General features: G+C 62.5%; 3 protein-coding genes across 5 annotated transcripts; 2 read left to right on the top strand and 1 right to left on the bottom strand.

Annotated features, from left to right (window-relative positions):
• Positions 1-2679: 2679 nt before the first annotated feature.
• Positions 2680-12389, bottom strand: LOC133625575 (uncharacterized). Its single transcript, XM_061997480.1, has 7 exons — positions 12200-12389; positions 11958-12051; positions 11695-11814; positions 10832-11596; positions 5245-5643; positions 4118-4321; positions 2680-3810 (listed from the first exon to the last, which is right to left on the bottom strand). Exons 2-7 carry the CDS (start codon positions 11989-11991, stop codon positions 2771-2773), a joined length of 2562 nt encoding a protein of 853 aa, XP_061853464.1. The 5' UTR covers positions 11992-12051; positions 12200-12389; the 3' UTR covers positions 2680-2770.
• Positions 12390-35002: 22613 nt separating this feature from the next.
• On the top strand, positions 35003-41696 carry LOC104558775 (E3 ubiquitin-protein ligase TRIM7). Of its 3 annotated transcripts, none has more exons than XM_061996843.1 (8): positions 35003-35429; positions 36952-37038; positions 38047-38277; positions 38544-38566; positions 38844-38959; positions 39282-39314; positions 40063-40244; positions 41498-41696. In XM_061996843.1, exons 1-8 carry the CDS (start codon positions 35022-35024, stop codon positions 41669-41671), a joined length of 1254 nt encoding a protein of 417 aa, XP_061852827.1. In that variant the 5' UTR covers positions 35003-35021; the 3' UTR covers positions 41672-41696. The 3 variants fall into 3 exon arrangements, with proteins under 3 accessions (XP_061852827.1, XP_061852828.1, XP_061852826.1); XM_061996844.1 differs by lacking the exon at positions 41498-41696 and adding an exon at positions 40388-40759; XM_061996842.1 differs by lacking the exon at positions 41498-41696 and having other exon boundaries at positions 40063-40759.
• Positions 41697-42382: 686 nt separating this feature from the next.
• CDC25A (cell division cycle 25A) lies at positions 42383-55349 on the top strand. The gene is made up of 16 exons (XM_061996841.1): positions 42383-42656; positions 44856-44941; positions 47111-47162; positions 47825-47860; positions 47986-48022; positions 48390-48488; positions 49069-49182; positions 49737-49871; positions 50453-50527; positions 51088-51240; positions 51548-51640; positions 51973-52035; positions 52127-52225; positions 52797-52927; positions 53262-53373; positions 54892-55349. Exons 1-16 carry the CDS (start codon positions 42499-42501, stop codon positions 55030-55032), a joined length of 1584 nt encoding a protein of 527 aa, XP_061852825.1. The 5' UTR covers positions 42383-42498; the 3' UTR covers positions 55033-55349.
• Positions 55350-62808: the final 7459 nt, after the last annotated feature.

The raw sequence follows: 62808 nt of genomic DNA, 5'->3' as shown, positions 1-62808 counted from the left end.
CGGGAAGAAAAGCCTCCGGATCCACCAGCGCAGCCACGCGGCCGAGCGGCCCTACCCCTGCGCCGAGTGCGGGAAGAGCTTCAACTGCCACTCGGGGCTGGTGCGGCACCAGATGATCCACCGCGGCGAGCGGCCCTACAAGTGCTCGGAGTGCGGCAAGTGCTACAGCAGGAAGGAGCATCTGCAGAACCACCAGCGCCTGCACACGGGCGAGCGGCCCTTCGCCTGCGCCGCCTGCGGCAAGAGCTTCATCCGCAAGCAGAACCTGCTCAAGCACCAGCGCATCCACACCGGCGAGCGGCCCTACCAGTGCCCGGCCTGCGGCCGCAGCTTCCGATACAAGGAGTCGCTCAAGGACCACCAGCGGGTCCACGGCGCCGAGACGGGGCCCCCCGCGCTGCCGCCCCCCGGCATCATGCCGCCGGGCGATTAGCGGCCGGCCCCGCCGGGACTCGCACGCCCCCTCCCCTCCCGTCCCGCCCCGCCCCGTCCCGTCCCGTCCCACCGCACCTCCTCCCCGCCCGCCCCGTCGCTGCCTCCCGCGCGGGGCTGGGGGCGGGCGGGGACCCCCGGGGCTGGGGGAGGGCTTCAGCCCCCACCGCCCCCCTCACCAGACAATCTCTCCGCACGGGATGGGGAGCAGCCCCCCCGCCGCGTCCCAGCTCCCCCCCGCCGCCCTCCCCCGGCCCCCGCTGCTGATTTTTACTCCCCCTCAGCCCCACGGCCCCCGCTCCGCCGTCCCGCTGTACAGTGCTCGGGGTGTAGTTTTGTATGGACCACGCGATGCGCAATAAAGTCATGTTGGGCTGCAGCGCCTTCGCCTCGCCCCTGCCTCCCGGGGTCCCCCATCTCCGCAGGGGGCCGAGACCCCACTCCCGCCCCACACCCGCGGTCCTGCACTCCTGAAGGCAGCGGCAGCTGCGGCGGGCTCAGGGTGGGAGGAGAGACAAGGGACAAGCCCCCACCACCTTGTCAGCTTCCCTTTGCAGCCCCCCCATCTCCCACCACCCTGTTTTTCTCCCACAGACCCTCCCCGGGGCTCTACCTCAGCACCCACCTCCCCACACCCCTCCCAACGCCAAAATCCAACACCTGCCAGCGTTTCACCCAGCTGAACCCCCTCCCCACCTCACCAAACCCACCCTGGGACCCTGTGAATTAACTCCCCATTTCAGCCCTTCCAAAACACCCCAAACGGGGTGTCACTGTCCCCCCGAGGGACACGGCCAGCCCTGGCGTCCCAGTAGCCCAGGGAGGGCTGCAGCTGGGAGCTGGAGGGGGTGCGGGGCTGGGATTCCCACGCTGCTGTTCCAGGCTGTGCAATCCTGCTCCTGGGGTGCTGAAGGCTGGTGCTGGGTCACACACACACAGAGAGCAGCTGCTGATGGGCTTTTGGGGGCTCATTTTTTTTGTTGGGTTTTTTGTTGGTTTTTTTTTAAACAGAAGTTTATGGTTATATGCAAATTAGGTCATTAAATGATTTGCATAAAATGTTCGCCCACCGGCGACTAAGTGTTCCTAACGCCTCCCCTCCCCCCTCCCTGCTCCCCACCACAAGGTAGTAAATCCTACTCCGCTAGCGCCGGCACCCGCTGGCCCCCGGCTGCCTGCACCCCACGCACGGCTGTGAGCCTCACACACCCCCTGGGCACACCTTACACACGGCTGTGAGCCTCACACACCCCCTGGACACACCTTACACATGGCTGTGAGCCTCACACACCCCCTGGGCACACCTTACACACGGCTGTGAGCCTCACACACCCCCTGGACACACCTTACACATGGCTGTGAGCCTCACACACCCCCTGGACACACCTTACACACGGCTGTGAGCCTCACACACCCCCTGGACATACCTTACACGTGGCTGTGAGCCTCACACACCCCCTGGACACACCTTACACACAGCTGTGAGCCTCACACTCCCCCTGGACACACCTTACACATGGCTGTGAGCCTCACACACCCCCTGGACACACCTTACACATGGCTGTGAGCCTCACACACCCCCTGGACACACCTTACACATGGCTGTGAGCCTCACACACCCCCTGGACACACCTTACACATGGCTGTGAGCCTCACACACCCCCTGGACACACCTTACACATGGCTGTGAGCCTCACACACCCCCTGGGCACACCTTACACATGGCTGTGAGCCTCACACACCCCTGAACACACCTTACACATGGCTGTGAGCCTCACACACCCCCTGGACACACCTTACACATGGCTGTTAGCCTCACACACACCCCACAAACATCTTACACACACCCTAGACACATCTTACACACAGCTGTGAGCCTCACACTCCCGAAACACACCTTACACACAGCTGTGAGCCTCACACACCCCCCACAAACACCTTACACACGGCTGTGAGCCTCACCCCACACACACCTTACACACGGCTGTGAGCCTCACCCCACACACACCTTACACACGGCTGTAAGCGCCACACTCGCCTTACACACACTTGACACGTGTGCTAGCCCTACACACGGGGTGTGAGCTTTACACATCCCTCACACAAGTGTGTGACCCTTACAGACGTGTGCGAGACACACGTGTGAGCCTCACACCCCCCTTCCACACCCCTCACACCGCCGTGTGTGCCCCGTCCCGGGCGTGCGCGGCGCCGGCCGCCCCGTGCCCCTCGCTGGTGCCGGCCCCGCCGTCAGCGCCGCGCTGGCCCGGGCCCAGGCCTCCCCCGCGCGCGTGCCCGCGGGCGCCCCGTGTCCTCGGTGGGCCGGCCGCCCCCGGCCCTAGCTGTTGGCGAGGAAGAGCCGTCTGTGTCTGGATGCGGAGCCGCGCGGTCGGCCCCGACGCCGCCCGCGGCCGCGGTTGCCGAAGGGGCTGCGGGCGGGCACGGCGGCGTCGGCCCAGGCGGCGGGGCCGGGCTGCGGCTCGGGGAAGGCCGGCTCGGCTTTGGGCTGCTCGAGGAGGGGGCCGGGGGCCGGGCAGGGGGCGGGCGGCGGCGCGGGGCCCTGGGCCTGGCTCTGGCGGGCGCCGGCGCGCTCCTGGCGCAGGTAGCGCAGCTCGTCGCGGATGTCCGTCAGGACGCCCAGCAGGCGGAACTGGAGCTCGCGGTCGCGGGCCCTCTCCTCGCGCTGCGTGGCGCGCTCCTCCTGCCACATGGCCAGCTCCTGGTGGTACAGCTGGTCCCACTGCTCCTCCAGCTCCAGCAGGTGATGGATGTTAGTCCTCCAGCTCTCGCGCCGCTCGTCGCGCAGCCGGGAGCAGCCGAGCCCACGGGGCACGCCGGGGCCAGCGGGCGCGTCGCCGGGGGGGGATGCCGAGGACGGCAGCGACTCCTCGGTCATGGCACCGTGCGGCGGGGAGCGTGCGGGGGGCTCCTCCTCCGGCGGCCCCTTCTCCCAGGACGGGCCCATCAGTACCCTGGGCAAAGCGCCCGCGTCCGGGCCGCCCCCCGCCGGCTCCTCGGGCTGCGAGGAGTCGAGGCCGCGGGCCAGGGCGGGCAGGTCGGACACGGCCTCGTGGCCCCAGTCCGAGTGAGCGTCCGCGGCGTTGAGAGGGTCCTCGGGCAGGGAGGTGACGGAGCCCTGCGAGCTGCAGCGCCGGATCAGCATGGCCTGGCGGGACGCCTTCATGTCCTCCTCGGCGGCCGCGGGGGCCTCAGGCCCCGGCTGCATCCCCCCGGCGCCGCCGTGGCCGCCCCGCTCCACCTCCCGGCCGTCCCGCTCCTCCTCCTCCGACATGGAGGCGTAGGACACCAGCGACTCGTTGCGCAGCGACGGGGACATGGCCGACGCGTCCGGCGTGCGCAGCTCCGGCCCCGACTCGGCTGCAAGGGAAGAGGAGAAGCGCCCAGGTGAGCCCCCGCTGAGCCCCGCGGGCACGGGGAGATCCCCACGGCGACGGCCACGGCCACGGCCGTGCCACCTCCTCCCGCCCCCCGGCAGCCCCCGGAGCAGCCCCAGGCTCCCCGTTACACCCCGCAGCCTGTCAGCACTCACAGCCCCGCCGGGCTGGGCCACATCCAGCGCTGCTGCCGTGCCGGGACCGGCGCACAGCACCCTCACCGCGCTCTGGGCAGACGCCACACTCCGGCAGCCCCCACCCAGCCTCTCCCCGCCCCGCCGGCGCCTCACCAGAGCTGCTCTGGCCCTCGCCGCGGCTGTACTCGCAGATGACGGAGGGGTCGGGGCTCTGCACCGCCAGCCGTGGCACGGCCGAGCCCTCCACGTCCGGCAGCGCCGACGGCTGCCCGTTGGTGTCGATGTAGATGCTGGGGTGGCTGACGCCGGGCTGCAGGTGCATGAAGGGCTGCTTGCTGGCACCAGGGAAGAACAGATCTGCGGGAGGGAGAGGAGCCTGCTCAGCCACGGAACGAGGAGGGGGCTGCCCCGGAGAAGGGCCCACGGGAATCAGCCCCAGTCCCAGGGGAGGCCAGGGAGGGCTCCCAAGGTGCTGAGGGGATGGAACATGTGTGTGAGGAGGAAAGGCTGCGGGAACTGGGGCTGTTCAGCCTGGGGAAGAGAAGCCTGAGCTCAGGGGCACCTCAGCAATGCTGATCAATCCCTAAAGGGCGGGTGTGGAGAGGCTGGGGCCAGTGTTTGTTGTGTGGTGGCCAGTGCCAGGACAAGGGGTACCAGGCACAGGCTGGAGCACAGGCAGTGCCCCTGGCACAGGAGAGGAAGCTCCTTTGGTGCTGAGGTGAGGGAGCCCTGGCCCAGGCTGCCCAGGGAGGGAGTGGAGGCTCCTTCTCGGGAGGTTTCCAACCCCACCTGGACACGCTCCTGTGCCCCCTCAGCTCCATGGCTTTGGGATCCCTCCAGGGCTGGGCACTCCCCCAGCTCCCTGGGCAGCCTGGCACAAGGCTGACACCCCTCTCAGGGAAACAGCTCTGCCTCAGCTCCAGCCTCAACCTCCCCTGGGGCAACTTGACCCCGTTTCTCCCTGTCCTGTCATTCCTTACTGGGGAGCAGAGACCAAACCCCGGCTCACCACAGCCTCCTGTCTCCCCTCAGCCTCCTCTTCTCCAGGCTGGACAGCCCTTGGGGGAAGAAGTTGTTCCCCATCTCCAATCTCAACCTCCCCTGAGGCAACCTGAGCCCGTTTCCTCTTGCCCTGTCCCTCATTCGACAGCAAAACCCCCTCGAGCCTCCTCCTGGAAACCAAACGCCCGGGGGGGTTCATTGTGGAGCTCGGCGTGGGGGTCACAGCCCGGGACTCCGCCAGCCCAGCTCCCCCGTCCCCGAGCAGCGCCGCGCCTGACCTGGGTCCAGGATGATCTCGGGCTCGGAGTCGTGGCTGGCCTGCAGGAAGGTGGACGCCACCATCTTCTCGAGGGGCGTGAGGCGCGGCTTGTGCAGCGGCCCCCCGGCGCGGTTCACGGGCAGGTGCTTCTTGGACGTGATCTTCTTCTTGACGTCGAGCCGCAGGTCGCGCCACTTGTGCTTGAGGTCGTCGATGGAGCGCTCGGTGTAGCCCAGGAAGTTGACCCGGCTTTGGATCTGCGTCCAGAGCTGCTTCCTCCGCACCGGGTGCGCCCGCAGGGCCTCGGACCCGTACAAGGCGCTGAAATGCCGCACCACATTCCAGACCAGCGTCTCGGTCTCGTCATTGGAGAAGTTGGCCTTCCTCTTCCGGCCAGACGCGGGCATCGCCTGCGAGGCTGCGGCAGAGGTGGAAGGGGCACAATTGAACCTCGGGCCCCCCCACTCCTCTCTGTCGGCTCCTGGGGGGAACATGGGGCTGCGGGACCCCGAGGGAGCCGCGGAGGAGGGAGCCGAAGCCAGAGCCCCCGAGGCATCCATGGCGGGGGAGGGAGGATCTAGGGAGCCGCTTCGGCGCGCCGCGCGGCGCGGGGGCACCTCATCCCCTCGCCCCGGCTCGAGAGCACCTGGGAGGGGAGAAAAGGAAAGGGCAGCGGTGGGCGACAGCCAGGGCCTGGCACCCTCCAGCCACGGGCACCTGCGGACCCCCGAGAGGTACCACTGAGCGATGGAGAGGCCATGGGGAGGAACGTGGCACACGGCTGGGGGCTGTGGCACATGGCTCGGGGTTGTAGCACACAGCTAAGGGCTGTGGCACATGGCTCAGGGTTGTGGCACACGGCTCAGGGTTGTGGCACACAGCTCGGGGTTGTGGCACACGGCTCGGGGTTGTGGCACATGGCTCGGGGCTGTGGCACGTGGCTCAGGGCTGTGGCACATGGCTCAGGGTTGTGGCACATGGCGCGGGGCTGTGGCACATGGCGCGGGGCTGTGGCACACAGCTCAGGGCTGTAGCACATGGCTCGGGGTTGTGGCACATGGCGTGGGGCTGTGGCACATGGCTCAGGGCTGTGGCACATGGCTCGGGGCTGTGGCACATGGCTCGGGGTTGTGGCACATGGCTCAGGGTTGTGGCACATGGCGCGGGGCTGTGGCACACAGCTCAGGGTTGTGGCACATGGCTCGGGGTTGTGGCACACGGCTCAGGGTTGTGGCACATGGCTCAGGGTTGTGGCACATGGCGCGGGGCTGTGGCAGGTGCCTTGGCCAGGCTGAGGGTGCTGAGGAGCACCCCAAGGCCAGGCTGAGGGCAATGTGGCCTCACAGCTGTGCCAGTGCTGTCAGGGAGCAGCTCTAGCAAAGTGTCCCCAGGACGAGAAGTCCAAGGCCACAGCCACAGCTCCGGGGCCACAGCCACTGTGTCTGAGCTCCGGTGAGCACCGCAGCGAGGGCCTTGGCCACGGGCAGCACCTCAGTGCCACAGCGAGGGCTACAGGGTGCGGCACGAGGCCTCGAGGCCATGGCGGAGGCCTTGGCTGTGGTGAGCACCACGGGTTCCCAGCAAGGCCCTCAGGGTCTAGGGGCCCTATGGCAAAACCTTGGCTGTGGTGAGCAACTCAAGGCTATGGTGAAGCCTTGGCCATGGCGAGAAGCTCAGGCTCTGGGTGAGGACTTTGGGGTCATGGTGAAGTCCTTGGCCACAAAGAGTGCCTCAAGGCCATGGCAAAGACACTACAGAAGGACTTGGCCATGGTGAACACCTCAAACTCCCACCAAAGGCCTCGGATAAAGCCCGTGGCAAGTGCTTTAGGGCCATGGCAAAGACCTCGGTGAACACCTTGGCCATAGTGAGCAGCTCTAGCTCCCACTGAGGCTGTCGGTGCCCACGGCTACGACAAGTGCTTCATGGCCACAGCAAGAGCCTTGGCTTTGGTGAACAACTCGAGATCTCACAAGGACCCTGGGGCCACAGCAAAGCCCATGGGCACAATGAGTGCTGCGAGGCCACGGCAAAGACCTTGACAAAGGCTTTGGCCGTGGTCAGCACCACAAGCTGCCACTGAGAGCCCTGGGCATATGGCAAAACCTTGGTCATGGTGAGCACCACAAGCTGTCATTGAGAGCCCTGGGGATATGGCAAAACCTTGGCCATAGTGAGCACCACAAGCTGCCACTGAGAGCCCTGGGCATATGGCAAAACCTTGGTCATGGTCAGCACCACAAGCTGCCACTGAGAGCCCTGCGGATATGGCAAAACCTTGGCCATGGTGAGCACCACAAGCTGTCATTGAGAGCCCTGGGGATATGGCAAAACCTTGGCCATGGTGAGCACCACAAGCTGCCACTGAGAGCCCTGGGGATATGGCAAAACCTTGGCCATGGTGAGCACCACAAGCTGCCATTGAGAGCCCTGGGGATATGGCAAAACCTTGGCCACGGTGAGCACCACAAGCTGTCATTGAGAGCCCTGGGGATATGGCAAAACCTTGGCCACGGTGAGCACCACAAGCTGCCATTGAGAGCCCTGGGGATATGGCAAAACCTTGGCCACGGTGAGCACCACAAGCTGCCATTGAGAGCCCTGGGGATATGGCAAAACCTTGGCCACGGTGAGCACCACAAGCTGCCATTGAGAGCCCTGGGGATATGGCAAAGACCTTGGCCACGGTGAGCACCACAAGCTGCCACTGAGCATCCTGAGGCCATGGCAAAGACCTTGGCCACGCTCAACACCTCTAGACCCCGGCAAAGGCTGTGGCGACAGTGCAGGCGTGCCCCGGCACGGCTCCTGCCCGCGGCACATCCCCGTGCCCCGGCACATGCCCCGGCCCCGCGGGTCCCTGCAGCCCCCCAGCACCGTCCTCAGCTGCCCCCGGCACGTCCAGGCCCCGCCGAGCCCCGGCCGGGAGCCGGCTGCAGCCCCCCCGAGCCCCTCCGAGCCGTCCCGGCGCTCCGGCGGCCTGTCCCCCGCCGGCGCTGCCGCCCGGGCCGGGCGCGGGGGCACGGGGCCGGGGGTCAGGCGGGGCCGGGCCGGGGCCGGGGGCCCGCGGCCGGGCGGCTTTTGTTCGCGCTCCCGCCGGGCCCCGGGGACAAAGGGGCCGCGGCCGGTGCGTGCCCCCGGCCCGCCTCCCCCTCCCTCCCCTCCGCACGGCACCGGCCGCGGCCGCAGGCCCTTCCCCAGCCTCCCCGCTCCCGCCCCGGCGCAGCACCCGCGGGCAGGGCGGCGGCGCCTACCTGTGCCGGGCCGGGCGTGCGAGGGGAGGGGGGCCGGGGGAGGGGGGGCGGCCGGTCGGGCGGCGGGGCCGGGCTCGGCGGGGGCTCAGCTCCGGCGGCGGCGGGTAATGGCTCCGGCCTCGGCGGAACTCGCCTTCATTTCCTCCGCCTCCGAGCGGCGCGGGCCCCGCGCCCCGCCCCGCCCCGCCGCGCCCCCTGCCGGCCCCGCCGCCCGGAGCCCCCCGGAGCCCCCGCAGCCCCCTGCCGGCCCCGCCGCCCGGAGCCCCGCAGCCGCCCGGAGCCCCCGCAGCCCCCTGCCGGCCCCGGAGCCCCCCGCAGCCGCCCGGAGCCCCCGCAGCCGCCCGGAGATCCGCAGCCCCCTGCCGGCCCCGCCGCCCGGAGCCCCCCGGAGCCCCCGCAGCCGCCCGGAGCCCCCCGCAGCCTCCCGGAGCCCCCTGCCGGCCCCGGAGCCCCCCGCAGCCGCCCGGAGCCCCCGCAGCCGCCCGGAGATCCGCAGCCCCCTGCCGGCCCCGACGCCTGGAGCCCCCCGGAGCCCCCGCAGCCGCCCGGAGCCCCCGCAGCCTCCCGGAGCCCCCTGCCGGCCCCGGAGCCCCCCGCAGCCGCCCGGAGCCCCCGCAGCCGCCCGGAGATCCGCAGCCCCCTGCCGGCCCCGACGCCTGGAGCCCCCCGGAGCCCCCGCAGCCGCCCGGAGCCCCCGCAGCCTCCCGGAGCCCCCTGCCGGCCCCGCCGCCTGGAGACCCCCGCAGCCCCCCAAAACCCCCTCTCGGGCCCGGAGTCCGGAGACCCCCTGGAGCCCCCCACAGCCCTCATTAGCACCCTGCCAGCCCCGCAGCCCAAAGCCCCCCGGAGCTCCCCGCAGCCCCCCAAAGCCTCCCTGAGCGCCCTGCGGGCCCCAGAGCCCGAAGCCCCCTGCGGATGGGCACTGCCAGCACCCCGTGGCTGTGCCCAGGAGTGGCCCTGGCATCACCAGGTCTGTGGCTGCACAGTGCGGGGAGAGAGGGGAAGGGGAGGTTTGGGGCAGGACGTGACCTTAAATCACCACAAACCACCGCCCGTGCTGCACTCGCTGCATTGTGCCATTTAATGCCTGTTGTGAACCTCTGGGCGCCACAAGCCCGAGGCACTCGGTCCCCCCTGAACCCCCACGGGACAGAGCCACTGCCCCTGGCACCGGGATGCCCCCAACACCACCTCACTGCCGCCCTCCCTGGCAAAAACAACCCCTCACTCAGGGGCAGCTCCCCCCTGGCTGCAGCAGCCACCTCTGGGAGGTTTTGGCAGCTGCTCCGTGTCCCCAGGGTGACACTCGGGGTGCAGGGGGTCCACAGCCCCCCCCGGGCACCCCCACAGCAAAGCCCACAGCACACCTTGGCTGGCACTGCAGCAGGACACGGTGGCCAGGCCAGGCTGGTGACGGCCCCGCTGGGCACCGGAGCCCGTCCTGGGCACGAGCCAGCGCCTCCGCTCAGTGCTGGGGAGGGCTGTCCCTGCCAGGGGCTCCCAGGGTGCTGGCCCACACCGTGTGCACCGCGTCCTCCAGCTCATAGAAGGCCTGGAAGAGGTCTGGCGAGGTGGCCCGGCACTCTAGGTACCGGCGCAGCGTGGCCAGGCTGCCCCACACCTCCTGCTCCGAGGGACAGGGCTGCACGTCCTCCACCACCCCCTCCTCTGCCCCCGTGTCCTCCCCTGCCTCCCGCCCCGTGTCCTGCTCCTGCTGCGTTGCCGGGGCGAGTGCCGCGGCCCCGGTGCCGCCGTCGGGGCTGAATCCGGCGGCGCGGAAGCAGCTGGTGATGAGCTCGGCGCTCACGTCGCCCCAGGCCTGTGCCAGCGTGTGCAGGGCGTCCAGCAGAGTGGGCCGCCCCGCCGGCGGCCGCCGCAGCCACCGCTGCTGGAAGCGGCCCTTGAGGTCGCCGGTGACGCCGCGGTCCAGGGGCTGTGCCGGGGCCGGGATGAAAACCACCCTGACGTTGGAGGGCTGGGGGCAGGGCTGTGCCTCACACCGGGTCAGCAGCAGCAGCGCTCTCTGCCCCCGCTGCCGCAGCCCCTCGCCGAACTCCCGCAGCCACTCGGCCAACAGCGGGGCGGTGCCGGCGGCCGGGCTGCTGGCGCGGTACCGCCAGGGCATGTGCCGCAGGTTGAGGCCCCGCAGGCAGCGGGGCCGGGGGCTCTCCCCCACCACCCACAGCGGGGCCTTCTCCGAGCCGTCGGCGTTGGCGCAGAGCAGCAGCGTCAGGCGCTGGGCACCGGGGCAGCCGCCGGGCAGCGGGACGCCCGTGTCCCCGCAGGCGTAGATCTGGGAGGGCGCGTAGCCGCGGAGGAGGCCGGGCGGCCCCGCGCCGAGCCAGCACTCACCCGCCAGCTGTTCCGCGTCCGCTCTCTGCGTCGGCGGCTTCCCGCGGTGCCGGGGCACGCGGAGGGGCGACTGCTCGGCGCTGGGCTCCGGGCCGGGCTGGCCCAGGGCCTCGGCCAGCTGCCGGGCCTTGAGCTGGAGGAAGGGGCCGGCGCCCTCGACCCAGCGCAGCAGGGCGGCCTCGAGGGCCGCGTCCCCGCCGTCCCGCCGGCGCTTGCGCTCGGGCTGGCCCTGGCGCCGCCACTCGCTCAGGATCCGCTCCTTGTTCTTGATGATGCGACAGATCTGGGGCTGCGACACGCCGAAGCGCTTGGCCAGCTCGCTCTGCGACACCTTGGGGCCCTCCAGCATCTCCAGCACACGCACCTTCTCCGGCAGAGACAGCTCCTTCCGCTCCTTCCGCGCCGGGGCCGTCTGCCGGGGGCTGCCCAGGGCGCCCAGCCCTGCCGGCTCGGGGAGGCCGACGCCACGGGTGCCGGCGTGCTCCTCGCCACGTGCCGGCCGGTGCCGCACCAGGTCCGGCTTTGGCCCGAGGGCCCGGCCGCACTGGGCACACTCCAGCGGCGGCTGTCCCGGCCGGCGGCCATGGCTCTCAAGGGCCGGCAGCGGAGCAACGGATCCCCCGTTACCGGGACGCAGCTCTGGCTCGCAGGTGCCGCGGCAGCCGCAGGCCTGTGCCGGTAGCGGGTCGCTGTGGGGGGCCGGGGGGGAGCCAGGCAGCGGGGACACCCCCTCCTCACTCTTCACCTCTGTCCCCAGCCAGTCCCCTGCGGAGATGGGAAGGTGTCGGGGTGAACAGCTTCAGCGGGACCCCCCGGCCGGGCAGGATTCGGCCCGCGGCCCGAGCTCGGGGCGTCCCGCTTACCTTGGGAGGGCCCGGCGGGTGCTGCCCGCGGCTGGGGGCTCCGGTGCTCCCCGTACGACCCCGCGGCCGCCTCCTCCCGCTCCACCTCGGCCAGGATATCAGGTTTGGTGACGGCGTAACCTGTCCCGGAGACAAAGGGGAGGGTCGGACGGTGACGCCACGGCCCGTGCCAGCGTCCCCCCGCGGGCACGGGGGCTGCCGGGGTCCCACACCGCGTCCCCGTCCCCCGCCGCGCCGGTGCCGCTCCCGGGCACGACCCTCACCCAGAGCGACGGCGCGCTCGCGGTCCTCCTTCATGGCACCGGCACCGGTCCTCGGGGCGACGCGGCGGCTGCTGCTCCCGGCGAGGCCCCTCACCTGCGGGGCGGGAGGGGGGACACGGTGGTGTCGGAACGAGGGGCACCGGGATGACGGCGGGCAGGGAGCCGGGGCGGCGGCGGCCCGCGGGGATGGGGCGGGAGCGGTGCCGCCGAGCCGCGGTGTGCCGCGGTCCCGGGGCCGGTACCTGTGCCGTGTGCCGTGCCGCGCCGTGCCGTGCCGTGCCCTGTGCCGTGCCCCGTACCGCGCCGTGCCGTGCCGTGCCGTACCGTGCCGTGCCGTGCCGTGCCGTGCCGTGCCGTGCCCGGTACCTGTGCCGTACCCCGTGCCGTGCCGTACCGCGCCGCGCCGTGCCGTGCCCTGGGCCCGGCACAGCCCCCGCCCCGCGCGCGTTCCCGGCAGCCGGCGTCGGGAGCGCGCGCCCGGCCCCGCCCCCGTGCCGCCGAGCCGCCGCAGCCATTGGTCCGCCGCCGGCGGGCGCCGCGCGCATTGGCCGAGCCGCCCGTCCAATCAGCGCCGGGCCGCGGGCGGTGCGCTCGCTGCGGCGCCGCGGGGTCCTCCCGGCCGCTGGGGGGCGCCGCGCCGCCGCCCGCCTCCCCGCTCCCAGCGTGCCCCGCGCTCTCGGCATGGCCGCTCTGCCCCGCCGCTGCTGAGGAGGCGCCGGGCCCGCGCCGCCGCCCGCCCCGCTCCGCCCCGGCCCGTCCCGGCCCGTCCCGCGCCGCCCCCCGCCGCCCCGCGCCGCCACCCCGCACGGCCATGGCCGACTGGGCCCCCGCTCAGGTAAGGCACCGCCCCCGCCCGCTCCCGTCGCCGGGCCGCCGCCGCCGCCCCACCCCCCGCGGCCCGGCCCCACACGGAGCCGCGCTCACGCCGCGGCCGCCGCCGTCTGTTGCTCCAGCAGGACCTGGAGTGGGAGATGGAGCCCCAGGAGCTGGCCCTGGAGCAGCCGCTGGCCGCCGCCGCCGAACGGAGCCCCAGCCCCGGCGGCGAGGCCGAGCTGCCGGCCGCCGAGATCTCCCTGACGCTGGTGGCCGAGATCCAGGCGGTGGACAGGAAGGTGGACACGCAGGCCGCGCAGCTCGTGAACCTGGAGGGCAGGATGAGGATGGCGGAAACCAAACTGATCGGCTGCGAGAAGACGGCGGTGGAGTTTGGGAACCAGCTGGAGAGCAAGTGGACGGCGCTGGGCACCCTCATCCAGGAGTACGGGCAGCTGCAGAGGAGGCTGGAGAACATGGAGAACCTCCTCAAGAACAGGAACTTCTGGATCCTGCGCCTGCCCCCCGGGGCGAAGGGGGAAGTGCCCAAGGTAACGGGGCCCTTGGAAGGAGGATTCTCCTCACAGCCTCTGCGTTCACAGCCGCGTGTCAGGGTGGCTGCCCAGGGCTCAGCTCACACCACGGGGGTTCATTAAGGACTATGTCCTGTGGGAGAGGCATTTGGGTTGGAAAAGTCTGCTAAGGTGGTGGAGTCCCAGCCTCACCCTGCCGCGGCCACCACCGACCCCTGGCCCTCAGCCCCTCAGCCCCACGGCTTTGGGATCCCTCCAGGGCTGGGCACTGCCCCAGCTCCCTGGGCAGCCTGGCACAGGGGCTGACACCCCTCTCAGGGAAACAGCTCTGCCTCAGCTCCAGCCTCAACCTCCCCTGAGGCAAGGTGAGCCCATGAGAAGGGCCCCACACAACCCCAAGGCAGCGGGCAGGGGAGGCTGTTGCTGCATGGGGCTGCCCCTGTGCCTGGCTGGGGGGGGTCTGAGGGAGGAACCAGCCTCAGAACGTGTGTGATGCTCCCAATGGCAGGTCCCCGTGGCCTTCAACGACGCTTCCTTCAGCTTCTCAGAGGAGGAGTGGAAGAGCCTGAACGAGTGGCAGAAGGAGCTGTACAGGCACATCATGAAAGGCAACTACGAGGCCGTCGTCTCGATGGGTAACGAGGGGCTTGGGGGCTCGGGGGTGCTGTGCCAGGGGGTGCTGGGGGTCAGGATGGCGGACTGTGCTGCTCTGGGGACACAGGATGTGGCTGTCCCCAGCAGCCCCACGCTCGGCTCAGCCCTCGCGGCTCCCTGATGGCGTGTGGGGCCGGTCAGAGCCAAGCCAGTGCCTGGCTGGAGGAGGAGGAGGAAGGGAAGCTTCACCCCAAACGCCTCGGGATGGGGAAGAAGGAAGCTGGAGTGTGCCCTGAGGCCCCAGCCCTGCTGCACCAGGTGCCTCAGCCCACTGGTGCCTGGGCAGCAGGGGGCTCTGCGCTGCCCCAGGATTCCCTGCAGTGAGTCATTCTGCAGCCATAGGGCTGAGGGAGAGGGTTGGCAGCTGCTGCCAGCCACAGGCCCAGCCTCAGCCAAGCCTCAGCCCAGGGGAGCTTTCTGGCACAGGCTGTGGTGGGACCTGCCTGTGCAGTGCCAAGGCAGGCTGTGCCCTGCTGTGGCTCAGGCCTGAGGGAAGGGGCTATGCTGGTCCTGTCCCCCTTGTCTGGGGGAATTGCCTCAGGGGGACATGTTTCCTTCACAAGCCCATAGCTGTGTTCTGGGAGGTGGCCTGGCCAGGGCCAGACATCCCTGCTCAGCCGTGGTCCCTGGTCTTTGGGCATCTCCTCTTCCCTGTGCCAGGGCCACCGTGTGTGATGGTGTGCTCACCCACCATCCAGCTCTGGCCAGTCCAGGTCTCTGGTCCTTTCCCCCCTCCTTTCTTCCTTTGTGTTGCTTTGAACAGGGGCCTTCTGCAGTGCCCACATGCCAGGGAGAAAGGTGGAGGCTAAGCCCTGTCCCCCCTCCCCTGTTGCCAAGCCCCCGCTGGCGGGAGCGCCCCGGCCCCGCTGAAGGGCACCTGTGCACCTGCAGCTTAGAGAAATGTATCTGTGCTTCATCTGAAGGTTTCCTTTGAGCACTGAGCTTTAGGGCCTTGGCCCTCCTATAAGGCAAACGGATCCAGCCCGGGGAGCGAAGCTTCTCCGCCGTAGGAGAGGGAGGTGGCGGTTGTCCCCTTCCCCCCACTCAAACGCTGAGCAGCCTGGGACTCGGACCAGGAGGACGGAGGGAGCCGGCTGGGGAGGGCCCCTGCCCTCCTGCCCCTGGCTGGCAGCCCCGCTGCCGGCCCCCAGCTGAAGCCCCCGCTGGGTAATGGATCCGCCGACCTTAGCAGAGAGGAGAAGAGAGGAAGGCCGGAGGTAAGCACAGATGCATTTTCTTATTCTCCTCCTCACGCTGCAGGCTGGGAGGTGCTCCTCACCTGAGCAGAGTGTGCTCCTGCAGGCCGCTCATGTCCCCAGGCCCAGACCAGGTGAGCGGGGCAGAGGTGGGACAGCAAAGCACTAACGCCTCTCGTTCCCTGCGCGGCGTCCCCAGCAGCAAAGGAAGCTTGGTGGGCAAAGGCTTGAGAGTCCCTCTGCTGCCAGGGCAAAGGAAACCTCCCGATCCTCTCTTTGTGCGCAGATGCTGCCATTTCAAAGCCTGACCTCCTGTCCCGGATCGAGCAGGGGGAGGATCCCAACACGGAGGATCCGGATGACTCCGAGGGAGGAGAAACCCCCACAGACCCCAGCACTGGTGAGCCAAGGGTTCGGTTCCACGTGCTCACCCCAAGCCCAGGCAGGGCCACAGGCTGAGAGGGGCTCCTTCTGGCTCTTGGCAGCTCCCTGACAGGAGTCTGTGGCTGGGGGCATCCGTCTGTGCTCCCCAGTAAGCAATGACGGGACAAGAGGAAAGGGGCTCAGGTTGCCCCAGGTTGAGGCTGGAGCTGAGGCAGAGCTGTTTCCCTGAGAGGGGTGTCAGCCCCTGTGCCAGGCTGCCCAGGGAGCTGGGGGAGTGCCCAGCCCTGGAGGGATCCCAAAGCCATGGGGCTGAGGTGCTGAAGGCCGTAGGTCAGTGGTGGCCGTGGCAGTGTGAGGGCAGGACTGCGACTCGAGGAGCTCAAAGGGCTTTTCCAACCCAGAACGATTCTGTGATGGCCAGGACTCGGTGGGGATGCAGAGAGTAGACGCAGGGCTGCCCCTGCCCACTCATGCTCTACCCTTGCCTCAGCTGTTGCCTGTCCTGGGGCACAGGGTACCTCTGCTCTCCCCATCTGCTCTTGCCCAATGCAGAGACACCTCCTCTGTCCCGAAATCCTGCACACAGCGAGAGGCGGGGCTGAGTGTGACCCCATCACCTCTGCTCTCTTCCCTTGTGCACAGAGTTTTCCTTTCCTGGTCCTGACGAATGCTCCTGGGGCAAATACGAGGAGACTCTGGCTGAAAGTCACGAGGGGTCTGAAGAGGAGGAAAGCATGGAGGTCCCTGGCATCTGTGAGTCACCCAGCGCCGAGGAGGAGATGGAGCTCAGGGGCCTGGGGATGGGCTCAGGGCTCAGCACGGGGGCTGAGGCAGCTGTGGGCTGGCCAGGGGCTGCAGGGTCACCCCTACAGCATCACGTCACTGGGCGAGGCAGCGCGTGTGGAATGAGCAGGAGCGGGTGGAGCGTGGGAGAGCTTCCACCACACGAGCAGCACAGCCCTGAAAAGTCTGCTCCTGAGTGATGGGAGGAGAGGAAACAGCCTCCAGTTGCCCCAGGGGAGGTTGAGGTTGGAGATGGGGAACAACTCCTTCCCCCAGGGGCTGTCCAGCCCTGTCCCAGCTGCCCAGGGCCGTGGGGGAGTGCCCAGCCCTGGAGGGATCCCAGAGCCGTGGGGCAGTGCTGGGAGAATGCTGATCCTCGAGGTCTTTTCCGCCCTAAACAATGCTCGGATGCAGCCACTTGGGCTCTGTTGCCGTGCAGTGGTGTGTAGCAGCTCGCAGCCAGGCCTGGCAGCCCCGGAGGGCCAGGGCACAGCTGTGGTGTGAGTGGCGGGGCGGCTCTGGCCCCCGAGGCTGACATGGGTGTCTCTGCCCTGCCAGACGAGCAGCAGTGCGACGAGGAGGGCTCCGAGGGCCTGGAGCTTCCCAGCTCCTTGTCAGGGAAGTGGGAAGAGGTTTTCTCCAGCCAAGAGGAGGACGTGAAGCCAGCGGCGAAGGGCCGGGGCGGGCCGGGCTCGCAGCAGAGAGCCGCCACGGGCAATGGGCTGAGGCGCTCGTCACGCCGCGGCAGGGACCTGCCCAAGAAGGAGGCTCCCGAGGACGCGCCGCTGCCGGAGGGGCCCTACATCTGCTGCGAGTGCGGGCAGAGCTTCCTGGACAAGGAGCTGTTCGCCAGCCATCAGAAGGAGCACGCCAGCGAGGGAGCCTGCACCTCCCTGGAGTGCGTGGAGAGCTTCAGGCCCAAGGGCAAGGCCGGCTCGGGGAAGGGCCCGGGGCCGTCGCGCTCCAAGGGCTCCAAGCGCCCCGACGCCGACAAGGGCTCGGCCTTCAAGTACGGCCTGGCGGGGCACCAGGTGAACAACATGGTGGAGAGGCCCTACACCTGCTCCCAGTGCAAGGAGAGCTTCAGCCTGGAGGTCAGCCTCATCCTGCACCAGAAGCTGCACACGGGCAAGGGCGACGGGCCGCTGACCTGCACCTACTGCGGCAAGGACTTCCGCGACCTGTCCAAAGCCATCCGGCACCAGCGCATCCACACCGGCGAGCGGCCCTACCAGTGCACCGAGTGCGGCAAGAGCTTCATCCGGCGCGACCACCTGCTCAAGCACTGGCGCGTGCACACCGGCGAGACGCCCTACCAGTGCCCCGTCTGCGGGAAGCATTTCCGCTACAAGGAGTCCCTCAACTGCCACCAGAAGATCCACTCCCGCAACCCGCGGCCCGGCGACGAGCCGCAGCACGGCCTGGAGTCGGCCACGCAGACCGGCCTCTTCTGCCTCAAAAAAGAAACTAAGCAGTAGCGCTGCGGGGGCCGGGCCGGGCCGGGGGTTGGGTCACCGCCGCGCCGCGACCCGCAGCGAAGCCGTTCCGGCCCCGCGGGGTTACTGGGGCACCCCTGGCAGCGCCGTGGGCATCGCGCCCCCCCGACCCCCCGTCCCCGAGCGCCGCTGGATTTTGCCTGTCGAACAATCGCAGGGCTCGTCCTGTCCCGCCCCTCTCTGTGCATACTCGGGAGGGACGAGCTCTCCCTCGCTTCATTTCCGCTCCTTTCATCACCCTGAGGCTGGAAACCGGACGGAGGGAGGGAGGGAGGAAAGTGCCTCTCCCAGAGCCGCCCGCACCCCAAAGGGCAGCCCGGGCTGGGCTGGAGGGAGGAGGCAGGGATGTGGTGAGGGGCACGAGGCAGGGTCTGTCGAAGGCAGGAGAGCAGAGAGGAGCAAGGGGAGGAAGAGCAGGACGGGCAGGAGCAAGGGCTGAGGAGGCTGGAGCGGGAGCGGGGCAGGTGCCGGGACCCGCTGCCTCATCCAGCAGCTCGCTGTGCTCTGTGCATGCTCCAGGCTGCAGCTTCCCCGTGGCCTGGGAGCTGGGGCTGCTGCTCCCTCCTCCCTCCCTCCCTCCCTCCCACGGAGCTGGTGGGATGCTGTTTTTTAACTGGGTTTGGGCTCACACTCAGGTAAGTGAGACGAGTGAAAGCAACTTCTCCTAACCCCTGTAAAGAGCTGTTTGGTTTTTAGTACTCCTAGAAGTAGTATGGTATTATTATTATTGTTCTTATTATGACTATTAGGACGATTAATGATGACTATTACGCCTGTAACACTACAAGGAACTGTGTGACACTATGCTTCACCATTGCTCTACAAACACTTCCATGCCTGAGGTCACTGAGCGGGGCTTTCCCCGCCCTCTGTGTAAATAGTGGTTGGCTTCTGGGGCTCGTCGGTGTCGTCGAGGTGGCCGTGAGTGGTGTCTGTTCCGCTGTGTATCGTCAGCTGCTGCTGCTGCTCGTGATCGTGTTTTGTAAGAACTTTTGTAAAGTCTGTCAATACAGTGTTTCATTCTGGAGGCCGTGTGGGGTGAGTGACCCAGCCCCGGCGTCTGCCCTGGAATCCCCCCGTGCTGGGCTCTGGGGAGGCTGCAGTTCCAGGGCTGTGGCTGTGTCAGTGCTGGGCTCTGGGAGGCTGCAGCTCCAGGGCTGTGGCTGTGTCAGTGCTGGGCTCTGGGAGGCTGCAGCTCCAGGGCTGTGTCAGTGCTGGGCTCTGGGAGGCTGCAGCTCCAGGGCTGTGTCAGTGCTGGGCTCTGGGAGGCTGCAGCTCCAGGGCTGTGTCAGTGCTGGGCTCTGGGAGGCTGCAGCTCCAGGGCTGTGGCTGTGTCAGTGCTGGGCTCTGGGAGGCTGCAGCTCCAGGGCTGTGGCTGTGTCAGTGCTGGGCTCTGGGAGGCTGCAGCTCCAGGGCTGTGTCAGTGCTGGGCTCTGGGAGGCTGCAGCTCCAGGGCTGTGTCAGTGCTGGGCTCTGGGAGGCTGCAGCTCCAGGGCTGTGTCAGTGCTGGGCTCTGGGAGGCTGCAGCTCCAGGGCTGTGTCAGTGCTGGGCCCTTCACTCCCTGCCACAGGGACACTGAGGGGCTGCAGCGTGGCCAGAGCCGGGCACAGAGCTGGGGAAGGGGCTGGAGCACAGGGGTGCTGGGGAGGGGCTGAGGGAATGGGGGTGTTGAGCCTGGAGAAGGCTGAGGGGAGACAGCAGCACTCTCTGCAGCTCCCTCACAGGAGCCTGTGGCTGGAGGGATTGATCTCTGCTCCCAAATAAGAAGCCATAGGACCAAAGGAAACAGACTCAGGTTGCCCCAGGGGAGGTTGAGGCTGGAGCTGAGGCAGAACTGTTTCCCTGAGAAGGGATGTCAGCCCCTGTGCCAGGCTGCCCAGGGAGCTGGGGCAGTGCCCAGCCCTGGAGGGATCCCAAAGCCGTGGGGCTGAGGTGCTGAGGGCTGTGGGTTAGTGGTGGCCGTGGCACTGTGAGGTGGGGGATTGGACTCCAGCAGCTTCAAGGTCGTTTCCAGCCAAAACCACTGTGTGAGTCAGTGGGTTTTTGCAGGTAACCTGCAGAGCTGCTGGGGCACAGGAGGCTGCTCGGGGCAGTGCCAGGGCTGCCTCTCTCCCTCACTCAGGGTCTGTGTTTTCAGGCTGCCTCAGCTGGGAGCAGCCCTGGCTTTGATGCGGCACAGCCCCGGGGGCTGCCTTGCCCTGCACAGTGCCCAAGGAGTCACAGGCACAGCCGGCCGTGGGGCAGAGCCGGTGCCGGGCTGCGGGGGATGTGGGCTGTCCCTGGGGCTCTGAACAGGGGGTCTGGCCCTGCTGTGCCCCTGGGCATGGGTGTGTGTGCGCAGGGATACGGATGCCATGGCCCGGGGACAGGATGGGATGGATGGAAGGGGACAGAACGCGACGGGACAGAGGTGCTGGGAGGGCTGTGCCGGGACGGGCCAGATGGCAGGAGATGGGTCGGGGCCGTGGGGGGCGGTTTCCAGGGCGACGGCACCCTCCGGCCGCCATTTCACACGCCCGGGGGCGCGAGGCCGCGGGGGGGGCTCCGGGCGGCTCCGGGGCCACCAGGGGGCGCCCGCGCCAGCCCCGGCCATGGCGGCGCCCGACGGTGCGGGCCGAGCCGAGCCGGGCCGGGCCGGGCCGCTGCCCCGCGCCCGCACCGCTGTCCGTCCTTCCCGGGCGCGCACGTCTGTCCGTCCTTCCCCGGCCCGCACGTCTGTCCGTCCTTCCCCGGCCCGCCGGGGCCCCGCGGCTCACGCCCAGCTGCCCGCAGCCCGCTCCGTTGACCCCGCTTCCCCTGGCTCCCCCCGCAGCCCCCCGCCTTGTCCCCGGTCGCCCGCCCGTCTCTCCCCGTGGCCGCCGGCTGCTGCGCAGCTCTCCCCGTCCCCTCGGCCGCTCTCCGTGTCCCCGCCGCTCTGTCAGCCCGGTTCCCCCGGGGCAGCCGCCGTCCCCCTCCGCTCCTCCTGTGTCGCCCCCGTCTCTGCCCGGTTGCCGCCAGCGTTTCCGCGCCCGTCCGCAGCCGCTGCGGCTCCCGCCAGCCCCTTCCTCAGCCACCACCAGTCCCCTCCCGGTTCCCCCGAGGCCCTGCTCATCCATCCCCCGAGGCCCATCCCCGCCGTTCCTCCCCGTGGCCCCGCTCCGCCCGCAGCAGCCCCGGTGCCGGGACACGTCTCGCCCGCCCGTCGCGGCGGGGCCGGGGCCGGGGCCGGTGTCGGGGCCGCGCGGGGGGACCCGACGGTGCGCGGCGGCGGCGCGGTGATGCCGTCGGTGCGGCAGGGGGCGCTGCGGTGGCGCGGGCGCCCCGCTCCGCTCCGCCCCGCCCGGCGCGGCCCCCGGCGCGGCGACCCGCCCGCCCCCTGCCGGCTCGGCGGGGCAGCGCCGGGGCCGGAGCGCCCAGCGCGGAGCGGCGGAGCCGGGACCCGGAGCCGCGCTCGGTCTCACGCCGCCGCCCCTTCCCCCGCGCCCGCGCCTGGCCCTCGCCGGCCGGGAGCCGCCGCCCCGCCCCGCCGCGCCCCCGCCCCGCCGCGCCGCGCCGCCCCGGGCCCAGCCCGATGCTCGGCGGCGGGCGGAGGTGAAGCAGCGAGCGGACGCTGGGTCCTCCCGGCCGCGGCCCCCGGGGTCCCGGGCAGGAAACAAAGGGCCATGGCCGAGGGGGCTCCCGCTCAGGTAAGGGCGCCCGCCGCTCGCCGCCTCCCCCCGCCCCTTCGCCCGCCCGCTCCTCTCCGCGCTCCGCGGCCCGGGCCGCCGCCGCTCGCCCGGTGCCCGCGGGCCGCACGTCGGGGCGGGCCGCGCCGTCGAGGCCGCGGCGGCGATGGCGGCGGGGCGGCCGGGGGGGGCTCGGCGGGGGACTGTCAGCGCGCGGCGCCGCGGCCGCCCCCCCGGGGGACGCGCAGGGACGGGCAGGGCCGGCGGCGCCGCGGGCGGCCCCGGGGGGGCGGCGCGGCCGGGCCCGGCCGGGCCGGGCCTGCGCGCCCGGCGGCGGCCCGAGCTTGCCGTCGAGGCCCGGGCCTGCCCGTCCCGCCGCCCTCCCCGCGCCCCGGCGGCCGGGCCCTGCGGGTCGGCGAGCGGCAGCCTCGCCCCCCGCCGCCGCCCCCCTCCCCGCGCCCTCCCGCACCGCGGCGGACCCGCCGCTCCCCGCGTTCCGCCGCCCGGTCCCCATGGCGACGCCCTGAAAGCGCCCGCCGGCCCCCCCGGGGTGTCCCATCGCCGTGCCCATGGCAACGGGGCTCGGCCGCCCCTCGATCCCCCCCCGTCCGCTGTCACCCCCCGGCCCCGCGCTGTCACTGCCCCCCCCGCGGGACCCGCTCCGCCAGCGGCTTCCCGAGCTCACGGCCCGCGCCGACACCGGCGCCTCCCGCCCGGCGTCTCCCTCGCCGCGGGGGCGCCCCCCGGCCGCCCTGACCCCCGTCCCCGCTGTCCCCGCAGGCGCCGGAGCCGGTGCTGCCGCCGCGCTCGCCCCTGCGGCCGCCGGCCGGGCCCGAGCGCACCTCGGAGCGCGAGACGCAGACGGCGGAGCTGTCGCTGACGCTGGTGGCGGCCGTGCAGGCGGTGGAGAGGAAGGTGGACTCGCACTCCACCCGCCTGCTCGACCTGGAGGGCCGCACGGGGATGGCCGAGAAGAAGCTGATCGACTGCGAGAAGACGGCGGCGGAGCTGGGGAACCAGCTGGAGAGCAAGTGCGCGGCGCTGGGCACCCTCATCCAGGAGTACGGGCTGCTGCAGCGGCGCCTGGAGAACATGGAGAACCTCCTCAAGAACAGGAACTTCTGGATCCTGCGCCTGCCCCCGGGCAGGAAGGGAGAAGTGCCCAAGGTAAGGGGGTCCTGGGCTGCAGCGGGGTGTCCTGGAGGGCAGGATGGTGGGGAAGCTGCCGGGGGGGCAGCGGGCACGGCCCCACGGCGGAGCCGCTCCTCACCGGTTGAGGGGGGAGATGGGCCCCAGGGGAACGTCCCCCCTGGGCAGCCCGGGAGCCAACGGCCCCTTCTTTGGTAGTCCCCATGGAGGGGCACCTGCAGGCGTGGTGGTCCTTTTGTTTTTCACCAGCAGTTCTTTCCTTCACCACCTTGGTGCTGTGGTGGGGGGCTCCCGCGCTGGGCAGCTGCTGCTGGAGGGGAACCTCTGGGATTCGGGGGGAGGGCAGCTGGGCTCAGCCGAGCTTCAGGAGGAGCCCCCCATCAACACGAAATCCCTGCTGCCATTTCACATGCCCCCACGGAAGAGCTTTGCAGGTGGGATGTTGCCACAGAGGGGAGGTGGGGGTCTGGAAGAGGGGGGTTTCCACCCCACCACCCCCCTGGTGCCAGCAGGGAGCTGAAGCCCCAGGCAGCCTGGCTCCTGCAGCCCGAATTTATCCTCAGGAGTTGCCACTCCAGGCAGCCCAGGACAGGGCTCCCTCACTTCAGCACCAGAGCAGCTGCCTGTGAATCCACAGTCAGGAGCCCCTCGGGCCTGGGCAGAGCTTTCCCTCAGTTCTAGGGTAATTCAATCAGGGCTTTGACCTCAGCTCCTCAGTAGAGATGAGATCCTGCCCCAGCACCTGCTTTTTATCTCCCTCTGGGCGGGTGTGAGCACGAGGAGCCCTCCCTGCGTGTGGTTTGGGGAAATCCATCACCAGGAGCCATCTCTTTGGCCTAAATCTGGTGGAAACGACGTGTGCAGGAGCTGTTTGAGATGAGAGCCCCGAGCTGTGGCTGGGCGGGAGCGGCGCAGGGGAGGCTCCGGGGCGCTCTCAGCACACGCCTCTGCTCGCAGGTGCCCGTCACGTTCGACGACGTGTCCGTCTACTTCAACGATAAGGAGTGGGAGAAGCTGGAGGAGTGGCAGAAGGAGCTCTACAAGAACGTGATGAAGGGCAACTACGAGTCTCTGATCTCGCTGGGTAAATACGGGCTGCGCTCGCCCTGGGCAGGGCTGCTGCTGCCCCCGGGCTTGGGCACCTCCTGGCTGCTCCCTGGAGATCCCCTCGAGACACACGAGGCTTTGAACGTCAGCTTACAAACCCAGGAGGACGTTCCTAGGCAGGGTCAGGGCCTCCCTCTGGCAGTGCCCAGGTGTGTTGGCAGCCAGAGCTTCCAGCCAGAGCTCCTGGGTGAGGAGCCAGCGCCAGCCCTGTGCTGCTGGAAGCCCTCCCCTCACCTTCCCTTCATCCTCGGGGTCTGTGGCAGGTACCAGCCCAGGCTTTTGCAGAGGGAAAAGCTGTCTGCTGCAGTCTTGGCCTGGCTCCTTTGGGGCATCTCCCACCGGTGCTGCAGGACACATCCCGTCCCTGCTCGGGCCAGGGCTGAAGCGCTGCTGCTTCAGAGACACAGGAGTCTGCCTGATGGGTTTTAAAACCTCAGCAGAGAAACACCCGTGTTGGGGTTCTTCCCAGAGCTAGTTCCTCTGTGTGGCACCTCAGCTCCTGCCCCAGTGAACCCCTTCTGCCCACACAGGGAGCGCAGCCTGCCTGCAGCACGGGGCCTTGCTGCCTGCAGCCCCTTCACGGGTGCTCCCCAGGGTCTCCACGTGCCCCCCTGGGCGCTGGGGAGAGGAGGATCTTAGGGCCCCCTGTGCAGTAATCCCTCTCTCCATGCCTCTGTCTCTCAACAGACTATGCAATTTCCAAACCTGGGGTCTTGTCTCAGATCGAGCAAGGAGAGGAATCGCGGGTGAGGAACGAGCAGGACCTGGAGGAGAGCGAGATCATGACGGATGCCACGGCAGGTGAGACGGCCCTGAGCTGTGCTCAGAGGGGCTGCTCACCCCGAGGCAGGGGCTGCAGCTCTGGGGAGGAGCCTCGCAGCTGTGCCCACTTGAGAGACTGAATGTCCAGGTACAGCTCAACATCTAAAGCAGGGCAAGGGGAGCTCAGAGAGCTGGGCAGTAGGAGCCATCAGCAAAGGGAAGCGTCTGCAGCCAGCCCAGGTCCTCAGGGAGCTGCTGTGCCCGGCACAAAGGGGGAGTCGAGTCCCACTGGGACAACCCTTCCGCTCACAAAATCCTCTCCAGCCTCTCTGGTTGTGTGGCTGGCGCTTGGGCTTATCATCAGAGCATTGCCCTTGCTCCCATCCTGCACACAGGGCCCTGGGTGTGTGGGGTGGTGAGCAGGTGCTGAGCTGCTGGTGCTGAGTGCAGTGCCCTGTGCCTGCTGAGGGCAAGGGGCAGGAGAGTGGCAGGGGGTGGCTGAAGGGACAGCAGAAGTGACAGAGCAAACTAAAGGCCAGTGTGAGACCAGCATCCTGAGCCATGCTGTGGGGAGCCTGGGGGGTCTGCAGGGAGCTGGGGGGCTGTGGAGAGCTGGGGGGGGGCTATGAGGAGCTTGGGGTTCTGGGGGGGGGCTGTGAGGAGCTGAGGGGGGCTGCAGGGAGTTTGGGGGGGCTGCAGGGAGCTGGGGAGGGCTGCAGGGAGTTTGGGGGGGCTACAGGGAGCTGTGGGGAGCTGGGGGTGGCTGTGGGGAGCTGGGGGGCTGTGGCAGGAGGTCGCTTCCTCGCGCACCCTGGGAGTGACGGCGGGCGGGAATGTCTCTGTGCTGCAGCTGGGATCAGGGTCGTGATCAAAACGGAGGAGCTGCTTCCTGAGGACAGCCCAGAAAACCCCGAGCTGCACGGGATGTCGGGGCAGTCAGAGGGGAGCTTCCAGAGCCCGGACGAGGAGGCAGCTTGTGAGAGCCCCTACGGCTCCGTCTCCCCTGCCAGGGACCTGCCGGGAACCAGCCTGGGGGACTCGTCCGAGTACGGAGCCGACTTCAGCGAGATCCAGAGAGTCATCGTGCACCACGGGAGCTGCACGGGTGAGACAGGAGGCGCAGGAGGGGCTGGGCTGGGCAGGGCAAAGCTGGGGAACCGGCTGCATCGGGAGGTGGGGAGGAGGAGCCTGGGCACGTGGGTTTTCCCCACTGAGTCCTCCGCCAGAGGGGAGGGGGCTGCAGCGTGACATCCCGCTCCCGTCAGCTGCCTCTTTTTAGGGAAGCCTGGCTGCTCTTCCTAGAAAGGTACACAGGCCTGGCTCAAAGTCCAGCACGGGTGACGTGCGAGGGATCCACTGCGGGCCTCCCCTCGCTGTGAGGGCCCTGCTGGGGCTGGTCTCGCCAAACAACATCCCCACGTCACCGCTGGCCTCGGTGGCACGAGGGAGAGCCTGGCGTGTGGCCGTGCATCCATCCATCCACCCGCCCAGCCATCGGTCCCACCGTGGCACTGCTGTCTGCCTCTGGGGCAGGGGGAAGGTGTCTCAGCAGCGAGGCTGAAGGCAGGGGACGGTGCCCAGCCGAGCCGTGCCGGGTGTGGGGAGCGTTGCTGTAGCCCAGCGAGACGGCAGCAGACGGAGCCGCTGTGAAACGGCTCGTCACGGGGACCCCTCGCAAAGCCACGCTGCCTCTGTCCCCGGCTCGAGGCAGCCACGGAGCCCCAGCCCAGGCGGGTGCCAGGGACGGAGCCTGGCGGAAGGGGGCTGCCCGTCCTCCCTGTCGGGGGTGCAGTGAGAGGGGACGTGCCAGGGCTCTGGGCTGCGGCTGCAGGCGTTTCTGAGCAGCCCCCGCGTGCGTTGGGAGCCCGCCCGGCGCCGTCCCTGACGCTGTCCTGCTTTTCCCCCCCTCAGAGGACGGGATCGTGATCAAGACGGAGGAGGAGGAGGAGGAGGAGGACGACGCCGACCCCCTGGAGCCGTGCGGCATGTTCTCGGGCCGGAGCGAGGCGCCGGCGTTCGGCAGCCACGAGGCCGGGCTGGGCCGGGAGCCGCGGCGCGGCGGCAAGGGGCAGGCGCGGGGCCTGGCGGGCGCCCGCGTGGGCAAGGGCCCGGCCTGCGACAGGGACTCGGGCGAGATGAAGCCGTCCACGGCCCAGCAGCGCAACCGCACGAGGGAGAGGCCCTACATCTGCCCCGAGTGCGGCAAGAGCTTCATGCTCAAGATCAACTTCATGATCCACCAGCGCAACCACCTCAAGGAAGGGCCCTACGAGTGCCACGAGTGCGACCTCAGCTTCCGCAACAAGCAGCAGTTCCTGCTGCACCAGCGCAGCCACACGCGCCGGGCCGGCGGCGTCCCGCGGCGCCCCGAGCACGGCCTCAAGCCCCAGCCGCGGCCGCCGCCCCCGGGAAAGCCCTACAAGTGCTCCGAGTGCGAGAGCAGCTTCAGCCACAAGTCCAGCCTCAGCAAGCACCAGATCACGCACGTCGGGGAGCGGCCGTTCACCTGCGGCGAGTGCCGGCGCAGCTTCCGCCTGCAGATCAGCCTCATCATGCACCAGCGGATCCACGCCGGCAAGAACGAGATGGCCTTCCTGTGCCCGCAGTGCGGCAAGAACTTCACGCGGCCGTCCCACCTCCTGCGGCACCAGCGGACTCACACCGGCGAGCGGCCCTACCAGTGCAGCCAGTGCGAGAAGACCTTCAGCGAGAAGTCCAAGCTGACCAACCATTACCGCATCCACACGCGGGAGCGCCCGCACGCCTGCGCCGTCTGCGGCAAGGGCTTCATCCGCAAGCACCACCTCCTGGAGCACCAGCGCATCCACACCGGCGAGCGGCCCTACCACTGCACCGAGTGCGGCAAGAACTTCACCCAGAAGCACCATCTCCTGGAGCACCAGCGGGCGCACACCGGCGAGCGGCCCTACCCCTGCACCGAGTGCACCAAGTGCTTCCGCTACAAGCAGTCCCTCAAGTACCACCTGAGGACGCACATGGGAGAGTGAGGGGCTGCCCGAGGGCTTCCTCTCCCCTCCCTCCCTCCCCTCCCCTCCCTCCAGCCTTCCTCCTCCTCCTCCTCCCCCCGCCTCTCCCCGCTCCCCTCCGCCTCTCCCCGCCCCCGGCTCAGGGCACGGACACGAGGAAGCTTTGCGTGTGCTGGTCTGGTGGAGACGGCTCCGGCTGATTTGGGAATAAATTAATTAATTAAAGCAAGCGACGCGCGGCAAAAAAAAGGATTAAACCAGATTCTGTGTCTGTGAAATTACCAGAAGCAGCTGGCGGAGGGGAAACCCTCCCCGTCAGAAAAGCAAACAGCAGCCAGGACGCCGCAGGAAGCCTGCGCTGGGTGGTTGCAGGAGTGGGACTGGAACTGCCTTTTAAAAGTCTCCTGGTTGGTTTTTTAATAAACGTGGAGGAACGTTTGTGTCTGAGCACCCTGAGGAGCGCCAGGGCTGTGGGGATCTCTGTGTCTCGCTTGGAAGTGCTCCCCAGGCCGGTGGTGGCACAGTCACTTTTGTCCAGGAGCTCTGAGCAGGCTCTGACCGGAGCTGCCGGCCAGGGGAGGTGGGGAATAAACGGCCCCAGGTGAGGGGAAGTTCTCCAGTGTGTGTGTGTGTAGATGTGGAAGCGCTGATAGGTGCCTGCTCGGCTCTCGGGGCTGTGATGCACTCCTGAATTATACTGTAGAATAAAATACTAGTTGCAGTAAAACAACCTTTGTTTCTGGCAGGACCCCCCCCATCAGCGAGGCTCCTCCAAACACCCTCCGGCGCAGGGCTGGGCGCGGGTGCTGCTGCGGGGTCACGACGGCCCCGAGCACGAGGGCTCAGCGTGTCTCACTGCTCACTGCTCCATGGGCACAGCTGCCTTTGCACTCACTGTGTCTCACTGCTCACTGCTCCATGGGCACAGCTGCCTTTGCACTCACTGTGTCTCACTGCTCCTCTGCTCTCCATGGGCACAGCTGCCTTTGAACTCACTGTGTCTCACTGCTCCTCTGCTCTCCATGGGCACAGCTGCCTTTGCACTCACTGTGTCTCACTGCTCTGCTCTCCATGGGCACAGCTGCCTTTGCACTCACTGTGTCTCACTGCTCTGCTCTCCATGGGCACAGCTGCCTTTGCACTCACTGTGTGTCACTGCTCTGCTCTCCATGGGCACAGCTGCCTTTGCACTCACTGTGTCTCACTGCTCTGCTCTCCATGGGCACAGCTGCCTTTGCCCTCACTGTGTCTCACTGCTCCTCTGCTCTCCATGGGCAGAGCTGCCTTTGCCCTCACTGTGTCTCACTGCTCCTCTGCTCTCCATGGGCACAGCTGCCTTTGCCCTCACTGTGTCTCACTGCTCTGCTCTCCATGGGCACAGCTGCCTTTGCCCTCACTGTGTCTCACTGCTCTGCTCTCCATGGGCACAGCTGCCTTTGCACTCACTGTGTCTCACTGCTCTGCTCTCCATGGGCACAGCTGCCTTTGCCCTCACTGTGTCTCACTGCTCCTCTGCTCTCCATGGGCAGAGCTGCCTTTGCCCTCACTGTGTCTCACTGCTCCTCTGCTCTCCATGGGCACAGCTGCCTTTGCCCTCACTGTGTCTCACTGCTCTGCTCTCCATGGGCAGAGCTGCCTTTGCCCTCACTGTGTCTCACTGCTCTGCGCTCCATGGGCAGAGCTGCCTTTGCCCTCACTGTGTCTCACTGCTCCTCTGCTCTCCATGGGCACAGCTGCCTTTGCCCTCACTGTGTGTCACTGCTCTGCTCTCCATGGGCACAGCTGCCTTTGCCCTCACTGTGTCTCACTGCTCTGCTCTCCATGGGCACAGCTGCCTTTGCACTCACTGTGTCTCACTGCTCCTCTGCTCTCCATGGGCACAGCTGCCTTTGCCCTCACTGTGTCTCACTGCTCTGCTCTCCATGGGCACAGCTGCCTTTGCCCTCACTGTGTCTCACTGCTCTGCTCTCCATGGCCAGAGCTGCCTTTGCCCTCACTGTGTCTCACTGCTCCTCTCCATGGGCACAGCTGCCTTTGCCCTCCCTCACTGTGTCTCACTGCTCCTCTCCATGGGCACAGCTGCCTTTGCACTCACTGTGTGTCACTGCTCCTCTGCTCTCCATGGGCAGAGCTGCCTTTGCCCTCACTGTGTCTCACTGCTCCTCTCCATGGGCACAGCTGCCTTTGCACTCACTGTGTGTCACTGCTCCTCTGCTCTCCATGGGCAGAGCTGCCTTTGCCCTCACTGTGTCTCACTGCTCCTCTCCATGGGCAGAGCTGCCTTTGCCCTCACTGTGTCTCACTGCTCTGCTCTCCATGGGCAGAGCTGCCTTTGCCCTCACTGTGTCTCACTGCTCCTCTCCATGGGCACAGCTGCCTTGGCACTCACTGTGTCTCACTGCTCTGCTCTCCATGGGCAGAGCTGCCTTTGCACTCACTGTGTCTCACTGCTCTGCTCTCCATGGGCAGAGCTGCCTTTGCCCTCACTGTGTCTCACTGCTCCTCTCCATGGGCAGAGCTGCCTTTGCCCTCACTGTGTCTCACTGCTCCTCTGCTCTCCATGGGCAGAGCTGCCTTTGCCCTCACTGTGTCTCACTGCTCCTCTGCTCTCCATGGGCAGAGCTGCCTTTGCCCTCACTGTGTCTCACTGCTCCTCTGCTCTCCATGGGCAGAGCTGCCTTTGCCCTCACTGTGTCTCACTGCTCTGCTCTCCATGGGCAGAGCTGCCTTTGCACTCACTGTGTCTCACTGCTCTGCTCTCCATGGGCAGAGCTGCCTTTGCCCTCACTGTGTCTCACTGCTCCTCTCCATGGGCACAGCTGCCTTTGCCCTCCCTCACTGTGTCTCACTCCTCTGCTCTCCATGGGCAGAGCTGCCTTTGCCCTCACTGTGTCTCACTGCTCCTCTCCATGGGCAGAGCTGCCTTTGCCCTCACTGTGTCTCACTGCTCCTCTCCATGGGCAGAGCTGCCTTTGCACTCACTGTGTCTCACTGCTCTGCTCTCCATGGGCACAGCTGCCTTTGCCCTCACTGTGTCTCACTGCTCCTCTCCATGGGCACAGCTGCCTTTGCCCTCACTGTGTGTCACTGCTCCTCTGCTCTCCATGGGCACAGCTGCCTTTGCCCTCACTGTGTGTCACTGCTCCTCTGCTCTCCATGGGCAGAGCTGCCTTTGCCCTCACTGTGTCTCACTGCTCCTCTCCATGGGCACAGCTGCCTTTGCACTCACTGTGTGTCACTGCTCCTCTGCTCTCCATGGGCAGAGCTGCCTTTGCCCTCACTGTGTCTCACTGCTCCTCTGCTCTCCATGGGCACAGCTGCCTTTGCACTCACTGTGTGTCACTGCTCCTCTGCTCTCCATGGGCAGAGCTGCCTTTGCCCTCACTGTGTCTCACTGCTCCTCTCCATGGGCAGAGCTGCCTTTGCCCTCACTGTGTCTCACTGCTCTGCTCTCCATGGCCAGAGCTGCCTTTGCCCTCACTGTGTCTCACTGCTCCTCTCCATGGGCAGAGCTGCCTTTGCCCTCACTGTGTCTCACTGCTCTGCTCTCCATGGCCAGAGCTGCCTTTGCCCTCACTGTGTCTCACTGCTCTGCTCTCCATGGCCAGAGCTGCCTTTGCCCTCACTGTGTCTCACTGCTCTGCTCTCCATGGCCAGAGCTGCCTTTGCACTCACTGTGTCTCACTGCTCCTCTGCTCTCCATGGGCACAGCTGCCTTTGCACTCACTGTGTCTCACTGCTCCTCTGCTCTCCATGGGCACAGCTGCCTTTGCACTCACTGTGTCTCACTGCTCCTCTCCATGGCCAGAGCTGCCTTTGCCCTCACTGTGTCTCACTGCTCTGCTCTCCATGGCCAGAGCTGCCTTTGCCCTCACTGTGTCTCACTGCTCTGCTCTCCATGGCCAGAGCTGCCTTTGCACTCACTGTGTCTCACTGCTCTGCTCTCCATGGGCACAGCTGCCTTTGCCCTCACTGTGTCTCACTGCTCCTCTGCTCTCCATAGGCACAGCTGCCTTTGCACTCACTGTGTCTCACTGCTCCTCTGCTCTCCATGGCCAGAGCTGCCTTTGCCCTCACCGGTGGCAGTAACCACGCACTCTCAGGGGCTGGGCTGGCACTGAGGAAAGCCCCAGCAGCTTGGGGCTGCTGCCAGAGATGTCCTGGCTGCCCAGCACCTGCTGCCAAGGTCTCACTGTCTGGGTGGGACGTGGGTCAGGGTCTCTGCTGGTGGTTTGAGCTGACTGCAGTGACCCCAGTTCTCCTGCTGGTTCTTCGTGGCCGCAGCTCCTGGTGCCGTGGGGAAGGTGGTGTCAGAGCTTGTGTTGGACAGTGGCATCAATAAACAAACAGAGCCATGATGGGATATGTTGTTGGAACCTGTTAATGCCTTTGTCCAACCTCCGGGACTTTCCATGCACACAAATTCCTCCTGACTTGGTAACTTACAGCCTCTTCCACAGCAGGAAGCTGAGAGCCACCAGCTGGGCACTGCCAGGGAGAGAAGCCTTTTCTGGGCACTGCCAGGGAGAGAAGCCTTTGTCTGGGCACTGCCAGGGAGAGAAGCCTTTAGCTGGGCACTGCCAGGGAGAGAAGCCTTTTCTGGGGCAGCAAATTAACAGCAGGACTGGTGCTGGTTCTCAGCAGCTTGTGCTCTTCACACTGACACTGCTGTGGACCCTAAAAATGGTTGTATTGAGCTGTGTTTTTTTGGTGGAGCTGGCACTTGGGGGCCTGCACTGGCAAAGGGAGCCCAGCTGCCTCTCTGCAGCGCCAGAGCTTGTCTGGGGACCCTCAGGGATGGGCAGCCCCCTCCTCACTTCAGCGTGGCCAGGTTGGCAGTGCCCATGCTCTGCTCAGTGCCACTGGGCCCCACATCTGCTCTGCCCCTCGTGCAGCTCCTTGACTCACACACACACACACACACACAGAGCAGCCTCAGTGCCGGACACTGCCGGGATTTAACAACATCCAGGTGACCTTGAACATGTCCAAAGTCACCACTGTCTGCAGCTGCAGCTCCCATGGCAGGGAGCACCACACAGCCCAAGGAAGCTGGGGAAGGGGCTGGAGCACAAGTGTGATGGGGAGCAGCTGAGGGAGCTGGGCTTATTTAACCTGGAGAAGAGGAGGCTGAGGGCTGACAGGAGCACTCTTTGCAGCTCTCTCAGAGGAGGCTGGGGCTAGAGGGGTCAGTGTCTGCTCTCAAGTGACAGGAAAAAGAGGAAAGGGGTTCATGTTGCCCCAGGGGAGGTTGAGGTTGGAGCTGAGGCAGAACTGTTTTCCTGAGAGGGGTGTCAGCCCCTGTGCCAGGCTGCCCAGGGAGCTGGGGCAGTGCCCAGCCCTGGAGGGATCCCAAAGCCGTGGGGCTGAGGTGCTTAGGGCCGTGGGGTAGTGCTGGGCTGGGCAGGGTGAGGGGAGGGCTTAATGCTCTTACAGAGCTTTTCCAACCCAAATGATTCTGTGCTTCTGTATTCCCTGCTTGGGTGTGAGATGGGCAGTGGGCAGTGTATGCCCAGCAGCTCCCAGCACCACAGCCCAGAGGCTCCAGCCCAGTGGGGCAACCAGGCAGTGAGCCAGCTGCACAGTGGGGGTTCACAGTGAGTGCCCCTCCAACACTCTGGGGAGGCTCCTTGGGCCCAGCTGGCAGCACACCAGGGTGACAGAGGAGCAGACCTGATGGCTGAATGCACAAGTCTGATTTGGGGCACCCAGCTCATGCCGGGGCTGAGCACGGAGGGGACACGTCCCCACAGGCTGCACAGACACACGAGGGGCTCAGGAGGTTCCCAGGGACCCTCTTCTCTTCCCTAAGCACTGCTGCCGCCCTCTGGGTGTTCTGGGGCTGGGGTGAGAGCGAAGGAGACGCTGGCAGAGCTGCTGGGGTGCAGGGGTGGAAGGCAGAGCCCCTGGCGCCGGCTGGCCGCGGGGTTTGGGGGGATTTCAGACGTGCAGGAAGGGGCCAGGCCTGGGGAAGCAGCTCACTGCCTGGATTACGCTCAGCTCCACATGTCACAGCTGCCACAATCCCTTAAACTGCATTAACCCCCAAACCCTGCGGTGGGAAGCGGCTCCTGGGAGCACGAGGGCTCCGGAAGGATCCTGCTCTGCGCTTCCAACCCAGCCACGATGGGGGAGCTGGGGAAAAGCCCCCCTGCTGCTTCCAGGTATGTTCTGGGGTGTGTTAATAAGCAGAGTGTGTCCAGCAGGTCGGGGGAGGTTGTGCTGCCCCTCTGCTCTGCCCTGCTGAGGCCGCAGCTGGAGCCCTGTGCCCAGTGCTGGGCTCCCCAGCTGCAGAGAGACAGGGAACTGCTGCAGAGAGGCCAGGGAGGGCTCCCAGGATGCTGAGGGGATGGAACATGTGTGTGAGGAGGAAAGGCTGTAGGAACTGGGGCTGTTCAGCCTGGGGAAGAGAAGCCTGGGCTCATGGGGACCTCATCAATGCTGCTCAGTCCCTAAAGGGCGGGTGGTGAGAAAATGAGGCCAGTGTTCTGTACCCACATGCCAGCACAGCTGCACAGACACACACATGTGCCAATACACATGCACAGATACATGTACACACCTACACACAGACAGCTGCACTGACAGACACACACACGCCTACAGCCACGTGCAAACTGCACCTGCACACACCTGCAGCGAACACACACCACGGCAGTGCAAGCACGCTGGCACACATCCACACACACAGTCACAGAGTTCTGGAGGCTGGAAAAGCCCCTGAAGCTGATGGAGGCCAACAGTCCCCCAGCACTGCCACAGCCACCACTGACCCATGGCCTCAGCTCCATGGCTTTGGGATCCCTCCAGGGCTGGGCACTCCTCCACAGCTCTGGGCAGCTGGGACAGGGCTGGACAGCCCTTGGGGGAAGGAATTGTTCCCCAGCTCCAATCTCAAACTCCCCTGGGGCAACTTGAGCCTGTTTCCTCTCATCCTGTCCCTTGGGAGCACAGACAGACCCCCAGCTCAGCCTCATGTGAGGGAGTGTCAGAGTACTGCTGTGTCCCCTCAGGCTCCTCTTCTCCAGGCTCAACACCCCCATTCCCTCAGCCCCTCCCCAGCCCCTTGTGCTCCAGCCCCTTCCCCAGCTCTGTGCCCGGCTCTGGCCACGCTGCAGCCCCTCAGTGTCCCTGTGGCAGGGAGTGAAGGGCCCAGCACTGACACAGCCCTGGAGCTGCAGCCTCCCAGAGCCCAGCACTGAGCACAGCCCTGGAGCTGCAGCCTCCCAGAGCCCAGCACTGACACAGCCCTGGAGCTGCAGCCTCCCAGAGCCCAGCACTGACACAGCCCTGGAGCTGCAGCCTCCCAGAGCCCAGCACTGACACAGCCCTGGAGCTGCAGCCCCTCCGGGTCCCAGCACTGAGCAGAGGCTCCGAGGGCCGGCCGCGCGTCCGCCGCCCCGCTCCCTCCCGCAGCCCGTCCCTCCCGCAGCCCGTCCCGTCCCGTTCCCTCCCGCAGCCCGTCCCTCCCGCAGCCCGTCCCTCCCGCAGCCCGCCCCGCTCCCGCCCCGCTCCCGCCCCGCGCCCTTTCCGGGAAGCGGCGGTGCCCGGCGGCATGGCGCGGGCCGTGCTGGAGCTGGGCGACAGCCTGCAGGCCGAGGCCACCTGCCCCGTGTGCCTGGAGCTGTTCTCCGAGCCCGTCATCACCGAGTGCGGACACAACTTCTGCGGGGGCTGCGCGGCGGCCGTGCTGGGTGCGCCGCCGAGCCCCGCCGCCTGCCCGCAGTGCCGGGCGCCCGTGGCCCCGGGCTCGCTGCGGCCCAACCGGGCGCTGCGGGCCGTGGCGGAGCTGGCGGGGGCGCTGGGGGCGGCGGCGCGGCGGCCGCGCTGCCCGCGGCACGGAGAGGCCCTGGCGCTGTTCTGCGACAGCTGCCGCTGCCCGCTCTGCCCGCTCTGCCGCCACGGGCCCGACCACCGCCCGCACCGCGCCCGGCCCGCCGAGGAGGCGGCGCCGCAGCTCCGGGTACGGCCGGGCCGGGCCGGGACGGGACGGGATGGGGATGGGGATGGGACGGGACGGGGCGGGACGGGATGGGGATGGGGACGGGATGGGGATGGGGATGGGGATGGGGAGGGGATGGGACGGGGCGGGACGGGACGGGATGGGATGGGGATGGGACGGGACGGGACGGGGCGGGACGGGATGGGGATGGGGACGGGATGGGGATGGGGATGGGGATGGGGAGGGGATGGGACGGGGCGGGACGGGACGGGATGGGATGGGCCGGGACGGGATGGGCCGGGACGGGATGGGGCGGGGAGGGGATGGGAATGGGGCGGGGATGGGGATGGGGATGGGGTCCCCACTCCGTGCTGCCGGCTGCGCTCCCCTCGGGGCACGGGCGGGGGGGCTCCGCTGGGCACGGGCTGCGCTCCCCTCGGGCACATATCAGGGGGCACTTCCAGACACAGGTCGGTGGCCCCTCCAGCCATGGGCTGGGGTCTTTTCCAGGCACAGGTTGGGGTCACTCTGGGCACAGGTCGGGTTCCCCTTCATGGGCTGGAGTCTCTTCCAGGCACAGGTTGTGGGGTCTCCTCCAGCCATGGGCTGGGGTCTGTTCCAGGCACAGGTTGGGGTCTGTTCCAGGCACAGGTTGGGGTCCCCTTCAGCCATGGGCTGGGGTCTGTTCCAAGCACAGGTTGGGGTCTGTTCCAGGCACAGGTCAGGGTCCCCTTCAGCCATGGGCTGGGGTCTCTTCCAGGCATAAGTCGGGGTCCCCTCCAGCCATGGGCTGGGGTCACTCTGGGCACAGGCTGGGAACCCCTCAAAGCATGGATCTGGGTCTTCTCCATACCTGGGCTGGGGTCTCCTCTGGGCACGCATCTGGGTTGCCTTCTAGGAGCAGGTCAGGGGCTCCTCTGTTCCAGGGCTGGGGTCCCCTCAGAGCACAGCCTGGGGCCTCTCTGGGCACACATTAGAGTCTCTGTCCAGCCATAGGCTTGGACTTTCATCCAGATGTTGCTTAGAGTGCTCATCTGGGTACAGGTCTGGGGTCCCCATCTGGCCATGGTTTGGGATCCCCGTCTGGCCATGGTTTGGGATCCCCGTCTGGCCATGGTTTGGGGTGCCCGTCTGGCCATGGGTTAGTGGCTCTGACCCTCTGGAGAACTGCTGGAGTGTGTCAGAGACACAGTGCAAGCCTCTTCCCACAAATCCCACTTCAACACCAAAAGTTGTTTTTCCTAATTAAAAGTACCCAAACCAACCCAACCCAAAAATGCAAACCACAGACGTCAGGCTTTCCACATGAACCCGTTCCAGCAGCGTTTCTGGCCAAAGCAGCTGTGTGTGGGGATCTCCCCAGCCTGCCTCTGCCATGTGCTTGGAGAGAGCTGGGTGCTGCCTCCGAGCTCTTCCCCGCAGAGCTGAGCTCCAAACCCACCCCCACTGACCCCACAGAGCAGCCTGTTCCGTGACATCATCTCACCCACAGCACCCCAAAATCACCAAATATGCTTCCCCCCCCCTTCTTTTTGCAATGCAGGAGACGCTGGAGAACAACCTGGTTTTTCTACAGAAAGAGAAACAAAGACTTAAGCCCAAAGGTGAAACGGAGAGTGATGGCCTGTTGGTATGTGCTTCTCCCTGCACACACCATGCCCCCTCCCTGCTCACCCACCCCTCTGCACAGACACAGCCCATCTCCCTCTGCCCAGACACAGAGCCACAGGATCCCAGCATGGTGGGGGCTGGCAGGGCCCTGCAGAGCTGCCCCAGCCCAGCCCCTGCTACAGCAGCTTCCCCTGGCTCAGGGGGCACAGGAACGTGTCCAGGCGGGTTTGGGAACCTCCCGAGAAGGAGCCTCCACACCCTCCCTGGGCAGCCTGGGCCAGGGCTCCCTCACCTCAGCACCAAAGGAGTTTCTCCTCCTGAACAGCCCCAGGGCCCGCAGCCTTTCCTCCTCACACACGTGTTCCATCCCCCCAGCACCTTGGGAGCCCTCCCTGGCCTCTCTCCAGCAGTTCCCTGTCTCTCAGCAGCTGGGCAGCCCAGCACTGGACACACATATTTGTCTCTTTTTCCATAAGAGCACATTCTTCTCTCTCCCTCTCTGTCCCATTTATCCTTCTTCCATCCCACTGCCCTTCAGACTTCACTGACATCTTGGCTCCATCAACATGGAGCTTCACTACAGCTTCACTCTCAGCAACTCCCTGACAGGAGGTGGGCATCACACGCTGCTCCCGAATGACAGGACAGGGGAATACGGGCTGAAGTTGCCCCAGGGGAGGTTGAGATTGGAGCTGAGGCAGAACTGTTTCCCTGAGAGGGGTGTCAGCCCCTGTGCCAGGCTGCCCAGGGAGCTGGGGCAGTGCCCAGCCCTGGGGGGATCCCAGAGCCGTGGGGCTGAAGTGCTGAGGGCTAGGGGTTAGTGGTGGCTGTGGCAGGGTGAGGTGGAGGATTGGACTTGATGAGCTTAAAGAGCTTTTCCTTTATGATTCTCTAACATCCAGACTTGCCACACATCCCCTCACCGCTTCTCCTCCCCCAAAGCTCTTGTCCCTTTCCCCCTCCCCGCAGCCCCTGTGCCCGTAGCAGCCGCAGGACGGGTGGGCTCAGGGCTGTGGCTGCCTTGCAGGGGAAGGTGAGCTCGGAGCGGCAGAGGCTGCAGGACACCTTTGTGCAGCTGCAGCAGTTCCTGCAGGAGCAGGAGGCCGTTCTGCTGGCACAGCTCGACCAGGCACACGAGGAGCTCACCAAGGAGCACCAAGACTACGTCCGCAGCATCACGGAGAGACGGTCGCTGCTGGACACGCTGATTGCCCAGATAGAGAAGAAACGCGAGCAGCCAGTGGTCGAGTTCCTGATGGTGAGCCTGGGGCACCTGCCTGGGTGCTGAGACCCCTGTCACAGCGAGGCCGAGCCCCTGGCAGCCTCCCAGGCTGTGGTGTGGCTGGTGTGAGTGGGAAGGAGTGGGTTTGGGTGAGAGAGTCCTCAGGAGAGCAGCGTGACCCCCACTCCCTGACCCCCATCACCCCGCGCCGTGCGTCAGGGGAGCGTCTGTAACTCACTGTCCTGGAGCCCGTGGCCCTTCTCAGCAGTGCCAGAGCTGACCTGGTGTTTTCTCTCTTCCAGGATGTTGGCAAAACCCTGAGCAGGTATGAAATGGGCGCAGCATCGCTCTCTTCTTTGGGGCAGAGGCTTGAGAACGCTGCAGGCAGCTGAGCAGCAGCCAGGAGGGAGGTGGCTTTGGCCTGCCGAGTGTTTGGGGTTTCACGTGGTGTTATGTGGAATCAGAGGCCCTGTGCCAGTAGCTGGGACACAGCTCCCCTGAGCTCTGCGACTGAAGGGGGTTCCCCCCTCGTTTCCCTCCTGGTGCTGGGTGCTGGCTGACTGCTGGGCTCAGAGCTCCTCTCCCTGCTGTTTCCCCCTCAGCTGTGAGGCAGCGAAGGCCCCGGTGCCGGAGCCGCCTTCCCCGGAGCTGCAGAGGACTGTTCAGAACCTCTCTGAGGTGACCCAGCTGGTCGTGGGTGCAGTGGACAAATTCAAAGGTAAAGCAAAGAGTGATGCCGTGCTGTGGAGCTGGTGGCAGGCCCCAGGTGGGCATGCTGCTGCCCTGGGCACTGCTGTGTCGTGTCATGCTTCCCCTGAGCTCAGGACATCCTTGCTGCCAGTGCCTCTGCCTCTGGGGTTTGGGAGCAGAACACGCCTGCTTCAGGCAGGACCCGTGCCCAGGGTGGGCTTTGCTGGAGCCTGGGGCTGTGGGAGGCAGCTGGGGAGTTGGGCTCTGTGTCTGGCTTGGTGTCCTGATGGGGAGCAGGAGAAATGCCACGGGAGGTGAGAGACTCATGCACCCTCCTTTCCTTCCTCCAGTGAACTTGCTGAGCGAGATGGACAGAGAAAGGGGTAAGGTTCTGGAGCTGATGGGCACAAGGGAGGGGGAAAAGCTTTCCAGAATGAGTTTCCTTATGTCCTTGGGGCAGAGATGAGCTCACACCACAACATCTGCGTCTGGGGTCTGTCTAAATCCGAGTCCCTGTGCTTTGGCTGTCCCCATGCAGGCAGCTGCCTGAGTCCAGCCTCTGCCCTCGCACTTTTCAGGGTGAGGGACAGACGTGCCTCAGTTTCCCCCACGCTGCAGTGGTCCCTGCTGGGAGCCAGGGCCCTGGAACTGGGGTTTAGCAGAGGGGTGGTGGCACTGCTCGGTGACACCTCTGTGGCTTTGTGGGATGGCCGCAGGATGGCAGCAGAACATCCCACATGAACCGGGAGAGGTTTCCCCTGTGGCCAGCACATGTCCCTCTGGTCTGGCACTAAGGCTGCCCTGCTTGCTTCCTCAGCCCCTGGGGATACACTGCTCCCCCCCAGCCAGCCTGGCTGCAGCCCCCTGGCATGTAGACCCAGCCATGTCCACCACAGGATTAGCAAAGCAGGGTGAGCAGAGCCTGTTCCATCTGTGCCCTGCTGCCTGGCCGGGTCCTGCTTCAGGGAGCATTGCTGTGCCCCAGGGCTTGGTGTGGAGGGCAGAGTGCCCTGTGCACACGAGGGGGCTGTGCCTGCTGTGCTCACAGGGCACGTCCTGACCCCAGGGAGGAGCAGGGAGAGGTGCTGGTGCGTGGGCAGCAGAGTGATGTTTCTCTCTGTCGTGCCTCAGTGAAGGTGACGCTGGACCCGGAGACAGCGAGCCCAGATCTGATGCTGTCCAAGGACCGCAGAACCCTGCGGCTGGGAGACGGGCAGCAAAACCTCCCCGACACCCCCAGGAGATTCACAGGCAGCCCCAGCGTGCTGGGCTCGCAGGGCTTCACCTCAGGGAGGCATTACTGGGAGCTGGAGGTAGGGGCTGGGGACAGCTGGGCCGTGGGGGTGGCCGTGGAGTCGGTGCAGAGGAAAAGCTCCCTCAGCACGGCCTTGGGGAAGATCTGGGCCCTGAGGCTGGGCTGGGACCGTCAGTACACAGCTCTCCACACCTCCCCCAGCCCCCTGGCACTGAGGGAGGAGCCCCGGCAGATCAGGGTCCACCTGGACTACGAAGCTGGACAAGTGACCTTCTACAATGCAGAGAACATGATGCAGATCTTGCAGTTCAAAGCCTCCTTCACTGAGAAGGTTTTCCCATACTTTTGGCTCTGGTCACAAGAAAGCTATATCCAGCTGCGTGCCTGATGGGGTCAGATGCCTCCCTGTCCCCTGCCCTTGGCTAGCTGAGCAGGCAAGAGGTGTGGGAATTGACACTGCATCCCCTTGCAAACTCCCTGCAGTTGTGCCCAGGCTGGTTTCCCTCTGCCTGTTGCTGCTTCTCCTCCTGTGACAAGTCATTTGGAGCATTAAAAATGTGTTGTCCAGCCTGAGTGCATCTGCATGCTGGTATTTTGGCCAGATCTGACAATGCCCCACCCCAGGCCCCGAGGACATAGCACAGACAAGCAGGAGAGAAGCAGGGAAGATGCTTTGGTTGCTCATAGCTATTTTTGGCAGCGCTGCATGGCCTGCTTTGGCTTGGCTCAGGTGTGGTGTGTCCTGAGCAGCATGGAGATGGGGTCACCCCACATGCAGGAGCTCGGGTGGAGTCACAGAGCTGCTAATAGTGGTGATAACTACTCACTTATAACTGCAAAAACTTGGTGGGACTCAAAATGTTCAGGGAGGAGACAGGGCTGGAACAGAGGCTCCAGGCTGGAGCAGAGGCTGCAGGGGGTGGATGATGATCTGTGAAATCCCAGTGGTCAAGCGGGGAGCAAATGCCCTATTGTCTAATCCAGGAGCATTGTGTGAATGTGGGGGGTCAGTGAGCCCTGGGGCAGAGGGACACTGCTTGTGTTTGAGAGGTGTGAGATTACAAAGCCTCTGAAGTCTATGGGTTGGGCTGAGAACACCGGACCTGAGGTGGTCATCCAGGGAAAGGCAGAGTAATGGCTCTGAAAGGTTGTGTCCAAGTTTTCACACCAGCCACCTCACAAAAGCTGCCTCCCCAGCAGTAGCACTGTTCCCACAGAGATCTCACATGAGGAGAAAAGACACAGGTCGGTTCCATGATGAATTTATGCCTCATTTTGCACCCCCCCATCTTTCCTCCTCCCCTCGGGCAGCTGTGCTGCAGATCTGCTGGGAAGAAAACTTATCTACAAAGACGTCAGATAAGCAGAGACGTCCTTTATTTGACCATGCACACCAGGGGGGACACAGGAATGTCCATCAAAGCATCAAAATCAACAGATATTTACACACAGCCCTCTTTTGTTCTTTTTTTACTCTGCAAATAAAGCCCCGCTTAGAGTTGTTCATTAAGTTTGCCCTTTAGCTTGTTTGGTTGTATGTTACTCTTACACATGGCATCACTGTTATCAATTAGTCCCTTGTTACACCAGTTATTCATGTACATTTCAAAAATCACCCGTCCCACTGACTGATTTAAGCTGTTGATTATTCGGTGCTCTGGACCCCAACGCTACGAAATAGAATGTAACAGGGGCTCAGGACAGTGAACATCCTAATGGTTAATAAAACTCTTTCATTCTTCCTCTGGAGCAGTCCCTCCCAACACTGTTTTGGGGTGTTTTACGGCTTGCAGGTGCAGGGCCCTCCACAATCCCCCCTCATCACTCATTGCCACGGTGCCTGCGTTCTTATGTGTGTTCTTCTCTTTGGGAGCGGTGGCTTCAGCAAGCAGGCCTAATTGTGCTTAGTGATGGTAACTTTCTTATGAGTTTTGCTTAAAAACATAGGTATTTGATAAAATCACGCCAGTTTTTAGATGTTACATAGCGGCTGTGGGCGCCAGCGCGGCCGCCTCAGTGAAGCGGCCGACTCCATTTCCCAGCATGCAACGCCGAGGGCGGGCAACGCGTTACACGGCGGCGTTGCATGCTGGGAAATGGAGTCCGCCCCTCTCCTGCTTACCGAGCCACCCTATTGGCTGACTTCCCCTGAGGCAGCAACCCCAACCGCTGAAAGGCGGCTTGTGATTGGTGGGGGGAGGTTTGGCGCCAGCTTCGGAGCGGGGGGCGGCGGGTAGCGGCTGCCGTTAAAAGCGGCGCGGGCCGCGCTGTCAGCACAGACGCGGGAGCTCCAAGCGCCTCCGCTCGCCTCCATGGAGCCCACACCGCTCGGGTCTTACCACCGCCAGCAGCACCGCCGCCGCCTTGCGCTGCTTTCTCCGGCTTCCCCCGCCGTGGTTAAGGCTCTTTTTCCCGACGACCTCTCGCCGGTCTCCGATCTCCGCCTCACGATGGAGCAGCTGGGGCGCAGGTTAGTCAAAGCGGGGGCTCGTTCTGCTGAGCCGATGCCCCCACCACCCCCTTTCCCTTCTCCGGGGTGAGGGCTCTACCTCCACCTCCTCAGCAAAAGAGCAAAGCCAGGCCTCGCGGCTCGGTTTCCTTCCGTTCTTCTCCGCTGCTTCCGAACGGAGGCCTAAGGGCCCCCCCGCTTCCCTCCCCTCAGTGCGAGGCCTCCAGGGCCGCTTCTCCTCCAGTCCAGACCTGAAGCGAGGCCCGGGGAAGTTCTTCCCTCACTTCCAAACCTGTAGGAGACTCTTTTCCCGCCTCCCCCTCCCCCGCAGTGAGGCCTGTGGAGCTGTTTCTCTTATCCCTTCCCCCCTAACCCGCGCCACCCCATGTAGTGAGGCTTCAGGGAGATCCGTCCGTGACCCCCCGTCCCATCCCCCAGAAGCTGCGAGGCCTGGAGAAGCTCTCTTCTTTCCCCCTTTCCCAAAAAGTGAAGGCCTTAGGGACCCCATCCCGAAAAAAAGTGAGGCCTCGTGGATCTCTTTGCTGCTCCTCCCATGCTTTAGCCTTGAGGATCTCTTCTCCTAAACTCTCCCCCAGAAGCGAGGCCTAGAGGATCTTACCCTGCATGTTTTTTGTTCAAACCACCCTCCTAAAAAAATGAGACCTCGAGGATTTCATTTCCTAACCCTCCCCTCGAAAACCACCCTTCCAGGCGCTGTTTTTCCCTGCCCCTAGTTGTGGGCTCGAGGAGTTCTTCCTGTGTATCCCTCTGCAAAACCGAGGCCTGTGTGGCTCCCTTAACACCATCCCCTGAAATTCCCCGCGGAGCTTTGCTCTCCCTTCCTGCTGCTTGCCTTCCTCCTTCTTTGCTGTCCCTTTCTCTAGTGATCCCCTCACAGCCCTGCAGGAGCCCCTGTTCTCCTGGGCACATGTGGTCATGGCTCCAGCTGGCTGGGCCATCTTTCCTCTGCTGTGTCCCACCATGTGCCACCATCTTCCTCTGCCTCTGCTCTAGGCACCCCCCTTGCTCATCAGCCCTTCCCTGTGCCTGGCCCCAGCTTGGGATGCTTTCTCCTCTCCCATAAATTTATGCCGATCCTTTTGTGTGTGTCCCTCCTGCCTTCCATGCCACGTTAGCTGCATCATCTCAGCTTCTGTCTCCTGTGACCAGACTGCTTTAACCCTGCTGTGCACCCTCAGTTCTTGATGGCACTCCTGGGATTTGTCCTTTTGGTTGCTGGCTTTGTACTACTTTCATTTCTGTAATCACCTGCCTGCTTTATGATCCTTCCCTCCTTCAGATGCCTGGAATTCCTGTAAATGATTTGCCCCAGCCCCCTCAGAGGTAGTTATTCAGTCCTGCCAGTTTGTAGCCCTCTCTTGAGTCCTGCTGCATGTTTTTAATTAACCCATGTGATGGAGGAGCCCCACTCCAGTAGCTTTTCCTTCATTTAAGGTAACACAGAGTAAGGCTACATAAGACCCAGGTTTCTCTGTGCTGAAGCTGCTGTGACCTCTGCCTGCACATGAAACAAGTGTGTGTCTGATGTGGCAGCTGGGCAGGAGAGCTTGCCTGGCAGCTCCCAGAGCATTGCCTCCCATCAGGTCAGGGTGTTGCCCAGCTCTGCATGCCTCACCTACAAAAGGCTTGGGCTGCTCTGATGGGTGGAGGAGTTGCTTAGTTGATAAGACAAAAATTTGAGAGCTAAATGCTTCCAGAAATGAATGTGAGGTTTTGAACAATGAGTGGCTGCCAAAATGGGGGGGGGAGGGAGTTGCAGTCCTGGGGGGATACTGGGACTCTTAAGTGTTTCTGGAGAGCAACTGGGGAGATGCTGGTGTGACTCCAGGCACCAGTAACCTATTGCATACCTACACTGTATTGGGGCCTTCATTTGGGAAAGCATAAGCTCAGCACAGGCTCTAAACTGAGGCTGGCAGCTTGGTGTGAGGTGACCAGCAAGGCAACCAGGATAATTAGTGTCTTATATGACTTGCCCTGTCTGGTGTGGAACTGACTTCTAATATCAGCAATGTATCAGCAGGTTTAAAAGGGAACACCAAACCCCTAAACTGCACTTCATGTCCTGCTAGGTGTTAGGTCTGAGCAGATTTGGGAGTGTGGTGGCATTGTCCATGTCCCCACCAGAGCACATGGGGCTTCACTTGGGTGTATTTCTGGCTTCAAGCATTTAAGCCCAATTGCTGCCTTCCTTTACAGTCAGCATGAACACAGGGAGCAAGATGTGGGAACCAAGAACACTAATGGCTTACAGAGATCAGCGTCGTCGGAATCAACAGACTCAGGTAGGAGTTTCTCAATGAATAAATAAGCAATGAAAAGCTTTGTCTTTGTCTCATTCTCTGGAGGTCTTCAAAACCTGGCTGGACTTGTTCCTGTGGGACCTGCCTTAGCAGGGGGTTGGACTGGATGATCTCTAGAGGTCTCTTCCAACCCCCACCATTCTATGATTCTGTTCCACTGCAAGCAGCTTCCAGGGGTTGGATTAAGAGCTCCTGCTGCCTGCCATCCCTGCAGCCACTTCTCCCTCTTGAAAGGGGAGAGGCAGGCAAACCAGGCCTTGGCAAAGCTGCTGCAGTTCTTGGCTTGGCTTGTGGGTGGGTTTCTGGCTTGAGTCGCCCTGGAATATATTAGCATGGAGGAAAAACTGGTTCTGCCCCCACAGGAGACTTGGGGAGTGGTGGCTTTTTCCCTTTTTCCTTAGGGTGGCTGTTAAGATGTGGTTGCTGACCTGATGTGCTTTGTACTCAGTGTCATGTTTTATCACTACCACTTTCTGATTGCCTTGATGCCCTGCTCTGCACCCAGTAGTAGCTCAACATCTTCTGTGCAAGGCTGCAGGTGAAGGCTGCCAAAGGTAGCCTGAGATGGGCCTCACTAGCCAGCTGGATTCCCTCTAGTCTGGTGTCTTGCAGATACAGGCTTGGAAGGGTTTACAGCTGTTGGGGCCATGGCCTGGAAAAGGGGGACATAGTGTTTCATCCTGCAGTGGTGGGATCTGATGTGTATCTGCACTCCCCTCTGAATGGGGCTGGTTGCAGTTTCCACCCTTTGGAGGGTGATAACTTGGAAAGCCAGTTCTGTGGTTCATCTTTTTAAAGCCCAACTGTGCTAACCTGCTCTGCAGGCCTGAAGCAAAGCCTGGGAGCAGGGCTTATCTTGGGGTTTGGGTGGCTTTTTGAGCTGATTGTTTTATCTGAAACTGAGGGAGCTGCTGCACCTTAGTACTGCTACTTGCCTAGAAGGATTTTTTTAGATGAGGTGCTTTATCAGCGAAAGGGAATTAAGCTCTTGCCCCATACTTGTAGAAGCAGGAGAGCTTATGATATGTCACTGGAAACTGGTGTCTCTAGTCACCAGCCTGACTGCAAGTGTGGTACTTCCAGCCTTCAAAGGAACTGCTAAAAAAAGGACTGTAGCTCTTAAACCACAGAGCAGGAGGCAATAACCAAGCTGGCTAAATCTTTGCTTTCCTGTTGACTGATTTTTTTCTTTCTTGCTGTGTCCAAAGCAGATCTCAAATGCTTACAAAACACTCATGATTTAGGCTTCTGCTGTGCCTAGACTCCTACTTCTCACTTTAATCCACTTAGTTCTTTGTAGTTGTGTTGGATCGGTCACTGTAGCAGCAATAAGTCTTGTTCTGGTGGTATGGAGTGTGCTCTGGTAAGCTGGTGATCACTGGGGTTTGTGATTATGACCACAAGACAAACTCCTGGAGGAACACCCAAAGGACTAAGTCAAGTGAGGGACTTGTTAGAGGATAAGCCATGAATATTCCCTGTTGATGTTCTGGCCAGGACTGGGGGCCTTTTTTAATACTGTTATATAAAATGTTTTGCCCCAAGCACTAACACCTGATTATTGATGGTAAAACCAACACTCTGAAGTATCTGCAACTGCATCTGTGCTGAGATGGGCCTGTGGACTGGACTTCCCACATCATTTTCCTCTCTGAGCTCAGGGTCTTTTGGTGGAAGCCATGTTCAATAGAATCCCAGAGCGGTGGGGGCTGGGAGATCCCTGCAGAGCTGCTCCAGCCCAGCCCCTGCTACAGCAGGTTGCCCTGGCTGAGGGGGCACAGGAACGTGTCCAGCTGGGGTTGGGAACCTCTGAGCAGGAGCCTCCACACCCTCCCTGGGCAGCCTGGGCCAGGGCTCCCTCCCCTCAGCACCAAAGGAGCTTCTCTTCTCCTCCTGTGCCAAGGGCACTGCCTGTGTGCCAGCCTGTGGCACTGGCCACCACACACCAAACACTGGCCCCAGCCTCTCCACACCCACCCTTTAGGGACTGAGCAGCATTGCTGAGGTGCCTCTGAGCTCAGGCTTCTCTTCCCCAGGCTGAACAGCCCCAGGGCCCGCAGCCTTTCCTCCTCACACACACGTTCCATCCCCTCAGCACTGTTTTCTTAGTGCTAAGATACCCCTCAATATCAAATGCTGTCTCTCCTGCAGGTTGTGCTTTGGATTCCCCTGGTGCTGCAGCCTCAGACGACATGGAGGAAACGTATGTAACCCTCTGCTGAGCCTGACTGTTGGCACTTCCCTGGGCACCCCTAAAAACCACAGGCTTGTGGTGGCTTTTCCTCCCCTGGTGTCCATGCAGTGGGGCCCTTCTTTGCCCTCTGGCAGGGTGTGCTGAGGTGTCCCAGAGCACTCCCCAAGTCTTGGGGCTGAGTTAAGGTGTTGTACCATGGACTGTGTGAGCATCACACTGGCACCTCACCAGGAGTCTGAGCTGCACTAAGCTGCAGTTCTCACTCAACAAACTATAAATTGCTTGTATCTGCCTTAACTGAAATCAGATGGTTTCTCTGAGCTTTGAGTGTGCCACTCTCAGATTATCCTTCTCCTCCCTAATCTTCTGTCCCCAGGGATGGGGAACAGATATTCTTGGCCCCTGATTTACTGAGCATGTCCACCTTCAACCTAGCTCCTTACTGAAACAATACTGAAAAGAGTTTGGGGGGAGGGAGGGGGAGAGGGGATCTAGGTAGTGTTTAAAATCTAGGATGGGATAAGATGGTGTAAAGAGCTTTTGAGAGAGGGGAAGTTGCCAAAAAGCACATTGGCTTCTGCTTAGTGCAGCTCTCCCTGAGGTACATGCAAGGCTGGTGTGTGATGTGCTGCCCTTCCATGCTAACTGTGCGGCATCTCACTTGCTTCTAGGTTTGAGAAGGCGTTTCTCGAATCCAGCAGGCTGAAGTAAGTGTGCTCCTGCTTTAACTTTTACTGTGGAGTTGCTCTGAGGGGGGAACAGGAGCTTTCCTCATGTTTACTGTCCATTAAAGGAGAATGGAAATAACTCTTCTCTGTGTTTTTTGTTGCAGCTTTCGAATGCCTTTCAGAAGAATCCACTCCCTGCCAGTAAGTGAGATGCCATTGCTGTTACAGGAATGTGAAAGGATTTTAGTGTTTGAGTTGGGTACCTTCCATAACTGGTTAATTTTCTGCCTTCAAGAACAGCTGCTGTGGTACTCGATGAAAACTGTCAGAGTGGCAGTCTGTAAACTCACTGGAATGGGTGTGAAATCCCAGTGATGAGGCTCTGGCTCTGCCACCAGCACAGTGCAAGTGTTTTGGTAGCTGTGCTAGGTGTCAGCATGTAAGACTCCTGCACACTCATTTGTTTTCAGACCTTACAATATTTACTGAGCCCTTGTCTTGCTTTAAAGTGTTGTGCAAACACTGTATTGCAAGGTACTGAATTGTCCCTTTTGTATGAATGTTGTAGCAAAGCCTCCTGGGCTCAAGTCCTGCTCTGAAGAGAAACCACTCTGACTCCCTGGACGATGGTTTTCAGCAGCTGGAACCAGATGACAATAAGGAGAACGTGAGTGTTGCTCTATGTGTGATGGTGTGGGGTGGTACTGGGGAAGCTGAACTGGCACCCCCATGGCAGTGGATGTCGTGGAAGAGGCTTCTCTCACTCTCTGCCAGGCTGCAGTTCAGCTATAGCAAGGTTTTGTGTGGCTTGTCTTAGGGAAGTTGCCATGAGGTGCAACTGCAAGCTGATTATGGGGTAGAAAGTTGGGAGACTTTGATGCAACTCACCCATATGGGCTGAAAGGCCTTGCTGCTGCAAATCCATCACAGGGCTCCCCCAGGCCTCAGCAGGGTCAGGAGACAGCCTTGGCTGCTTTGCAAAAGCATTTATTTTGCAGAGAAGTTGATTGGCAAAAGAGATGGAAAAGCCTTGAGCCTGTAGGTGGTGTCAAGAGGATAAAAGCTTGGTTATGTTAAATTGGTCACGGTTGTATACATTTGCCTCCAGACTGTTCCTGTGGGCAGCAGGGAGTTTAAACCCAGAAGCTCAGGTAGCTTGTAAGAAAACCTAAAAAGGTAAAATGATGCTGGCAACTTAAGAGTTTGTGCTTTTAGTCAGCTGACCACTTTGCACCTTTCTAATTCAGGAATCCTTTGAGTTTAAGAAGCCAACCAAACCAGCTTCTCGCCCTGGGCACTGCCATGCCCGGGATGGCAGAGCTCTTCCTGGACCCAGGCAGAACTCATCTCCAGCTCAGAAAGTAAGTGTTCTTCACAACTAATTCTCACCTGACCCCTTGTTCTGTAGTCTGTGAAAGATCTGTCACTACAGAGCTGAGGTGATGCTGCAGCAAGGCATTGATACACAGCAGAGAAATCTGTTGATGAAACCAACTGTGTAGGTGCAACTTGTTCACATGTCCAGTTACACCACACAAGAAGTGATTTCCTTATTCATATTCTCTTGCTTAGAAAAGACACCTGAAAAAACATGATGGGTCCTTGCACAGAAACAGAGCCAAGGAGCTCAGTCTTGTCTCTGCTCCTTGAATCTGGTGGTCTCTCATCCTGCTTAGTTCTCCTGAGGCTGTGCTGGTCAGCTACAGAGTTCACATGAGCTCTTGTTCCTGTTCACACCTCTCCTTTCTCTGTCCCTTTGCTGGACAGAGATGAGGGTCCAGCCAGGCTGGCAGAGCACTCCCCTGTTGTGGGGATCAAATAGGAGTAGCAGAACTCAGCCTATGGTGGTGAAAGAACCACTGTACTGTGTGTTGCAGTGAAGGGATACTGGTAAAGTTCACTCTCTTTCTCTCAGTTTCCCATGGGTGAAACACCCCCAGGTGACCCAGAACATTCCAGGGCACCTTTCCTGCAGCAGCCTGCTCTGACTTCCTCAGAAAGTGAAGATGATGATGGATTCCTCGAGCTACTGGATGAGCAAGATTTGAAGGTAAGTACAAGAGCAACATGACAGTTGTGAATCAGCTCTGCCAACAATGTGTCCATGGGGCACGTGGGTTGTAGCAGGAGTCAGTGTGGTGAGGCAGATACTGGGGAATCCTAGATGAGTAACTTCAATCTTCTCACCTCTGTTTCAAAGAAGCACAAAGTTCAATGTTTCTGTCTCTGCCCTTCCTTTCCCAGTGGGGCAGCAGGGTTTGTGGTGTGAACTGCTGCTGTTCCAGTTGGCAGGGGAGAGAGTGAGTTGAACTGTTGACTTTTGGTCTGTAGAACTGCTCAGAGAGGTAGAGGAGAGATTTGCTTTTGAGCCACTTGAATGCAAGCCTGTTCCTAACAATTAGCCATGCTCACAGCTGTGGAGCATGGTTAATCCCTGAAACTTGCCTTCTCCAGCATGCCTCAACTCTGTTCCGTTATTTTCCCTGAGTATTGGGCTAGTAACCGAGTTCACAGTTACTGCTGATTGCTGAAGCTGCTGTGGCAGCTGAGTTCCACTGGCATGTTTGCCTGAGCTGTATTTATAGTCCCTGCCCCTGGTGAAACAGATAAGAATGAGCTTTCTCTCCTCAGAACGACGAGGAGATGCCATCTGATGTGGCCAGCCTCTGGACTGCCCCCCTGGTCATGAGGAGAGCACACAGTCGGGTGAGTTCTGGCAGAGCACAACACCACTGACACAAGGGCTTTGCCACTTCTGGGGCAAGCCACTGCCCTGTCTCTGCTTCTGCAGCACTAAAACACCACAAGCCATGGCACAGACTTTTCTCTGCAAAGCACATTTACCTTTGTGATGCTCATTGTGTCAGAGGCATTCACTTTATAAGCTCCTTTGGTAAATGCATGAGGATCTTGACTTCCCTTACCAGAATCTTGTTGACAGATCCTTCTGCACAGGCTCACCTGGCCTGGCTGCCCCCAGATCTTCTGACTGGGAAGGGAGTTTAATCTCCAGCAGAAAGATCTTTAATCTGCTGGTAGATTGTCTGCTAATTGGTCTGAAGCACTCTGCTCATGTTTCATATTGCTTCTGGTGCTTCCAGGAGCAGCCATAGCAAGGAGCAAGGGTTACTGGGAATGGAGGTCCTGAATTTAGACTTCCCTGTTAACATCCTCTTGCTGTGCAGTGTGAGATGTTATTTGTAATGTTCTGAAAGTAAAGCTTAGCTGAAGCTAAGTCTTTGCTCGCCAACTCTTCTCTATCCTAGGCCAAACGGTGCCGATTGTTTGGCTCCTCATCTCTGTCTGGTGGGGTGGGAAGGGCCACCCAGAAGAGGATGGAGAGATCCCAGGAAGAGAATTCTCCAGGGAAAAGCAAGAAGAGGAAAAGCCTGCCTGGAACAGCTTCTGAGGACTCCACGGTTGGTACCTTGGCATCCAGTCTTGTAACTGAACGAGGAGGGGATCTTGCAGAGGCATCTCCTCTGTGATGGTTCGGGAGAGCTGTTTGGGATTGCTGACCCAGTAAAGCTGCATTCTCTGCATGGGGCAGGAGGTTTGGGGGAGCTGGTGTAGTAGTTGCATACTCCTGTGCCTGAGTTCTGCCCTGATCCAAAGGGGAAGCTGAGGAGTTGGAGTTCTCAAAGGGTGTTGTGGGTGTTCCCTTAAGGGACAAGGATGTCTCTGCTGTTTGTGCTCAGTGTTGATCTCTACTCTGTCTTCCTCTAGAGCATGAAAATCGTGAAGACACAGTCCTCCACAGCAGAGATTGAAAGCATTTTGGATAGTGACCAGAGAGACCTCATAGGTGACTTCTCAAAGGTAATTACAGTGATCTAATGCCCCTCACCTTTTGGTCCAGGTGCCTCAAACCAGCCCAGGTGAAGCTCTTGCCTTTACTGGTGCACACTCGGGTTCCCAGGCCAGGCTGTTAGTGAGAAGGGGCTCTCACTGAATGCAAAGCAATTCCTTTCCAGTGAACAAAGACCTAAAAAACTCCCTTCAGTATGGCAATGAGTCCCCAGTTTTAGAATGCTTAGCTTTAGCTCTTGATCTCTGCTGCAGACATTCCTGTCACAAAGCCTCTGTTAGACTGCTGCTGCCTCTGTGGCTCATGTAGGGATTGGCTAACTGAAATGCTGTCTGTCTTGCAGGGTTATTTGTTCAGCACTGTTGATGGGAAGCATCAAGATTTAAAATACATTGACTCAGAAATGGTATGTGCTCCAGGAACAGTAAGAACTTTACTGGGGGGCAGGAAAACAACAGAAACATCTTGAAGAAACTGAACTGTTGTTTGTTTCTCAGATTGTGTCTGTGCTGACTGGGAAGTTTGCAAGCTCCATCAAGAAATGTGTGATAATTGATTGCAGATATCCATACGAGTATGAAGGAGGCCACATCAAGGTACACCGAGTCCCTGGGAGCACGGGGGGGCTGTCTGAAGCTGCAGCCTGGGGTCACTGGCACTGTGGGGCTACCCAGTGCCCAAGGCCATGTGGATATGTCATGGCTAAGGTGGCCTGGTGCCCCCTTGGGGCTTGTGATCCCGATGCACCTGGATCTCATGCTGCTGAGCTCGCCCTCCCTTCATAAAGTGACTTTCCCCTCAAAGGAGAGGACACTCACTTTGCTGAAGCAGAGGAGGTGGCCTGTGTGGCGAGCAGGGATGTGGTTCCAGAGGAGGACACTCCAGCATCCTGGGATCTAGGGAAGCCACGACTGGGCTGTTAAACTTCAAAGAGTAAATGATTGAGCAAGTGAGCTGGCCCTCCAATACAGTGAGATGGGAAGGGAAATCCAAGGAGCCTCAGGCTCCAGCTGTTGAGATGGCCATCTGGAAGGGGTCCAGGCCACCCCTGGAAGCTGGCTAAAGAGGGTTGCCAGGGCTCCTCTGGGAAGCTAACATGAGGCAGTGGCAGGAGGTGAGACAGGTTTGGTGCCATCCCTGCTCACAGTGTGTGCCTCTGCCTTGCAGGGAGCTGTGAACCTGCACATGGAGGAGGATGTGGAGGAGTACCTGCTCAAGAAGCCCATCCAGCCCTCGGAGAACAAGCGAGTGATCGTCGTGTTCCACTGCGAGTTCTCCTCCGAGCGGGGCCCTCGCATGTGAGTTTCTCCCACACTCCCTGAGGCAAGCTCCTGCCCAGCTGCCAGGGTGGCACAGGGGACACTGCCTAACCAGCCTTTATCACCAGCAGGGGGTGGTGGTCACCTCGGGTGGGGATGTGGCACAGCCCGTGATGTGAGCGGCCACGCTCTTGGGCTGAGGCACTGTAATAGAGCAGTGAGCCTCAGCCTGGCAGGCACTGTGGCCATCAGCCCCTTCCTGAGTGGCAGCAGCTCGCTTCTGGGAGCTGAGGTGCGGGCAGTGTGGTGGGGGATGGTTTCATGTGTTACTACCTGAACACAGGGTGTAATGTGGGACGTCTCCCTGCTCCAGGTGCCGGTTTGTGAGAGAGCGGGACAGGCTGGGCAATGAGTACCCCAACCTGCACTACCCAGAGCTCTATGTCCTCAAGGGGGGGTACAAGGACTTCTTCCTCAGGTGCCGGGTAAGTGGAATGCTCTGAAACTGACACACACAGCCCAGAGCTGGACTGGAGCACCGGGGTGCTGGGGAGGGGCTGAGGGAATGGGGGTGTTGAGCCTGGAGAAGAGGAGCCCGAGGGGAGACAGCAGCACTCTGACACTCCCTGGCAGGAGGTTGTAGCCTGGGGGGTTTATTCTCTGCTCCCAGGTGACAGAACAAGAGGAAACAGCATCAAGTTGTGCCAAGGGAGGCTTAGATGGAGATAAGAACAATATCTTCCCCTTGTCCAGCTCTGTCCCAGCTGCCCAGGGCCGTGGGGGAGTCCCCAACCCTGGAGGGATCCCAAAGGGGATTGAGGGCCATGGGTTAGTGGTGGCTGTGGCAGTGTGAGGAGCAGTTGGACTTGATTATCCTAAAGGGCTCTTCCAACATCAGCCATTCTGTGACAAATATCACTGTTCATACTCAGGTTTCTCTTTGGAGTGTGTTTATTCCTGGGGTAGCTTTTCCTACTATCTCACATTCTTTCTGTCCTGCACTTGTCAGTCAGTCTCAGCCTGTTCCCTACTCCACAGCTGTCTTGCTGCTGTGTCTCAAAGGGTTTTTCCCCCCCCTCTCTCAAGAGTAAACTCTAAGACTGGGTTCTGCCCGTCTGTAACAACACATTCACAGTGTCCTTTTGAGAAGGAATTTGAGGCTACTCAGCCTGCAAGGACTAGGAGAGGAGAGGGCTTGGCAGTGATTGCCATGTAATGAATGCAAACACAAAGTTTCATGCTGTGCTAAAACAGCAAAATGGAAAGACTCAGACCTGGAGTTCCCAGTCTCTGGTTTATAAAGGGAATAAATACCCAGCAGCTCCCATCCCAGTGCTGTGACAGAGGTGTCTCTCTCACTGGGCTCCTGCTGCCTCAGCCTTCTGCTGGCCACACTCTTCAGCAAGCTCTGCCTGCTGCTTTAGTCCTTGTCTTCTGTCTTACCTCCCTCTCCCATGCCTTGCTGTGTTTGTGCTCTCAGAGGTGACGCCTTTTGCCTCTGCCCGACGGCTGGGGCTGTGCTGAGCTCCTGGGCAATGGCAACTCTCCTGGCATTCAGGCTGCCCTGGGGGGTGCTGAGGGTCATGGCAGTGGCTGCTGGCCTGGGTTTGGCTCTCCCTGTAGGCTGTTGGCTCCCTGCAGCAGCAGCCAGCTGTGGCCTGTGCCAAGGCCTCACGGTGGCAGCATGGCACAGCCGAGGTGGCGTTGCTGTGCTGCTGTGTGAGCCTGTGGCTGCCTGGGCCTGAGCTACAAGTGTGCTTCAAGGAGAATAGGTGAGTCTGTGTCTTGCTGTCTGCCAGAGGACTTGGGCTGAGAGCTCTGTAGCAGGGCTGGAAGCCCTTCATTCAGTAGGTGTCACTTTGCAGGAGCTGTGATTTGAGTCTCACCCGTCTTTGCTCATGCGTGCTGGGAAGCTCCTCCGTGGGGGGTCTGTTTTTGTCTGTCAGGTCTTGGCTCTCTGCTGCTGTGCCACAGTGAAGTGAAAGTGGCTTCTCTTTCCCCAGAGCTTCTGTGAGCCCCAGAGCTATCGGCCCATGCACCACGAAGACTTCAAAGAAGACTTGAAAAGGTTCCGCACCAAGAGCCGAACCTGGGCGGGGGAGAAAAGCAAAAGGGAACTGTACAGTCGCCTGAAGAAGCTCTGAGGGCTGAGCTGAGCACACAGAGACTGCCTGTGGGGGGGAGCTGAGCCTGATCCTTCCTGGGGGTTTATCAGGTTCCAGCTCTGCCCAGCCGTGGCCTTTCGGGAACACTCCAGCCCGTGGCCACAAGCCTGGGCTGAGGCGCTCGGCTGGTGCCTGGGACCTGACTCTTGACAATATTCTTGTTACGCTGCTTCGTGGAAATGGCTTCTTGTGTCCTGTGTCACCCCCACACTGCCCCCAGCGTGCCCTGGGGAGGGGGAGAGGCTGTCAGCTGGTGTGGGTGAGCAGTCAGGGTGTCTTAGTGCTTGTTGGTTGTTTTATATGCTTTGTTTTATTTAAATACACTCAACTGAAGCTAATACCCCTCAGTCGAGTCACCTGCATCGGACTCCAGCCTTGGCTCTGCCCTTGGCAGTGGTGATGGTGGTGGGCTTCATTCCTCCTCAGCTTCAGCTTTACCTCTGTGTTCCCACAGTGGAACATGGCGTGGTGAGCTTTGGCAAAGCTGAGGGGCTCCTGGCATGTGCCTCTTGGAGCCAGGCTCAGGGGAAGCTGCTTGTGTGGAGGCATCTCATTCTCTTTGCTTTTGTGGCAATGAGAATGGAGCTGTTGCTTTAGCTCTTAGAGCAGTTGGGGTCTCCAAGGGGGGAGAACTGAGGGTAATTCAGAGCAGGGCTGTCCTGGATGATCCCTGAGGTGCTGAGGACCAAAGCTGGTACTGGGGAGTGTGAGGAGCAGCTGCACCTCCCACGCTGGGGCTGGTGGTGTGGAACAAACCCAACTGTGAGGAATGGAACTGTGATGCTGGGAGGCTGCTCAACCTGCTCCTGGGGCTTGCACTTCAGCCCCTTCTCCAGCAGCAGAAGCTGTCGGTCTCTGGGAAGGCAGAGAGCAGAATCATGCTGGAAGGCAGAGGAACTTCTCAGCTGCTGTTGTGCCACAGAGCTGAGCTCCCCACTTGCCCCCTAAAGCTGAGTTTGTGTTTGAGTGGCACAGCTCTGCCTGGCCTGAACTGCTTTGCTGCCAGCTTCTGGTGTCACATCAGACCTGACTCATGAACCTTCCAGTGGTCCTGTGGCTTCAGGCTGAGGCTGTGCTGGCTGCTGCAGCTCCTCTTCCTCACACACACACCTGTGTCACACCCCCCTGACCTGGAGCTGCCTCTGGGGCCTTTTTAACTGGATGATGCTTAAAAAAACCTCCTGTTTCTAGCAACCTGCTGTTACAGCTCTGGAACTGAACGGGTAAGCTTGCAACTTCTCATGCAAAAGCATTGCTGCTGAACACTCTGGGAAGGGGAGGAAGGGCCCAGCCTGGCACAGCCCTTACCAAACCTGCCCTGGCTGGGGGAAGGTTGGCACTGGGGGGAAGCTGCTTTACCCTTGTCCTCTCCAGCAGCTCCCATCCCCAACTGTCCCATGCCAGCAACAGGAATGTGTGTGGGAGGGGGTTGTGGCCTCTGGGGCTCAGTGTTCTTGTGACAGGAGCTGCAGTGTGTGGTTGGAGGGGAGGGATGACCCTCTGCTCCCCACTGTGTGTGTCTAGTTGAGTCCTGGAGGGAAGGAGGAGGCTGGGAGGTGAGTGTTTCTCAGCACAGTCTGTGCTGGATCAGCCCCAAACTGATGGACAGCTGGGGCCTGAGAGAAGGGAGTGAACTGCCCAGGGTTTGTCCAAAGACTCACTGGGCTGGGAGATTGGTTGGGGAACTTGGCAACACACTGAGGCCTCTCCCTGGCTTTCCTGCCTTGTGTTCTTTGCTTGGTGCTTCCAGGATAACTTTAAATGATGGAAAAATGGCATCCTCCTTCCCTGGGGCTGCAGGCCTGGGAGCAGGGGAGGAAGGAGGTGCTCTCCTTTTCCAGTCATGAATGGCAGGACAAGAGGAAAGGGGCTGGAGTTGCCCCAGCGGAGGCTGAGGTTGGAGCTGAGGCAGAACTGTTTCCCTGAGAGGGGTGTCAGCCCCTGTGCCAGGCTGCCCAGGGAGCTGGGGCAGTGCCCAGCCCTGGAGTGATCCCAAAGCTGTGGTGCTGAGGGCCGTGGGTCAGTGGTGGCTGTGGCAGGGTGAGGGCAGGGCTGGGACTGCAGCAGCCCAAAGGGCTTTTTCCAACCCAAATGCTTCTGTGATTAGCACATGCCCAGGGCAGAGCCAGTGTCTCCTTCCTTGTGTGCCTGGGCTCAGCTGGAGGTGACTGGGCTATGGGGTAAAGCTGCAGGGAGGGCTGTGGGGAGCCCTTCTTCATCTTCACCTCCTTCATGCAGCTGTTGCTTCAGCTTCTGTTGGAAGCCAGAGGCTCCCCCTGCTCCCTCAGCCTGGGAGCGAGGGATGCTTGGAGCAGAGCCCTCGCTGACACCCTCCTCCTCACCTGGGCTGATCCCAGGGCTTATTCCAGGGAGCTTCACCCCAAACTCACATGGGGCAGGATCCAGTCTGTGCCTTCAACCCAGCTTTTGTGCCGTGGGCTTTGGGCAGGGCCCCGCTCAGCAGCAGGAGCCGTGCCAGGGGCTGGGAGAGGGGCCAGCAGCAGCGGGGGATTAGCTGGAACTGCGGCAGCTGTTTGCAAAACAAACGTGTGCTCGTGGCCAAGGAGACCAGTTCTGGCCTGGGGAGCTGCCTCTGGGAATAAAGGCGCTCAGAGGCAGGGGACAAAAGCGGGATTGTGGTGGGCACGGCCGGGCTGCAGCCAGGCGAGTGCCGGGGCGCACGGAGGCTGGCGAGGAGGCACAGCAGCTCTGCTGCTGCTGGGGGACACTGGGGAGCAGCAGCTGGGGGAACACCATTCCCCCTGGCCCTTGCAAGGCTGGGAAGCTGCTGGCAGCTGCAGGGAGAGGCAGGGTGCGGGGGCTGAGGGAGAAGCGCGGGGTTTGGCTTGTGCTGGGAGTGGAAATGAGACAACCAGCAGTGCTCCTGAGGGAAAGGCTCTGGGGTTCTCTGTGTGGGCTGTGCTGGATGCTGCTGGAGCCACTGAGGGCCCTGCAGCTGCTGGGTGGGAGCTGAGGGCTGGGCTGGCTGTACCCATGGCTGCAGGGCTGCTCTGTGAGCTCAAAGCCCTCACAGCACGCCTGGCAGCCTGGCTGGGCACCACGGGAGGTGGGGTCCTGCCCTTCATTGTATCTAGCCAGCCTCATGAGGGAGGGGGGATGTGTGGAGGCCCCAAGCATCTGCAGCCCCTCACCCTGCAGACTGCTCCAGCACTCTGGCTGCAATAGGAACCAGCTGAAGGCACTGGGGTTATGTCACCTGGAGAAGAGGCTGAGGGGAGACAGCAGCACTCTGCAGCTCCCTGACGGGAGGCTGGGGAGAGGTGATCTCTGCTCCCAAGGGACAGCACAAGGGGAAAGGGGCTGGAGTTGCCCCAGGGGAGGTTGAGGTTGGAGCTGAGGCAGAACTGTTTCCCTGGCACAGAGAGAGGGGTGTCAGCCCCTGTGCCAGGCTGCCCAGGGAGCTGGGGCAGAGCCCACCCCTGGGGGAATCCCAAAGCCCTGGAGGTGAGGTGCTGAGGGCCATGGCACTGTGAGGCTTGGACCTGATGAGTTTAAAGGTGTTTCTTACAGAATGCTCCAGTGCCTGTGATCTGTAGTTTGGGCTGGGAGCAGCTCTGGCAGCACCTGCCTGGGGAATGGCTGTGACACTGTCTGGGTGCTTGGGTGAGTCACCTAAAGCTCAGGCCTGGAGTCACCTTCTCATCTGTGCTTCTTTCACACACACACACCCCACTTGGCTGAGATGGAGTCGCTCCTACCCCACAGAGCATCTGATTCACAGCAACCTGGACGTTGCACAGCCATGAAGCAGGAGCTGGACTTGCAGCCAGACACTTTGTGCTGCCTCTTTTCTTCCCCAGATGGGTGCACGAGCTCTTTCTGTCAGAGGCTTGTTTGTACAGGGGCAAGAGCAGGGCGGCTGCAGCCCAGGCTGGGCTCTGACCCAGGGCTGCAGAGGGAAGGCTCCCAGGCGGCTGGCGGGTAGGAAACGCTGCCTGGGACATTCACACCCTCCTGCCTCCCACTGGAGGCAATGGAAGCCTCAGCAAAACAGAAAGCATCGGCTAACGGGCCTCAGAGCAGCTTCCTCCCCCTTGTCTGCACCCCGTGCTCACACGCTGCTTCTGCCTCAGCCTGGGGAGAAGCCTCTGAGGGCAGCACTGGCCTTTGCTGCCAGGGGTGAGCACATCCCTGCACCCTGGGCTAGATTCTCTCTCCTCCCTCCCCACAGGACAGCTAGAATAGACTTTTCTTTCTCTGGAGTGATGTTGCTACTGTCAGAAGTACGTAGCCACCCACCCACTCAGAACTTTCCAAGCAGAGCTGCTCTCTGCCACCACTCCTGCACTGCCCTGTGCCGCGGGGCTGCCTCCCTGAGCATTGTCCTGTCTCCAGCCCTCTCAGGATCTGCCTCTGCAGCACATCTCTGGGCAGACAGCGCAGCCAGGGCTGGATTTCAGTCGAGTCATGGTATCAGGTTGCTGGGAGCATCTATTACAAGACACTTCAATCAGCCTGGGAGAAGCTGTTCCAGTTGAAAAGAACAAACTGCTTCAGCTCCTGCTGGCTCAGCTGCACAGGGACTTCCACGAGGCACTGAAGGAGTCAGAGAGACATTTACCATCGTCTGTCCCCACCACAGGCGATGCGCTGGGGTGCTTTAACCCAGCTGCCCCTGAGAGCTGCAGTGGCTGGGTGGCAGCAGCTGAGATTTGCACAGACAGTGCAGGCTTGTGTGTAGGGTGGCAATCCCCATCCTGCAGGGCTTTGATGCTCCTGGGTGGGCAAAATGCACTGAAGGTGCTTCTCAGCAAACCCTGAGCCTTGTTTCACCCATGTGGGGTGTCCAAAGTGGGCTGCAGGCTGGGCTGGGGGAAGGCTGGCAGCATCCTGACCCCTCAGCCCCCCTCTTACCCCTTCAGCCACGCTCCATCCACTCATTTTCAAGACCAAGGAAACAACAGCAGCCACCCTGCCCTGCACATCATTGAACAGGCATGAAACAGGCTGTTCTGTGCTGTCTCTTTGCTTAGCAGCTTGCAGTGCTTTCAGATGTAACTGAGCAGCAGCCCTGGGCATGGCCAGGCCCAGCTGCACCAGCTCTCCTGAGGCTGCAGAGCCTCCAACAGCCTCTGCACAACATCAGCCTGGTGCTGCTGAAGCTCCCCCCAGCTGTCCTGGCTCAGAAGGTTTTGCTTTTTTTCCCAAGGAGCATTAGTGTTTAAAACCACTCTGTTGTGAGCTGAGTGGATACTGAGAGGTAGGTAAAGGGCAGGGACAGAGCTGAGCACCGGCTGGGGCCCTGGGTGAGGCTGCTGATGCACCTGCCCTCAGCAATACACATCCTCTGGGGTTGGGATCTGTGCTTTCAGTTCTGACCTGATTTTTCTCTCTGGACAAGAGGCTGTCTGCATCAGCTGCCAGGTGGAGGTTCTCTCTCCGTTCCTCGTGCCCGAGCGTTCTGGCTGGGGAGCCCCTGGGATTCCCACACAAATGGCCATGGTGGTAATATTCAGTTACAAATCACAGTCTCTTTAATACCTGGGTGTGTTGCCCATGCAAACTCCACACTTCTCTTTCATCACAATACCTCCAAGATTTCTTCTGACCCATCTTTTAATCTGAGCCCAGGAAGAACCTTGGAACCAATCCTTCCATCAGAGTTCTTTCATCATCCAGCCAAATGAAGCTGTTGGCTCTCTCCTCCCAGCCCAAAGCCCGGCTCTGCAGCAGCACTTGGGGACTTTGGGCACAACCTTGGCAGCAAGAGCAAAAAAAATGGTGTCTTTTTGCATGCAGGATTCCCCCTGGGCAGCAGCACCTCTGCAATGAAACAGCAGGAGCTGGAAGCTGCAAGGGCTTGGCTGGTCGTAGTTCCGCTGAGTTCTCCAGCTCCAGCCCTTCTTCTTGGCTCTGGTGGCCCAAAGGCACCTGGTAACACACTGGAGAAGAGGCTGAGGGGAGACAGGAGCACTCTCTGCAGCTCCCTCACAAGAGGCTGGGGGGAATCTATCTCTGCTCCCAAGTAATTAGGATGAGAGGCAATGGGCTGGAGTTGCCCCAGGGGAGGCTGAGGCTGGAGCTGAGGCAGAACTGTTTCCCTGAGAGGGGTGTCAGCCCCTGTGCCAGGCTGCCCAGGGCACTGGGGCAGTGCCCAGCCCTGGGGGGATCCTAAAGCCCTGGAGGTGCTGAGGGCTGTGGGTCAGTGGTGGCTGTGGCAGGGTGAGGGCAGGGCTGGGACGCTGTGATCTTAAAGATCTTTTCCAGCCAAAATGATTCTGTGATTCTGTGGTTTACAGCGTGGGGAGGAGCGGTGTCTGCTGCCAGAATAACGCCCTGCAGCCTGAACCAGCAGAGGTTCAGCTTCTGAATAAGTCAGGGAAGTTTCTTTGGTGAGCAGCTGGACAACTTTAGGTGCTCCTGTGCTTTCCCGCTGCTCACATCTCCCATTTCATAATTGAGGTTTAAAACTGGTGAGAAGGAGCAATGTCTGTCTGGTTCTGTCCCAGACACAACCCCAACACAACAAAACCTCTGCTAAAATACATGAATGCCTTTTGGAGGCAGCGATTCTTTAATTAACACAGGGCAGTGCAGCAATAATTACACTCACAGCGTTTTGCCCAGTAAAGAAGGGAAATCAGGTGCCCTGCAGCCCCTCTGTCCCTTGGTCCCATCGCTCAGGACCTGGCAGAGCCAGCCCAGCAGCTCTCGTGAGATTCACCCAGGGCAAGGGCAGAGTCCTGCAGCTGGGCAGGAACAAGCCCCTGCCCCAGCACAGGCTGGGGGGTACCTGCTGCAGAGCAGCTCCAGGGGAGGGACCTGGCAGTGCTGGTGGGCAGCAGAGAACCATGAGCAGCAGTGTGGGCTGGGGGGCAAGAAGCCAGTGGCAGCCTGGGGGCATCCAGCAGAGTGTGGGCAGCAGGGCCAGGGAGGTTGTGCTGCCCCTCTGCTCTGCCCTGCTGAGCCCTGTGCCCAGTGCAGAGAGACAGGGAGCTGCTGCAGAGAGGCCAGGGAGGGCTCCCAGGGTGCTGAGGGATGGAAGCTCCTTTGGTGCTGAGGGGAGGGAGCCTGGCCCAGGCTGCCCAGGGAGGCTGTGGAATCCCACCCATCTCTCCTGTGTATTGTTATTTCCCCTCCCAGCGCTGTGCTCTGTGACCTGGAGGAGCCTGAGCTGTCTCTAAGGGTTTCCCCTCTGTGCCTGTGGTAGCCTGTGATTCCTCCACAGAGGCAGTGGCACAAGCCCAGTGTGACTGCAGGGAGCAGCCTGCTGGTGGGCTCCAGAGCCCCCTGTGTGCAGGCAGGGCCAGGGGCACGTGGGTGTTGTGCAGGGGAGGCAGCTCTCCCGTGAGGACACCCAGAGCAGGGCAGCAGGAGCATCCCGGAGCCGCGTGTGCTGGGACGGGAGGCAGCAGAGCTCTGCTTTGCCAGCTCTCACAGCACACACTCTGCTCTCCCCCATCCTGCTTTTGTGAGAGAGGTGACCCCCATTTCCCAACCTTTGAGCTCGTTCCCCGTTTCAGGAGCCTCTGTGACAAAGCCTCTCCCCATGACCGCTCAGGCCGCTCTTCCCCCGGCCCCTTTCCACCAGCACTCTGGGCTCACCGAGCTTCTTTGGGATGACTGTGGGAAGACTTTGAAACCAGATACAGGCTTGGCAAAACACTCATGGTTGCTGTGGCTCATCTCCCCAGCCAGGACACTGCATATTCCCCCCGTGCTCCAGGTCTGCTCCCATTTGCTGAAGCAGCACTCGGACGTTTCGGTCCTCTGGCTCTCGGCGGTTTTGGGTTT

This window comes from Colius striatus, chromosome 5 (genome assembly GCF_028858725.1).
Source record: "Colius striatus isolate bColStr4 chromosome 5, bColStr4.1.hap1, whole genome shotgun sequence".
NCBI lineage: Eukaryota > Metazoa > Chordata > Aves > Coliiformes > Coliidae > Colius > Colius striatus.
This window is presented reverse-complemented; position numbering and strand designations above follow the sequence as displayed.

Excerpts from the sequence above, each read along its gene's own strand:
- CDC25A (XM_061996841.1), top strand. The coding sequence starts at position 42,499 with ATGGAGCCCACACCGCTCGGGTCTTACCACCGCCAGCAGCACCGCCGC. Across the intron at positions 51,241-51,547 it reads CAGCTTCTGAGGACTCCACG|AGCATGAAAATCGTGAAGAC; the intron begins GTTGGTACCTTG and ends GTCTTCCTCTAG. Across the intron at positions 51,641-51,972 it reads TCATAGGTGACTTCTCAAAG|GGTTATTTGTTCAGCACTGT; the intron begins GTAATTACAGTG and ends TCTGTCTTGCAG.
- LOC104558775 (XM_061996842.1), top strand. The coding sequence starts at position 35,022 with ATGGCGCGGGCCGTGCTGGAGCTGGGCGACAGCCTGCAGGCCGAGGCC. Across the intron at positions 35,430-36,951 it reads AGGCGGCGCCGCAGCTCCGG|GAGACGCTGGAGAACAACCT; the intron begins GTACGGCCGGGC and ends TTTGCAATGCAG. Across the intron at positions 37,039-38,046 it reads CGGAGAGTGATGGCCTGTTG|GGGAAGGTGAGCTCGGAGCG; the intron begins GTATGTGCTTCT and ends GCTGCCTTGCAG.
- LOC133625575 (XM_061997480.1), bottom strand. The coding sequence starts at position 11,991 with ATGAAGGAGGACCGCGAGCGCGCCGTCGCTCTGG. Across the intron at positions 5,644-10,831 it reads GGACGCGGAACAGCTGGCGG|CCTCGCAGGCGATGCCCGCG; the intron begins GTGAGTGCTGGC and ends CCTCTGCCGCAG. Across the intron at positions 4,322-5,244 it reads CGAGATCATCCTGGACCCAG|ATCTGTTCTTCCCTGGTGCC; the intron begins GTCAGGCGCGGC and ends TCCCTCCCGCAG.